At 33.9% G+C, this 72,089-nt stretch overlaps 4 long non-coding RNA genes and 1 pseudogene across 9 annotated transcripts; 2 read left to right on the forward strand and 3 right to left on the reverse strand.

The window, feature by feature from the left end:
• Window positions 1-8,347: 8,347 nt before the first annotated feature.
• On the forward strand, window positions 8,348-11,643 carry LOC143199842 (uncharacterized). Of its 5 annotated transcripts, none has more exons than XR_013006551.1 (2): window positions 8,348-10,645; window positions 10,904-11,643. It is a non-coding gene; the product is annotated as an uncharacterized LOC143199842 (long non-coding RNA). The 5 variants fall into 5 exon arrangements; XR_013006552.1 differs by lacking the exon at window positions 10,904-11,643 and having other exon boundaries at window positions 8,732-9,586; window positions 9,715-10,406; XR_013006555.1 differs by lacking the exon at window positions 10,904-11,643 and having other exon boundaries at window positions 9,726-10,111; window positions 10,505-10,606.
• A 580-nt stretch (window positions 11,644-12,223) lies between these two features.
• On the reverse strand, window positions 12,224-18,060 carry LOC143199849 (uncharacterized). The gene is made up of 3 exons (XR_013006564.1): window positions 17,935-18,060; window positions 17,769-17,865; window positions 12,224-12,358 (listed from the first exon to the last, which is right to left on the reverse strand). It is a non-coding gene; the product is annotated as an uncharacterized LOC143199849 (long non-coding RNA).
• Window positions 18,061-27,922: 9,862 nt separating this feature from the next.
• Window positions 27,923-28,668, reverse strand: LOC143199845 (uncharacterized; annotated as a pseudogene).
• Window positions 28,669-50,968: 22,300 nt separating this feature from the next.
• On the reverse strand, window positions 50,969-53,266 carry LOC143199847 (uncharacterized). Its single transcript, XR_013006562.1, has 3 exons — window positions 53,098-53,266; window positions 52,933-53,027; window positions 50,969-51,103 (listed from the first exon to the last, which is right to left on the reverse strand). It is a non-coding gene; the product is annotated as an uncharacterized LOC143199847 (long non-coding RNA).
• A 765-nt stretch (window positions 53,267-54,031) lies between these two features.
• LOC143199851 (uncharacterized) lies at window positions 54,032-59,070 on the forward strand. Of its 2 annotated transcripts, none has more exons than XR_013006567.1 (3): window positions 54,032-54,188; window positions 54,283-54,374; window positions 57,798-59,070. It is a non-coding gene; the product is annotated as an uncharacterized LOC143199851 (long non-coding RNA). The 2 variants fall into 2 exon arrangements; XR_013006566.1 differs by lacking the exon at window positions 57,798-59,070 and adding an exon at window positions 56,813-57,092 and having other exon boundaries at window positions 54,053-54,188.
• Window positions 59,071-72,089: the final 13,019 nt, after the last annotated feature.

Below are 72,089 nucleotides of genomic sequence, written 5' to 3' on the forward strand. Positions count from 1 at the left end.
AACATCTCTTTCGGCGCTATGTTTAAATCATAATGTCTTCCTTCGCTCGCCGTCTCCGTCATAATGGCAGATATTTTGATTTGAAAGGCTTTGGACAGCTTCGGTCGGATATCGTCGTTATTTGTTTTTTCTGAATTAACCTAACGTATGTGACTACGGATTAGTCACAGAGCAGCTCCAGAAGCTAGGTACCGATTGCAGTCACCGTAGACTCGTTATGTCTTCGCCGAAATACCAGAATTGCTAACGTCTCGTCGTAGAAGAAAATAAGCTACCACGTCGTCGAACAGTCGATCCTCCCACAGCGTCGATTACGGGAGTCCTGTCTGAAGAATAGCTTGTTTTCAACGTCGTCGATGGACCACATTCAAGTGCCAAAGCGACGATGATGCAACGGTATCTGTAGGATCGGAAGATATCAACAGCCGTATACCAGATCGCAACCGTACCAACCACAACCGTTTCGAATTATCATATTTTTCAAAGCCCATTTTACACAGCACATTTTATTTGGTATATATTTTTTTGTATTATGTAAAATTCTGGCAGGGGAGTATTGTAGCGACTTGAGGCATGTCGAATTTTACATCGTGGAATAACGGTCTACAAAATACCCAGAAATATAATCCCAGATGTTGAACACGGGCGGGGTGCCAACTGGAACCCGACAACGAATAGCTGGCGGCAACCCCGAGTCGTTTATCTGGGATGTTATTGAAGGGTATTTCGGTCATTCAGTGCTCAACCCTCGTTTGGTTTAGACGTGCCACCATTGACTGCCCAAGCCTCGTCTCCAGGTAACTCCGCTGCCATCCGTTTTATTATTTGTATTTTTCACATTTTTTTTATATTGACAATAAATAACGGCCACATAATGTAAACACCACTGTTTCATTTCGTTTTACCACCGAGCCACATCACATTACCCTAAATATTTTTTGTTACGAATTATATGTAATATGTATTCTGGCATGGGACTGGACTTTCGTGGAATAACTGTCTGCAAAATACCCAGAAATATAATCCCAGATATTGAATACACGCGCTCCTGTTTTTGCCCGGATGATTCACCTTATACAATGGTGGAATAGATGGATTACGTAACAAAAATCCAGCATCCATAATACAAGAGCTCAGAACAAGACAAGAGCACAGACCCCAATTTTTAAAGGCAGAGACTTCAGGGACGCTCGATTTTACCAGCTTTGGAAACCGACCGACCGACATCATTAGGCTGTTGTAATAGCATTCCCGGAATAAGCATTTCCATTCTGACATATATCATATAAATTAACCGTTGCGACGCAAATTTATTATGAATGGTTGGGACAGCCCTGTAAAATGTAACTTAAGCTATGTGTAGAATTCATTCGGTTCTATTCTTAGAGGGTCTAACTTATTAAACCTTTTAACTGAAGTTTTTAATATATATGACATGGAAAAGCTCTAAAAGAGGGGCATCAGAGCGTAATACAGACCTCTAGTTAGGCCCTTCAGCTCGCCCCTCTAACCAACCCTACCTCCCCGTGATGAAAGTCGGATGATCCTCTTTGAATCGGCACGGTCATGGGGTGGTACTCTGGAGGTGAGAATTCTGTCATTTCTAATTAAATTTCGTTCGGTAAAACCGAAGCGAAAGGTTTTGACAAAGTTCTCAACATTACGATTGGGTGAGAGCTCTGATTGAGCCACAGGCTATCACAAGTTTCTCAAGAAGCTCGATCTCCATCCAGAGAAAAATACCACCACCCCAGCGCATACGTGCTGAAACTGAGAGGATTAACAAACAGGGAAATGGTGAAATGTGGATCTTCGGGGTTACCACCCCCTTCGATCCGAAATCAAATTCGGTAAAACTCTAACTGACTCTACGAATCGAACTGGCGGCGTGATGGACGTTGAAGCTGGTCCCAGTCAGCGATATAAGTGTAGTATATATATAAGTGTATTGAACGTCTGGTAAATATAGACAGACAAAAGAAACCAAGCAAACAGAACAGACGTGTTCAACAAGGATGATTCCCATCGGCTCGTTGTCAAGTGTTTAGGATAACGATGCTTTAAGTACCGCGGCTAGACGAAACTTGTCGGATGTTAGACCTGGTAGAGGACTCTTTATGGCGTCTAACCATAAATTTATCAAGAAGGCCCGAAATCGTGGAATTTTTGGGAATTCCTTAAGAGTCCGAAACGCACATGTTTTATCAGCGTGAGAAGTTCCTTGCTGGAGTGTTTCCCACGCCGATATTCCCAGCCAATCGCGGTACAGAAAAGGGTTTCTTGGACCAGCCTTGTTCACCACCACCAAGAACCCGAGGGAGGAGCTTCGGCGATAAAACACTGTGCATCCACAATCAGAAGAATCAGTCTGGCAGTAATTTGCATGAACACCGACTAAAAGAGTGTTATTGAGAATGAGAAGAATAAAGTATTAATTGAGAGCCTTAATTGAAGACACTTTAAAGAAATTATTATATTAATTGACGTATTATTGAAGTATTATTGAAAGCATAGAATTCCTGTCTATATTAGCCAATTTACACCTTTCGTTAATAGTAAGTACATGCGATTTGAATCATAAAACTCATCTTTGGGTATTAATTTACTCAAGGAAGAGAGAAAATAAATTGTATTTAATTTGCAACCTTGTTTTCTCTCCCGCATCTCAACCTATTATGTTATAATACATTTAATTAATATCATCCATTACACAATTTTCACAATAACATTGTAAAAATAATTATAACTTGCCCCAATACATTTTTGTACTGAACAAGTAATATAGTAACAGACACCGATTTGCAGCTGAGCTGCTCTGCCTCCAGTATAAGAGAACAAAATCCAGTAAAAAAAATAAAAAGAAAGCGAAACAGAAAATTTTCTTTAGTTTTAGTAATTAACTATATTAATAGATAACAGAAAAATAAAAAACGTGTGATTTTAAAATTAGTAAATATTTTATTTAGTAAATCTAGGACATTTTTTTAAATTTCGGAACGGTAAATCGAAGGACTAAAATATGAGGGGCGTAAAATTAAAATTCAATTTAAATAGAATCACTCGCTCTTCGATCATCTACCAATAACTGAAAACCTTCAAATGCCAGAATGGAACGTCGTTACGAACAAAAAGCGCTTGATAAGTCCCGACGAACAAGTTATTGGCTTCAAAACCCGTCCAAACATACAACAATTTCAGTGCCCTTCACAATCCACAACGTCTTTCTGTCGATTTATCAATTGTATCACCCGCTATTAGAAATAACGAACAACTGCCAACAACTGAAACGCCTCAACTGCACGAATGGGACATTGTTACAAACAAAAAACGTTTGAGAAGTCTCAAAGCTCAAGTCGTCCGAAAACAGACGAAAATCAGCGATTATTGGCTTCAAAAACTTATCGAAACATACAACAATTTCAGTGCCTTGACGGAAGAGACAGAAGAAACTCAAACAAAGAAAACCAAAAGCAATTCTCAGACCACCCCCAATAACAGTGTAGCGACCTTGATGCATGTCGAATTTTACATCGTGGAATAAGGGTCTACAAAATACCGAGAAATATAATCCCAGATGTTGAACACGGGCGGGGTGTCCGCGGCGCCAACAAGAACCCGACAACGAATAGCTGGCGCAACCCCGAGACGTTTATCTGGGATGTTATTGAAGGGTATTTCGGTCATTCAGTGCTCAACCCTCGTTTGGTTTAGACGTGCCACCATCGACTGCCCAAGCCTCGTCAACAGGTAACTCCGCTGCCATCATTTTTATCATTTGTGTTTTTCACATTTTTTTATATTGTCAATAAATAACGGTCACACCATGTAAACACCACTGTTTGATTTCGTTTTACCTCCATTCACCGAGCCACATTCATTTACCCCAAAGTGGTGACCCCGACGTGATCTTTCGCAAAATTGGGTTTGGACTCGTGAATGGAGGGTACGTAGAACATGGTGTATTTTACGTGACCGTTATATTTTCTGTTTCAAAATTTTAAATATTTTTAATTCGAGTTTACCTTCAATATTCTTTTTCATTTTATTCCTATTCATTTTTTTTGTCAAAATATTATTTCACAATCTTTTGAATATGTTTACATCACTGCTTAATCATCAGCGTCTCGGCTAAACATTTCTTTCGGCGCTATGTTTATATCATAATGTTTTCCTTCGCTCGCCGTCTCCGTCATAATGGCAGATATTTTGATTTGAAAGGCTTTGGACAGCTTCGGTCAGATACCGTCGTTATTTGTTTTTTCTGAATTAAATTAACGTATGTGACTTCGGACTAGTCACAGAGCAGCTCCAGAAGCTAGGTACCGATTGCAGTCACCGTAGACTCGTTATGTCTTCGCCGAAGTACCAGAATTGCTAACGTCTCGTCGTCGAAGAAAATAAGCTGCCACGTCGTCGAACATGATGATGCAACGGTATCTGTAGGACCGGAAGATATCAACAGCCGTACCAGATCGAAACCGTACCAACCACAACCGTTGCCAACTATCATATTTTTCAAAGCCCATTTTACACTGCACATTTTGTTTGGCATATTTTTTTTGTATTTGATATTTTTTCATACATTTTTGTACTTTTGTTGCTTGAAGTAATTTTATGTAAAATTCTGGCAGGGGAGTATTGTAGCGACCTTGATGCATGTCGAATTTTACATAGTGGAATAAGGGTCTACAAAATACCGAGAAATATAATCCCAGATGTTGAACACGGGCGGGGTGCCCGCGGCGCCAACAAGAACCCGACAATGAATAGCAACCCCGAGACGTTTATCTGGGATGTTATTGAAGGGTATTTCGGTCATTCAGTGCTCAACCCTCGTTTGGTTTAGACGTGCCACCATCGACTGCCCAAGCCTCGTCAACAGGTAACTCCGCTGCTATCATTTTTATCATTTGTATTTTTGACATTTTTTTATATTGTCAATAAATAAAGGTCACATCACGTAAACACCACTGTTTCATTTCGTTTTACCTCCATTCACCGAGCCACATTCATTTACCCCAAAACAATATATACGGTAGGTGTTGATAAACATCTGAATGACTTGCTCAAATAATATGTAATAATTACACAATAAAAACAATCGGATCTGAAACAATGAAGATTCAACTGTTTCACCCTAAACATTTCAAAGTTTTAATAAGAGAATTGGACAATAGAAATATGCAATACCATACTTTTCGACCAAAGTCCGAAGAAACATTTAAATTCGTCATAAAAGGACTACATCACGTCACAGACTCAAACACAATTAAAACAGTCCTAACTAAACAAGGCAGCGAAGTTGTAAATATACACAATATTAATAATGCAACTGTCAATGTTATATATTGACATGAGGGCCAAAGAATATAATACAACTGTCTATGAGAATAAATATTTGGACCATAATGTGTGAACCACCCTCACCTCAGATATCATATACACGCGCAGTAAACAACAATCAGACCCAACATAATACGCACCAATCACCACTCAACCTGCAAGTAACAGTACAAAATTATGGAGCAAATGAGTATAATGATGAATTTACTTACAGTCATCATTAGCGAGTTAGCCTAATGACTCATAGCCAGATTACAGCAAATACAAGATAGTCGTCTGTAATACTAACGTACTCCAGCACACGCCAGGAAAATGTTCTTATATGAATGCAGGCTCTTCCGAAACTCTTCAAATTGTCGATAAGTCAAGTCCCCAGTTCCGTGTTAGTCCTCGAAGTGAACGATCGTGTCCGATCCACCGAGTTAACATGCTATTCTGAGAATTAATTGCAACTGATTTTCAAACGATCGGCGTCAAGCACGTCAAAGCAGACGTCGCCTCCTGGCTACTATCCCAGCTTTCCAAGTCCGATAAATCATCTTCCGAAGACAGCCGAGAATCGCTCATCGAAGACTTAAGCAGAGGGAAAAGCTGCTACTATAACAGATTTTATGAAATATTACAAAGATGCCACGGAAATAAAGACTGCCACTGCCACAGAAACCCAGACTCAGATACCAATTAAACCGGCACAATGGTCAGACGAAACCGAATGCCCAAATGATGGTTTCACCTTGGTGGGAAAAAGAAGCCAGCTAACGAAGGCCTGCAACAAGGCGAAACAGGTAACTGCTTCCAAATCAGCACCCAAGCAGGCCATTCAATCCACCCAATAGAAAGCCTAGGCTAACGCACAGCCTTCGATTACTAAATTCGCCACCCGACCAGTGCAAACCAAACCGATGACCAGGACGGTCCCACAACCATCACCGAAACAAATCACCACCTGACCAACCTAACATGCGCAGGTAAGTAGCCAAGCCACTAAACAAACCTTAACCTCCGCAGTACCAATCATTTCGGCGACTTCTCAAACTCTTCTGTGACAAGAGGTTCATGGAGATCATTAGACCGAAATAAAAAGGAGGGCTTTCTTTTATTCGTTGCCACAAGCTACGATTACCGAAAACTCACTACCCTGCTCGAGGAAAGGAATTATCCTTAGGGGGAGAGAGTATTCCGCGTAATCCATAAGAAACATCCCAGAATCACTCTAAAATCCGGGATAGAACTACCAACTGCTCAGGCAGTTGTTCTTCGCAAAGAGCGAAAGATCATCTATATGATCAAACTCGGAGTCATCATCGTGAAAATCGAGATCCAGAGGGGAAACGGCCAGCCAATGCAGTTCCAGGCCATTCTAGCTCGCATTGCCAAGCCCCCCTGCAGTGCGTCAAATGTGCCGGGCAACGCAACACTATATCCTGTACCAAAATGCCATGCCTCGGAAAACGAAATGGACGCCAGACGGTGAATAAGACAAAAAAGAGGCAGCCCCTAAGTGAAAAACAAAATTCACCTCAGCCTGTGGCGTATCCACCAACAGGTACTCAAAAAGCGCGCCATATGGTGCGTTATACGACACTAATAGAATGAACTTAACAGTTACTAACTATTCATCTTGATTGAAAGATGAACTGATGATTTCTACTAAGTAACCAAAGGAATCAAAAGTCAAAAGAACTTTTTGTATGGCATTATTGGTAAAGTTGGGACCAACCAAATGCTGTCCAAAAGGAAGATCATGACCGATGATGATTTTAGATTTTATAATGCATGGGTGAAAATAATGAATGTTGTTGAAAAGCCAAGGAGGTTATTGTGTAGCTGGCATGTTATTAAGAACTGGAAAATCAGGGCTAGAAATAAAATTAAAAACCCAGAAATCCGAGATAACATAAAATATAGAATGAGAATGATTATGGGGGACAAACGAGGACAAATTTATTGAACATAAGGATGCATATTCCCAACAGTTACAAGAATTAGGAGAAGAGACATTTTTAAATTACTTACTAACACGAGTACAAATTAGAAGTTTAAAATGTGATAACCCTTTGCCTCCTTTTCTTTTTTGGTTATTATTTCCAGAGTAAAGAACAAATTATGATGTGTCCACATCGTTAAAGCATTAATACAAATATAGTTACTGAAAGCTTAAATAAAATGTAATAAAATGAAAAGGAATTTAAATATTAGGTAAGTATATATGAATAAATCACGATGAATGAACGTGATCTTTCGCAAAATTGGGTTTGGTCTCGTGAATGAAGGGTACGTGCAACATGATGTGTTTTACGTGGCCGTTATATTTTTGTTTCAACATTTTCAATATTTTTAATTCGATTCGTTTTCGATTTTACCTTCAGTATTCCTTTTCATTTTATTTCTATACATTTCATTATTTCCAATTAATTTTTTTTTAAATTTTTTGTCAAAATTTTCTTTCACAATCTTTTGAACTCATAGATATTTTTACATCACTGTTTAGTCAACAGCGTCTCGGCTAAACATTTCTTTCGGCGCAATGTTTATTTCATAATGACTTCCTTCGCACGCCGTCTCTGGCATAATGGCAGACATTTTGATTTGAAAGGCTTTGGGCAGCTTCGGTCGGATACCGTCTTTATTTGTTTTTTCTGAATTAACCTAACGTATGTGACTACGGATTAGTCACAGAGCAACTCCAGAAGCTAGGTACCGATTGCAGTCACCGTAGACTCGTCATATCTTCGCAGAGGACCAGAATTGCCAACGTCTCGTCGTCGAAGAAAATAAGCTATCACGTCGTCGAACAATCGATCATTCCACAGCGTCGATTACGGGAGCTCTGTCCGAAAAATAGCTTGTTTTCGAACACATTCAAGTACCAAAGCGACGATGATAGCCACCACACGACACAGCGTGTAGTAACCATCCAAGCGTAGCAAGACAAGTAAGCCCATAGTAATTGATATATTCTCTATCGCCAAGCCATATTCGAAAAACAATAGAGAACACAACGCTTGTGATAGCCACCACACGACACAGCGTGCAGTAACCATCCAAGCGTAGCAAGACAAGTAAGCCCATAGTAATTGATATATTCTCTATCAACAAGCCATATTCGAATAATAATAGAGAACACAACACTTGTGATAGCCACCACACGACACAGCGTGTAGTAACCATCCAAGAGTGGTCGTGAACAAGAAAAGTAAACCCATAGTAGTTGATATATTCTCTATTCAACAAGCCATATTCGAAAAACAATAGAGAACACATCACTTGTGATAAACACCACACGGCACAGCGTGAAGTAACCATCCAAGCGTAGTCGTGGACAAGACAAGTAAGCCCATAGTAGTTGATATATTCTCTATTCAACATGTCATATTCGAAAAACAATAGAGAACACATCACTTGTGATAGACACCACACGGCACAGCGTGAAGTAACCATGCAAGCGTAGTCGTAGACAAGACAAGTAAGCCCATAGTAGTTGATATATTCTCTATTCAACATGCCATATTCGAAAAACAAAAGAGAACACATCACTTATGATAGCCACCACACGGCACAGCGTGAAGTAACCATCCAAGCGTAGTCGTGGACAAGACAAGTAAGCCCATAGTAGTTGATATATTCTCTATTCAACATGCCATATTCGAAAAACAATAGAGAATACATCACTTGTGATAGACACCACACGGCACAGCGTGAAGTAACCATCCAAGCGTAGACGTGGACAAGACAAGTAAGCCCATAGTAGTTGATATATTCTCTATTCAACAAGCCATATTCGAAAAACAATAGAGAACACATCACTTGTGATAGACACCACACGGCACAGCGTGAAGTAACCATCCAAGCGTAGTCGTGGACAAGACAAGTAAGCCCATAGTAGTTGATATATTCTCTATTCAACATGCCATATTCGAAAAACAATAGAGAACACATCACTTGTGATAGACACCACACGGCACAGCGTGAAGTAACCATCCAAGCGTAGTCGTGGACAAGACAAGTAAGCCCATAGTAGTTGATATATTCTCTATTCAACATGCCATATTCGAAAAACAATAGAGAAAACATCACTTGTGATAGACACCACACGGCACAGCGTGAAGTGAACCATCCAAGCGTAGTCGTGGACAAGACAAGTAAGCCCATAGTAGTTGATATATTCTCTATCACCAAGCCATATTCGAAAAACAATAGAGAACACAACACTTGTGATAGCCACCACACGACACAGCGTGCAGTAACCATCCAAGCGTAGCAAGACAAGTAAGCCCATAGTAATTGATATATTCTCTATCAACAAGCCATATTAGAATAATAATAGAGAACACAACACTTGTGATAGCCACCACACGACACTGCGTGTAGTAACCATCCAAGAGTGGTCGTGAACAAGAAAAGTAAGCCCATAGTAGTTGATATATTCTCTATTCAACAAGCCATTCGAAAAACAATAGAGAACACATCACTTGTGATAGACACCACACGACACAGCGTGAAGTAACCATCCAAGCGTAGTCGTGGACAAGACAAGTAAGCCCATAGTAGTTGATATATTCTCTATTCAACATGCCATATTCGAAAAACAATAGAGAACACATCACTTGTGATAGACACCACACGGCACAGCGTGAAGTGAACCATCCAAGCGTAGTCGTGGACAAGACAAGTAAGCCCATAGTAGTTGATATATTCTCTATCACCAAGCCATATTCGAAAAACAATAGAGAACACAACACTTGTGATAGCCACCACACGACACAGCGTGCAGTAACCATCCAAGCGTAGCAAGACAAGTAAGCCCATAGTAATTGATATATTTTCTATCAACAAGCCATATTCGAATAATAATAGAGAACACAACAATTGTGATAGCCACCACACGACACTGCGTGTAGTAACCATCCAAGAGTGGTCGTGAACAAGAAAAGTAAGCCCATAGTAGTTGATATATTCTCTATTCAACAAGCCATTCGAAAAACAATGCAGAACACATCACTTGTGATAGACACCACACGACACAGCGTGAAGTAACCATCCAAGCGTAGTCGTGGACAAGACAAGTAAGCCCATAGTAATTGATATATTCTCTATCACCAAGCCATATTCGAAAAACAATAGAGAACACATCACTTGTGATAGACACCACACGGCACAGCGTGAAGTGAACCATCCAAGCGTAGTCGTGGACAAGACAAGTAAGTCCATAGTAGTTGATATATTCTCTATCACCATACCATATTGGAAAAACAATAGAGAACACATCACTTGTGGTAGACTCCACAGGACACAGCGTGCAGTAAAAATCCAAGCGTAGCAAGGCAAGTAAACCCATAGTAATTTATATATTCTCTATCACCAAGCCATATTCGAAAAACAATAGAGAACACAACACTTGTGATAGCCACCACACGACACAGCGTGCAGCAGTAACCATCTAAGCGTAGCAAGACAAGTAAGCCTATAGTATTTTATACATTCTCTATTACCAATCCATATTCGAAAAATAGTATAGAACAAAACACTTCTGATAGTCACCACATGGCACAGCGTGCAGTAACCATCCAAGCGTAGCAAGACAAGTAAGCCCATAGTAATTGTTATATTCTCTATCAACAAGCCATATTCGAATAATAATAGAGAACACAACACTTGTGATAGCCACCACACGACACTGCGTGTAGTAACCATCCAAGAGTGGTCGTGAACAAGAAAAGTAAGCCCATAGTAGTTGATATATTCTCTATTCAACAAGCCATTCGAAAAACAATAGAGAACACATCACTTGTGATAGACACCACACGACACAGCGTGAAGTAACCATCCAAGCGTAGTCGTGGACAAGACAAGTAAGCCCATAGTAGTTGATATATTCTCTATTCAACATGCCATATTCGAAAAACAATAGAGAAAACATCACTTGTGATAGACACCACACGGCACAGCGTGAAGTAACCATCCAAGCGTAGTCGTGGACAAGACAAGTAAGCCCATAGTAGTTGATATATTCTCTATCACCATACCATATTGGAAAAACAATAGAGAACACATCACTTGTGGTAGACTCCACAGGACACAGCGTGCAGTAAAAATCCAAGCGTAGCAAGGCAAGTAAACCCATAGTAATTTATATATTCTCTATCACCAAGCCATATTCGAAAAATAATAGAGAACACAACACTTGTGATAGCCACCACACGACACAGCGTGCAGCAGTAACCATCTAAGCGTAGCAAGACAAGTAAGCCTATAGTATTTTATACATTCTCTATTACCAATCCATATTCGAAAAATAGTATAGAACAAAACACTTCTGATAGTCACCACATGGCACAGCGTGCAGTAACCATCCAAGCATAGCAAGACAAGTAAGCCCATAGTAGTTGATATATTCTTTATCACCAAGCCATATTCGAAAAACAATAGAGAACACATCACTTGTGACAGACACCACACGACACAGCGTGTAGTAACCATCTAAGCGTAGTCGTGGACAAGACAAGTAAACCCACATTAGTTGATACTTTCTGTATCACCAAGCCATATTCGAAAAACAAGAGAACACATCACTTGTGACAAGACACCACACGACACAGCGTGCAGTAATTATCCAAGCGTGTCGTGGACAAGACAAGTAAGCCCATAGTAGTTGATATATTCTCTATCACCAAGAGATAATCGAAAAACAATATAGAACAGATCACTTGTGACAGCCACCCTACGACACTGCGTACAGTAGCCATATATAAAAAAAGTCCATAGTCGTTAATTTCTCATCATCCACGACTAAACCTAATTCAAAAAACAATAGACAAGATACGATTTGAAAGAGATAAATGTGAAGATCCACCTTATGTGACTATATTAGTAATTAATTAAAAAACAAAAAACTCCGTAAATTTATTAAATAATTAAACGTTTTTTCGATTAGTGGATTTTAATTTCTTCTTCTGTCATTTGCATTGTCGTCATTTTTCCAAACGTTATCAAATTGACACTGTAAGCCAGGCACCTGTAAACAAAAAAAATATTTTAAGAATTTGGAATACAGCTGAAGTATTAAAAATACATAACTAGGAACAAATGAAGGACATGCTAATAATATAAAATTAATATCTAAATAATATGAATGAAATATATATGATATTACGTCAATGATGAAGGAACAAATGAAGGACATGCTAATAATATAAAATTAATATCTAAATTAATATTATGAATGAAATATATATGATATTACGTCAATTATGAATTAGTGTATAAATTGATAGTCTCGTTCGGGATTGATCGAGTTGTAGTATATATAAATTACTATTAATGGAATATATGGTTTACAAAAATCGGTGACCTTAAAATGTAAATGAGGTGGCACAGCTGTTATAACCATATGTTATAACGTTAATTATTAATTGCAGATACAATTGCATTAATTAACTGCAGATTACACTTCAAAGGCGCCAATTTGTATGTTCAGAATAAAACCACCCTGACAAGCATGGGAAGTATTATGTAAAAACCTTATGAATTTTTATTACTAATAAAAGTGTTTGTGTATTTAGTAAATACAGACGTATAATGTTTCAGATGTGGGATAAAGACCAAGCGGTTAGTGAATTATAATGATGGTGTACAAAATTATGTAAAAAATGTAGTATTCCGTATAGAAATCGATAGAAAACATAGCATATATTAAAACATTATTGTTATAGGTTAATTTTCAGAAATACAGCCTCATTTAGTGATTATTCGCAAATATGATAATAAAAATGACGTGAAACAAAAATCAGCGCGTGTGCAAACCATATAAAAACATTTTTACATTACATTTTTACATTTTGACATATTATTTTGTTTCTGAAATTCAATTAATTTTAGAGTAGCACTTCCCTTTCGAATATAGATATATTAATTACCGAAAACGCAAATAGAAGAAAATGTTAAAATTTTGTAGTAAATTTAACATGATTATACAAGGACACTTATGGTGGAATATACAAAACTGTCTATTAAAAGCCAGATTAACAAATTACGCGGACAATAATTTAAAAAAACAACATATTAAAAAATAAATTCTGAATAAAACAATTATATTCAAATACAGATAGAATAAAAATTATATTAAATGAGTTGAAAATTGAACCGACCTCAAAAAATAAATAAAGAACTCACTAAAAATTAAAAAATAATCAAACTTAGATTTTTAACACAAAAAATGTTTTTTCAATAAAGTATGTACATAATAATCGTTATAACTAATAAAACGGATGAACAGGAATAGCATAAAAAATATATAATAAATTTCAAAACAATAAGGAGTATACAATGAAAATTTGAGTTCTTCATTAAAATGATCATAGAAAATAATGTTGAAAGGCTTGAATTTAATTGAACAGTAATTGAAAATTGATCTAGCTCGAAAGCGAAAATGAAACAAGAAATATATATGAAGATAGAAATAAAATTGGAAAATATAGGTGCAAAACTACAAACAAAATGGGAATTCTAAAAGTAATGATATCAATGAAATAGTTGAGACTATTATTGGCCACAAAAGTAATTATGAAACGCAAAAAAGACTTGACCAGAAAAACCACAACATACAATGTCCTATTGTATTTATATATACAAACCTTTAACTGATGATCTAGCCAAAAAAGACAAAAAAGTTTTCATGAATTAAAAATTGACTGTCAAATTTAAAGTAAAAGAGAACCCTAAAAGTTTTTGAGTTCTGTTAAATTAGTGTTATGTATAAATTAGTATTAAATAAAGATATTGTTACAATTGCATGATGCGTGTATGTATATGATGCTACATATACGACGTGTCCATGTATGTTACCGATTGGTTATATTAACCCAATGTATTATCTGTTCCTCCATTTTTTACAGTATAGTTTAAGACCAATCTTCACAATAGCTTGATAGTCGATGGTTGATTATTATAAAATGCGAAAATAAAATGAGCCATCATTATTTGAGGAGTCAATTAGTAACCACGCCAGAAACAGAACACGAAACAACACGCAGCCCAGAGACATGATTGACGACGATATTGCAGAACCAAGAATGCACAGATAGACTAACAAGAAGAGCCACAACAAACGTACGCCAATATGGATGTTTACAACAAGCATGCCGTTAATCTAAGGAACCCCGTCAATCAAGTTGTCTACGTGGAGGACCTCAACAAACGAGCTGCCAACCAAACCAAACCAAAAAAAAATCAAATAGTACATCAAGTAATAAAAAACCAACAATTGTAGCAAGGACGGCCTCCAAGTAACATCATTAGACACGATTGGCACAAGTACCCAAAAAAAAAACAAAAACCAATAAGGCGAGAAAAAATTAAAAAAACAACATTGATTTTGAAATCAAAATAGAAAAACAAGCTTAAAACTCAAAAAAGGGAGTAGTTAATCCACATGTTTTGAGATTAAAACTAATCAATATTTTGTTCGAAAAACCATAGTATAGGAAAACAAATGAAGATATTAAACTAATATACTGTTAACACTTTAAACAGATTTGGACACAGCAAGAGGTAAATAAATCAACCGCATTCACATATAGCAAAAAATTGTGGTGGTATACTTTGCAGGCTTTCTCATTAAAACCAGTAAATCCATCTACAGTAATCCTTGTAAAATGGAGATACAGGTAAATTAGACATTTATTTGGTAGGCATCTTAACACTCAAAGTTAACATTATACCTTATAAACTTTATTTAACTTTATAGCCACATACACCAAATCTAAAATAAAATATTTTCGATTTTACGATAATTATAATTCCTAAATAATTTATACTAATATCACATCTGAAAATTCTAAATTAACAAACTGGAAATATAGGAACAAATAACAGGATCATTTGTGACTACTGTGACTACTAAGAATTTGCGACAAAATCAAATAGTTTCTATAAATGTTACATTACATTTATACATTTTGGAAATCCTAAAATGGAAAATGGCCAAAGGATTAAGGACTGAAATTAATCGACAGAATTACATTTTTAATTCAATATCATACATTCATAAAATCCTAAATTAAACATTAACAAACAGACCTTCTCTCAGAAGAATAAATGTTTAGCAAGCAAACTTAACAAAGGTAAACAATAAAATGTTATTATCAATTTTATAATTTAGCTTTTAGCTTTAAGTTTATAATATGAGAGATATGTTTAAACAGTAATCAAATTTGATAATAACATATAAAGAAATGTCGGTAAATGCATGATTTGTTAGAAAGGTAATTTAATAAAATATAATTAAAATAGAATTCTATTAAAAATGATCATGTTTTAATTGCCAAATTATGTATGAATTAGTGAAATAATTGATATAATATGTAAAAAAAAGTTAAGAAATAGAGTTTGGCCTGATGTATGACATATGATGATGTGCCAAAAATATATATCAACAATTAAAATACTAAATTTAATATTATTGTATATAATGACAGATGATCAAGACAAATTAACATGACTAATTAAATAAACTAATAAAAGGCAGTAACTAATCAAAAACAGATTAACATAGAAATGCAAGAATAAAAGCGAAACAAACCTAAAGTGTCGACGATTACATGGGATATAAATAATTTTAAGAAGGGAAATTGTAATTTGTAAGTTATTAAAATCAGACTACAGAAAAAAGTAGATAGAATTTTGTTAAAAGATATAAGATTTGCAAAATAAGAACAAATGTAATTGATAGTAAATTTTGCTTGGATCTGGAGGTTCTGAACAAGATCTAAATTATAGGATATACAGGTGGTATAAAATAAACGATATAAGAAGCATAAAATACACGATACCCATGGAAAATGTTAAAATAGGCGCTGAATAGAATGAAAACATTAAATGTACCTCATCCAAAGGTTTCCAGAGATACACAATAAACTAAAGGGAATAATAAAATGAATTTGACGCGAAGAATGATATCCCCAAGTGACAGCAATATAAAAGAATAAAGAGTAAAGGATATTACGATAAAATGAAAATTAGGTTTACATTGTAAATGCATTACTGCACATGCTCTGCATTGGGCCAACTTCACCGGGATGGGTATCCCACCATCAAACCTAATATTTTGTATAAGCACATGTTGAATTTGTGTATCATTTAATACCAAAGTTACAATACTTCTAAAAGACAATATTCCTATATGACAAAAATTTATAATTAAAGAATATATAGATTGATGAGAAAGTATCGCTTGTGAATTGATTAACAAAAGATTCTACAATATTAGAGTTAATAAAAGGTATTATTTTTCTGTCACAGGCCGTGGAGCCTACAATTTAAGTTAAGTAACTATTTTATAACAAGCAAGGCTACTAAAAATAATATACATTTCACTGAACAAAAATTAGTTTCCTATATAACCTCTTCATTAAAAATAAATAATTTAATAATTTTAATCTGATTTCAATGACAACACACTGAAAAAGTATTAAACCCTGTTCCATCAGAATATTGAAAAATATCAACATTATTGTTAATAAAATATAGTAATTTAATATTATAATTAGTTAAATGATATGAGAATATGTTTCTTGAAATAATGGTATATAGCTTTCGATAAAAATTCACTATATAAACACTTCCATCCCATCAACAAGCATAAAATTAAAATTGTTGTAATAAAAGAAATGAAATGAAGAAGAAAAAGATCTAGTTTAAAAAATCCTTAATAGGAACTGAAAAATACTCAAATCATGCATAAATCTTCAATACTCTAGATATTCTGCTAGAAATAAGAAATATCGAGAGAAACATACCAGGTTGTTATTAACTTAAATTATAATGAATTAGAAAACCAGATGCCAATATTTATACTAAACTTAAAATAAAATGGAAATGTACTGCTTTTTTAGAAAAGTATTTAAGAAAATTAGCCTAAGAAGAAATAACTCCTTGATGACATAAACATATCTCATGCCTCAATAAGGACAAAGAAAACATATTAAACATGTAACAAATTGCATAAAAATTACTATATGAAGAAAGAAATATAAACTTAAATTCAATGCTTAATAACAAAAAAATCAGTAATGATACCATAAAGAGATTTAACACAAGTTAAACTTATATACAAATAAAAGGCTGAGCTTGGTACCACTTCATGATTAGAAAACATTATTAAATTACATCTTCATTTCTTAACTATTTTCCTAAAAACATCAAAACATTTAATAGTTTAAAACATATATTCCACAGAGAATAATACAAAAATCCAGTAATACAACAATTTTGAATCAAATATCTCGTTTCTGGATTTTAATAAACTTAAATAAAATAAATAGATAAATTAAAATTTTATAATACCAATTTGTAATATTCCCAATAAGGCAATTGTTAATTTGAAATAATAATAACAGATAAATGAATTAAAATTGAAAATCACTTACGTTTGCAAATTTATTCTAAGGCACCTTTGTTCGTTTCCCAAACCAAATAATTTTTCTTGCAAATAAATATCCCCAAGTAAGATACTCTATTTTCAATCTAAACAAAACACAAAAGAGATTCGTATTAGAAAATAGACTAAATTAACAATCAAAGTTCCTATGTTACCTGTTATTATACATTCTTCAATTCGAGGTGCTAACTGAGCAGAAGACGAACACCAAATGAAATAACGAAAACGAATCTCACAAGCAAAATTAAAATTTTGAAAGCCATGGCTGCCATCACAGCTTTGCCAACCGTCATCAGTTTCAATTTAAGAATGTTTGACCCAAAGTTATATAATCGATAACAAGATTTTTCATAATATTTCAATTAAAATTACCATATCATAGAGGTTCTGTTATTTTCTCAGTTTGGAATCTTAATTTTAATTAAAATAATTATTCTATTCCAGCAAATTAAACCTCTCTTACTTCAAGGTCATATTCAAAAAGTTCTGTGAATCTGATATCTAGTATCTAATAAAGGATATAATGCTTTTACATACTTTAAAAGGCTTTCAAAAAATACTGGCTCTTAAAAAAATCGATTTTTCAATCGAAAAAATGTGGACCAAAAATGTCGATATTATTTCAGCATTTAGCGTATTATATGTTGCCTAATCTAAAAACGCTGCTTGTACAATACTATAACAACAAATTCATAAATATTATTGCTATGTTTTGTGCTTATGTGGAATATATGTTTTAAGACACTTGGACTATGAATGAATTATATACTCCGTTTTATTAATAATCTAGAAATGAGGTGTAACATGATCGTTACCAATTAATTGAGAATTTCAGTTGCTTGCCAGACATTGACTCCTAATCAGTGATTACTATTTTATGTATGTGTTTAAAATTATCATTTGAAATAAGTAGAAAGTGTAAGTATACTGTTTTGTTATTTTAGAAAGACTTAATATGACTGAATGATGTATTTTTTATAAACTAATATAAAGTAAAAATAATTATAAATTTTAAAAGAAATGAATGGCATTAAGTATTAGTATTCAAGATTGCTTAGCACTAAGTCTAAAGGGAAAACAATGAAATAATTAATACATATATAAATAATAAGATATAGACTTAAACATTAGTGAAACTGTAAATTAAAATATAAATACAGTCAAGCCTATCTCATTTCAAATTATTTTAATTTGATACTTAGTTTATAAGGTATTCTATGTGTTCAGTTCTCTGTAATTTATAGTTAGATGAGACATTCTTCCAAAAGCCAAACAAGTTTAGAAAGAATATCTTCAAATACTACAAAAATATTAATACGATACCATTTAATAATCTGCTTTTCTTGCTGCATCAATTTAAATTAATATTCATAAAAATTGTTTGTACAACTAGTCCATAAATTAGAATTTTTAATAAGCAATATGTGATATCGGTCAATTTTGGACACTTTCTACAGCTACGATAAATTTGATAATATTTGAAGTTTAGATTAAACATATTAATTAGTATCTTTATAAGTTATGATTGAATGATTATTTCACCATTATTTTTAGCCTGCTTTAATATTTTAATTAAAACTTTGACATAAAACATATGTTGTTCAGCTTCCTTCTTAGAAAGTACATTAGAGTTGGAGAGATAAACTAAATGGGTGTTACAATACAATGATACCCTCTACTATTTAATGACATTTTTTATGATTTGCTTTATATTTAACACAACATAATCATCTATCAATATATGAAGGAAAAATCTTTTTTAAAAATAATACATGCAGAAGAATATTTTGCTAGAACAATATCACAAACAGTTATGTTGAAAGGCAGTTAGAGTTTTTTGAGTCTAACACTTAATATATCCGTAATGGTTATTTGCAAATACATTTAAATAGTGGAATATGTTTTTATAATATATTATTTCCATTTCTAAGCCATACGTTTTTTGGGAATGTTAAAAAATATAATTAATTTAGCCAATAATTTTATTACACGCCAATATTAGATGCATTAGATGCAATGGCATTACTATTTATACAAGCAAATCGATGTTTAATGCATTATATTACTCCAATAGTATCTCAGATACTTATAATGAGTGCTACCAATGGAAAAACTACTAGCGCCTTCGCCATTTTATGAAATCGCTCAACACAATTTTCCAAAAAATTTCAAGAATTTAGGTTTCGCAACGTAATATTCATGTTTATTAGTGTATTGAATCCGAAAATAGCTTGTTCTCGTCATAGGATGACAGGTTTATTGACACTATGTACCTAACTAAACTAAACGAGATTAAAATAAAAGAGAATAGACTAATTAAAGAAATTTTATTTAATTTACAGACCATTAACAATTTAAAACAATAGCGATAAACCACTGAATTATTACCGCGAAAATTTAACTTGTTCGTTCTTCGTATGAAAAAATAAAAAATATCGATATATCGTTATATTTTCGAAAAATTAAAAAGACCTTTATAAATTTTTGTCAATCTGTTCTTGCCTATTATTTTAATTTCTATTATACGTGCACCTTAAATTGGTATAACACTTGAACAAAATTTATGTTTAAGGCGAAATCTTGGAAAACTTCGCAGATCCATTTGAATTCGACGTTATCGTACTTGTTTGATGTAGTAATAAGCATTAAGAATTAATTGAATAATTTTAATGGCCGGCTTCGTTAGCGTAAAGGTCAAGGCGACAGGAGGGTCCTCCTACTCTTACGATAGTCGCGGATTTGATTTTTGCTGGTGCATGGATGTACTTTATGTTTGGGATTGTAATTGAAATGTCTTTATAGGCAACATTGGAAAATCAGACAAGGAATAACCATCCCAGTCACGTCAGTCACCAGGCTGGGTAAGACCGGAAGTCTTCTGAGATAGACTCTAAGCAGGTCACTGCTTTAGGGAGAACCGTTGGTGAAAAGGAGGCTTTAAAATATATCCTTGGAAAATAATAACTCATTTAACCATGGATATTGTAAGAGTACCTACCCTAGAATTTCTACTATGAACAATTATTTCAGAAAATTCCATCTATTCCATAATTAATTTTAATTTTGTTATTTGCAATCCATTCTATAATAAATTAGATATCCCGCGAAAATATATGTTTTAAGAAAAATACTTCGACAAAATACCAATTTATTTTTATACATTTTCTCGGTATTTTTTTCTTAAAACAGACAAAGACAGGAACCATTCTGGGAAATAATAAATCGTTCGGAATATCTTTGGTACTTAGAATTACTCGGTAGTTCTTTTATTACATCGGGTAGCTACCTTTATGTTGTACACCTTTTAATTTTATTATTTTTGGTCATTTATGTTTCTTAAAAAGGTTTGAAGAATAATACAAATAAACCAGACGGGATTTCCGCTTCTTTTTAATTGTTAGATTTGTCGCCTTTGTGAAAACTCAAGCAGAAATAATTACGATGGATGGCAATGAAATTTCTAATATTTTTTCGTGGGCTGTGTTTGCCATGTGATACCTTAATATGTCCCAGGTATGTTAGAACTTCATAAGTGTTCTCTTGTGATGACGCGACGGTCAGAGTCACCAGATTTTTCTTATTCAGTTTATTTAACTGTGTTTTGTGCCGCCCAACCTGACTTTCATCAAACATTGGATGCGATTGTGCACAGAGTATTTCAATTTTAAGTCTTTAATTTCGATTTATTATTTAATAAATCTCCTTTTATTATTTCTCATGTATTATTTTTCATTTATTATTCTCTAGATATTATTGCCTACTTATTTATCCATTTATCGTTATCTATTCTATTCTCTTCTATTTAATTATTTATTCGTATTAATTTATCTGTAAATTAAAGATAATAGTTTTATGGTTGCAACAGAAATTAACGCCAAAGTGATCAAAGTTGCTGATGTGTAATTAACTTCTGTTGATAATTTGAAGAATACATAAACGCCACTGAAAAAGGCTTCTGCTGTTTCTTGGTGGCAGATAATATAAAGTGTGGCTTTTGGCTTGTTCCCTTCTGCACACTGCATGTTCATCATAGCTGGAGCTGGATAAGTGAGTGCACAATAGCAATAGCTTTTCTCTTGTATTTGCATTAGTACACAAGCATGGCGGTACGGGATTAATACATCGTTATGTGTTTCCCAAATTAAAATAAAACTAATCTACTAAAACAAAGCATAAGAATACACTAAACAAGTTCATACGGTTTGGATCGCCACAATCTTATGATTTCCTGCGTGTTGTCCACTAGCTGTATTGCCTCCACGCTGCTATGATTTATCAACTTTATTTCATGTTTCAATTGACTAATATAGCCTAAGATTGTTGTTAACCATATTGGTTATTTCATCATTGCTATTGATCACCACTGTCATCGTCTTTTATTGAGATTAACACTACCATTCATTATCAGTATTTGTCGATACATTTATTTATCGATACTGTTATTTATGGGTAGTATGATCCATCAGCATAATTAATTAAAATACTTTTACCTGCCAGCATAGAGTAATATATATAGTGCTAACTTAATACAAATAATTATAGAATTTTTTTGCGTGGTCTTAGCAGAAAGATGCTGCGATCGTCATTTCGCTGAGTTTCATTGGTTAGTTTAAATTACTATTACCAGCACCTGTAAAGAAGATATTTTCATGGGAAAGCATTTCATTGATCGAGGACTTCATACGCATCACGTGATCAACCTCTAACGTCATATTCTACTGACCAATTAAATTTGAAGTAAAACTTTTATAAGGAAATTCAAATGAACCAATAAAAAAGTGGTCTCAAAGCCAGCATTGGTTAGACCACTCAAAACATTTCCTCGATATCTCCTATTTAAGTGAAATCTCTGTATATACACTCTATGGTTGCCAGGACCGTTATATTTCAATATTACCTGATATTAGAAGTATCTGTCGTGAGATGTCACTGATCCCTGTTATATTTCATGTATATTATAATATAACTTTTATCATTGTAAATTGGTTGCTCAGGTGCGTTTTTATTGTTTATAGATCTGTCCACAATACATTGAAATATGTGCCTTCAACATCAGGCAGTCAGGAGATATCTTTATTATTTTTTAATTTTTATTTTATAGAATCTAGAGGTCGGATACTATCGGCAGTTAATGTTACTCGACAACTTATGTTAACATCAAAAAGCCCAGCATTTGTACTAAGTAGTTTCTGCTTCTGAAGAAGTTAATAGAATAAATACTACATACATAGTACTACAGAAGAAAAAAAATCATAATGACTAGGACATTTCAGCAGAATAGTTTGGACATTTTTTTGTAAATATTAGAAGCTAGGGGATTAGAGAAGTTACTCCGACACCTGACCATTTTGTCTCGGCATTCAAAAGCCTCATTATTAACAATTTTTTGTCTCAAAGATCACTAGGAGCCAACTGCGAAGAAGATGTTCAGAAGGAGGTCTGGATAACTTTTTTTACAAGGGATGTGGTAATAGCAGTTCCTACACATGTAAAAAAAAATAAAATAGAAAGGAATATTAGAACATTTCAATTCCTATGTTTTTGAAGCCATCTCTAGAATTTTTTATGTATTGTCCAAAGTATGTGCCAAAGCAAATTTAAAGGATTTTCCTGATAAAATGTTATTCCAGTAAATGTCCCTCTTTTTTTAAAACCATTACTGGTGTTCAACATCGAGAAGGGGGAAATATAATAATAAAAGTAATATTTGTAATAATTAGTGTTGCTTGCGGTGGATGCAAAAAGTAAACAGGATTGCAAAGGGAAAAAATGAAAAACTTTTCATGGCTACATAACTTATGGATAGGGTCCTATTAAGCACCTATAAAAATATTGTTTTTTATTACTCTTCGTGATTCCACAATCTGCCCTATGGCAATAAGTATTTCTTATGTCTATATTATATATACATGATAAAAAAATACATAAAAAAGAAAAGGTTTAATCAAAATTGTATTATGTAACTAGTATCCTGGAGTTATTTTATAGATTTTTTTGTTATAATATTTACGACAATAATTAATGTACAATTAGAAAATAAGTTATCAGTTGTCATTTTACATATTGTTTTTTTATGTATTAAGAATATATTTTAAACAAATGTTAACTAGTATTTAAATAAAATATTTTATTAATATTGTATTTTTTAATTTCCCCCTGTAAGTAGTAATAGTTTCCCCCTGTTGTAGTTATCGATCAGGTAGTTATAAAAGCATATCAAGAGGCCTATTTAACATTTAAAACACCAGGAAAGGGTTAAAATACATTTGCATTATCCATATAGCTTAAAACTAACACAAAATGTTAAATAGAAACATTAAAATACACATAGACATGCATGGGTATCACTGAGATAAGGTATTTTTACTGAAATCAAATAGGAATATAATATAATAATATTTATTTTATTAATAAACATATTTATTAAATATCCAGCAAGCAAATAGATTCGATTTCCCATAAAATAATATGTTTCTAATTACAGAGATTTAGTAACACCTCTTATGGCTTTGGAACAAAAAAGAAATTTTATTTACAACTATGTTCTTTATACATATTTGAACAGACTCGATAGAAATTACAGCGCCCTCTATTCATTTTTCTTCTTTTCTACACTAGCTCTAGTATCGATATAAATCATTTGATACCCGATTAACCTAATTAACATTATACACAAAGATTACACAAATACCAGGGGCGTGCAACTCCAATGGTAAGTAGTGGGGCAAAGTTTTGTTTAGTTGAATCATTGGCGGTGCTGGCAACGTGAATTTGATTGGTTAGTTTAAAATAATTATGTAGAAACCTGTAAGGAAACTACTTTGCTTTGATTGGTCTGCCATTTCGCCTGATTACTTTGTGACGTCACATTTACTGGCCAATAGTATTTAAATGAAAAACAAATATAATTTTTAAAATTAATTTATTAAAATAAAATCCTAGACAAACAAACATAAGTGTAAATAATATAAACATATATAAACAAATAGCAAAAAAAATTATGAACTCTATTCTAGGCAAAATTAAAATATCTATAATTCTTCTCTAACGCCTTCCCATATTTGTTTAGTGCCATCAATTTTATGGGATCTATTAGAGTTCTAATTTATCTTGATATATTGAAGGTAAACCTTAAAGCCTTCCCTGTTGATATTGCATTAACTTCATTAAACCAAAAATATAATCACACCTCATAATAACTTTTAAAATTTGGTCTTGAAAATCATTATGGATTGGACAGTTGAAACACTAAAAATGTATGAGTTTTTTAAAGATATTTAGATTTTAGAGTATTTAATCTGTGGAACTACTTAATATAGAATGTAGACAAATATTACATGTTGACTCTTTTTTAGAAGTTTTGTTAAATAGCCTGAAATAAGACTAAAATACAATATTAGACACAGGGTTTTTCTCACAGCAAAGTTCTCTGGAACTGAAAATATAGATTCAATTGGTTATTTAACAACCTCAAGTGGTACTAGATCTCCTGTTAAAAAGAATATAAGTTATCGAACATGTTCATCTTCTCCACAATTTTCTCCGGGAAAAAAATGAAGTAATGATGTGCCCTTCTAAAGATTTTACGAACATATTAGGTGAAGGATGTTGTTTCTACCTCCATGACCTCTAATAGATCCAACAAAATTCTTTAAGTTAAGCAATCTTGGTAAATATTTGTTAAACAAATGTAGTTATTTGTAAATTTAGAAAAAACAGATTTCTTTAAGGTAATAAATACTCTAAAAGTAGCAATTAAATTTTTAATTGATGGCACTGTAACAAATACTTTCTTAACAAGGCAATCAAATTTAAATATACAATAGCCCTACCATAAAATTATTGAACACAGATTGTTATAAAAAGTTAAAGAATTACAAATATTTTAGCAATATTTTACAATTAAAAGTAGTATTTATTACTACTAATTATCCAGTTATTACCTTCTTGTAAGACTTCTTCATGTAGAGACATCACACTGAGAGCATACGAACAACTTGCTAGATTAATTGAATTTTATTACTACTAACATCTTCATAAGTAGGTTTTGATTTTCTGTAAACAAACAATATATAAACAGACATGTAGTAGATAGATAATTTTGTATGTACCTGATAAAAAAAACGTTGGAAACGATTAAGAATACTACGGTCACGTAAAGTTAAACTTCTAGAACTTCCCGGTAAGTATCACGTTTTGATCATTGTTTCCCTAACACGGAATGAGCAGTGAAAAGATTCCTGCAATACCTCTTGGTTTAATGTTAAATTGCATGACATCACACACATCTCTGTTTGAAGTTTAATTGTGATTAGATAGGAACTGCAATACCTCTTGGTTTAATGTTAAAATTGCATGGCATCGTAACCTCTCTGTTTGACGTTAATCCGATTAATTAAGAAAAAAATAAAATTCAAATTAAGGATTTAAATTTAAAGAGAATTAAGTCATATTCAAAGTGAACAAGATTCACAAATCAAATGCAAATTTTATATTTAAGAAATTAGTTTTATAAATTATTTTTATAATTATATATTATATACCAATCTAAGATATTTATACGCCCAATTTAGACGGTAATAAATTTATCAATAAAACTATTTATCAGCAATTTTAGGACGATTTATTAGAACTATTTTATTGTTGAATATTTAACTTAATAAAAACAAACAAATTAAAGTAAATCTATAATACCTTGTGGTGAGTACAGACCTGAGCATTCGGGGCGAATTTCGTGAGGCAATTGAAATTGCATATAAGCAGAACTGGACTTGGCGAACATTCCTGATGAACAGGTTTCAACATTGGTTCAAAATCGTACTGCGCATGCACTTTGCTTAGTTCCAGTGTTCGCCGCAAAACTTTCAGCGCTTGGCGCCGAACAGAAAGAACGACGATTCAGGTACCGCGGATCGGTCCAACAAATTTGAGGGAATGTGGGAAAAGAGAAAACTTGGCGGGAATATGAATGACGTAGCAATGATATCTTTGAATAAAAAATATATGTGTATTATTTATTAATGATTAATGAAAGATATAATTATACAAAAGTATTATCAAAAAATTTAATTGAAATATTTAACTTAGTCATTAATACATTTTAAGACAAATTATCAATAACAGATAGATATCTGATACAATATATTAAATCAATTTTATATATAGCATATTTAGTTATGGTGAATCCCCACAGTCAACAAGATGATTAATTAGACTAAAATAAGCAAATAGGGATACAATTACAGTTCCAAAAACTCATTCTTCAAATTAGTTTGTTATTATAAAGTGATAAGCAATCAATAAAGATGAACGAAACTTCCATATAAACAGGGCACCGATTTTAAAATGGCTTAAGCAAATATTAATCAGTCTTGCAAAATTATCGCAATCCAACGGTATAAATTCATTACTAAAATTTTCATCATGAGTTGGAATGAAGAGACGTGTTTCAAATTAATTGAAGAATATGAAAAGTATCCATAACTTTGGAACCCAAAAGTTGGAAATTATTATAATAAATGTAAGAAAATACAGAACAGCATTGTTGACGTGCGTATACGTTGACAATTACGTAGAGGGCAAGACTTTTTTGGATGCAAAGACCGGCGCTTTGACTGGGAATCATATTGTTTCTTAGAGTCTCTCAAAGGGTACTTGTTGACATAGTTGACAAATGAACGTTATTGTAATCACCGTTGTAATTACCTACATTATCGAGATAGTGACCAACATAATGTTTTGTTGAACATTTGTATTTTATTTACCAAGAAATAAAAGTATTTCTTACATAAAATTATAAAATATGATGCTTGGATACAAAGACCGGCGCCTTGAAAAGGCTAAAGGAAAACGGTCACTGGGGAGTGGTAAAGGTAATTGAATCAATTTTATTCCAAATTTTCTGTTAACAAGATATGTTAACGCAAGAAAGATACCCGATCGTATCAATTTTTCTTCGCAGGCACACAGGAAATATATTTTTCAAAGTGGTTCGCATTTCAACGCCTACAGTTTTTATTAGATAGGGATCAACCTAGGCCAACAATAGATACCTTACAGGTAAATATATTGTATTACTGTATATATACAATAGTTACATTTCTAAAATGTCATAAAATAATTAGTACAATCATCTCTAATTTATTTGGCATCTGCTGAAATATTTCTTGGTATATTAAGCAGAAGGAGAAATGAGGAAATTTCACCATGAACATTATTTTGAATCCTCCATTTACCGGCAACTATGTTCGTATCATTGTCCTCTTTATCAAATGTATCTGGTGGTATGTAAATACTATACGAAATTGTGTAAACAGGCTGCCGCCATAACAACATGTTCAGACTTTTCTGGTTGTAATAAAATTGGTTTTCTCAAAACCTAGAAGGTCGCAGAGATGACTCCAAAAATATTTTTCACAATCCGTCTTGCTCTAATGAAATGATAATTAAATATCGTATGTCTAGAACCTTTTGGATGAATTTCTCCAAAAAGGTTTCATTATGCATCGTGTTAAAATTAAAGGTTCATCAGCAACAAACACATATTGCCTTATGTAGTTTCGAATTTTAAAAACGCCTCCGTCTGATATGCGTCCTTGACAACTTATATCTACATAAATAAAGTTATACCGGGCATCAACAACAGCGAATAGCACAACACTTACTAACGCTGATTTGTAATTATAAAAATCGCTTCCGCTGTTGAAGATTGTTGTTCGTTCCTGATTGTTAAATATTTACCATCCATTGCACTTGCCATTTTTCCTTGAATTTCTTAGAAATTTCAAATCACTCCGCAGCGGTCGATGGAATCTGAAAAGATTTATGCAATTTAGTAACAATAAAACATAGATACCATCATATAACAAAAATAATTTGTAGGAATGCAAAGAAGAAATGTAAGAGGAGGAGATAATTATTGAGGTAACTCACGATTCAGAAAGGGATGACAGAAACACATTAGATCAAATTGATTCAACACCCAGAAAACTGGAGACAATCGACCACAACAGGCCTACAGGCATATCTGAGACAATACAGTACCTAAGAACATCAATAAGTACAGCTATTCAGCAAGATATATATTCTACCTTCAGCACCTATGTAGGTCAACGATTAAAGAAGTCAATGTGTGTTGCGGAGATGGAAATATTAAAGAGTCTTGACGAAATATTACAACAACAAATAGTAGGTATTGACCCCCCATTATATTATCTTAATTTGGTCCTTCAAAACTATTGTCAAAGCTGTATTGAAGGCTTGTAAATGAATCTCCTGAAGCCAAAAACCGTAAAGTAAGTGTTAGTCGATGATGTACTGGAATTGTTGCTATGAAATATATGTCCCTTTTCTTTATTATAGGAGTAACTAAGTTAACTAAATTTGATGATGGATGAAGTTCTGAAATAGTACCCGTTTACACTTTGTTTCATTTATATGGGTTACATAATCGTCTTTTCAAAAAACCTACAGGAACTTATAAACCATCCCAAGAAAATTTTTGAAACTTTGAGAAAGGCTTAATGAAAAATAGAAGTCAATAAAACACAATTTCTTCGTAAAGAAGTGCGCTTCTTAGGACATATCATCACGCCAGACGGTACACAACAAAACCAGGACAAAATAAAATCAATCAAAAATTGTCCCGTACCAGCAAGTACAAAGCAATTAAGACAGTTACTACAATTAACAAGATATAGAAAATTTATAAAGAATTGTGCAAAAATATAATCACCACTAACGTACTGTTTGAAAAAAGGCAACAAAAACAATAGCAACGATTCTGATTCTGATCTTCGATTCTTTCGAAGTACTTCACACAAACACTTTGAATTACACTCGTTATAGGTTCTATATATCGCGTTGTATCACTTTATTTGAAATATAGTACGCATCAACAATGGCACACAACACCTTATTTTGGAACCGTTGAATGATGGATATATTATATTTGCTAGCGGTACCCCATAGTTGAATTCCATATGACCAAATGGATTTGAGTATAGACTCATACAGCAATACCAGCATACCAAGATATTTAATTTGCTCTGCTTGGGGCAGTTGACGATGATTGATATTCACTGGTGGACATGTTCTTCTACGCAGGGTAAACGTTACATGGGTGGATTTTGTTTCATTGACTTTAATGCGCCATGTCTTTAACCATAATTGTATTTGATCCAGGTGGGTTTGTAGGTTCATTGATCCTGTGACTGGATCTTCATGGGATGACAACATTGCTGTGTCGTCTGCGTATGTTGCCACAGTAGTTATTTTTGTGGTGGGCAGATCTAAGCGAATTTCTATCAGTGAGATACGATTTTAGTAACTGATCGTCCGGATGAGCGAGAAGTTTCTTTAGTTTAACCTGCAAGCCCGTATGCCATACTTTGTCAAAAGCCTGAGATATATCTAGAAAAGCAGACGAACAATATCTTTTGGCGTTTAGGCCAGTGTTTATTTTGTTTACATGTCTGTGCACTTGTTCTATAGTCCCATGCTTATTGCGAAACCCAAACGATGTTCTGGAATAATTTTTCTTTTTTCTATTATATAGTTTAGCTTCTTGATGTATAGTTTCTCGAAAACTTTCGAGATTATCGGTAATAAACTTATAGGCCGGTAGGAAGTCACATCTTCTGGTATTTTCCTAGTTTAAGAATCATTAGTATTTTAGCTACTTTCCAGATACTAGGGAAGTAATTAACTCGTAGCATAGCATTAAATATAAATGTTAATAGTTTCATACCCTTTTCTGATAGTTATATTAAAATTTTACCAGTAATTGAGTCATAACCAGGAGCTTTTTAATATTAATCTCTCTCACTATTGTTTGTTTAACTTTTTTGACCGTTAATTTATCGTGCGGTAAGTCCATTTGAAATGGTGAATCCAGAAAGCTCGTAATTTTATTTTCGTCATCTTTATGTAGCTAAGACTGGAAAGGTTTAAAAACATTTTTAAGTGTTTTGAGTAAATGTCGGCATTCTCTTTATTGCTTCTAGCCCAATATTTTCCCTTGTTTTAATAGGTGGGTTATGCTGCTGGGGTCTCTTAAGCTTTCTTGTTGCTTTGAACAACGTCTGTAGCCTCAGTTGGTGTCAAATTCTCTAGGTGTTCTTGAATGCCTTGGTTTTGTTCATTTTGAATTAGTTCTTTCAGTTCTTTTATTGCCCCGTTAAATTTTCTTTTATTGTCATGGCTCTTTTAAAAACCCTTCCGCTAGCTGTTATTCAACACTTGCTCAACATTTATAACAATATGTGGGTTAAGCATTATTTTCCTTCTAGATGGAGACAAAGCAGTATTATTCCTATTAATAAAAACAAGAAACCTCACAATAGCCTCTCTAGCTGCAGACCAATCTTACGGACCACCCGTAAAAATTCTAGAACAGATGATTAGCGAAACACTGAATTGGCTTTGACACTCTAAAGGGTTGATTTCGTTTCATCAGGTCTTTGACCTTCTTTGGAGACAGTTAATTGTTACTACCTATGTACGTATGTATGTATGTATGTATGTATGTATGTATGTATGTATGTATGTATGTATGTATGTATGTATGTATGTATGTATGTATGTATGTATGTATGTATGTATGTATGTATGTATGTATGTATGTATGTATGTATGTATGTATGTATGTATGTATATATATATATATATATATATATATATATATATATATATATATATATATATGTGTGTGTGTGTGTGTGTGTGTGTGTGTGTGTATGTGGATATTTATATAAGAAATTCTTAATTATATCTAACGCTAATAGATGACTTTTAAAGTTTACATCCACTTGCCCTTTAAATTTAAATGAAAATTCCATAGAGGTCTCTCAAAACGTAATTAATAATACGTAACGTAATTCGCTAATCGAAAGATTCCACTCAGCATTAAAAGAAAGGAAAACTATCTCAAAAGATGTGCGTCGCTCAAAACCTACGTCAGAATGAATGGACATCGTAATTTTAAATTACAATAATAGCATCTATTTAGCTCATGAGTTTACGCCATTTAAAATAGTGTAGGGCAGCCTAAATATTAATTAAACATGGAGAAAAACATAAATCAAGTACAATCTGACTATGTATATGAGCTAGCGCCAGCATTGGAGGAACCAAATGGAACCAATACATAGACCGAAAATTAAATATCAATCAAGCTAGTAGTTCTCTCAAAAAAGGAATAAAGAGCGCGAAAACGATCCAGAAATTCCGATAGGCACTGAACAACTTTTGAGTTTACCTCGGAAAATTAGGGGCAAAGGAACAAAACCAATAAATAAAGGCCAACGACATCCTCAAGACGTCAAGAAGAATTATTAAATATTGACAAAACAATTATATCAAATTCCTTTAAATATAGGATAATTAATAAAATTGATAAAATAAGTAATTACACCAGAAAACAGTATATTTTATATAAATTGATATGCAACATATATATTCGTATATCAAATGAAAATTATAGTAACAACCTATAGTTGCTGTTTAAGTTACAACAAATTCATTAACAACAAATAGACGTCTCAACATGATTGGAATCTCAAGTTTAGTTGTGGCCCAGATAGTCGTAGATCTTAAAATTGTAGTTCCCATTTCAAATTAAATAAAGTTTATTTGTTTAAAGGCGTCTCAGTTACGATCAACAATATTAGGTACATTTCCGTTGCTTTTTACATACTGTTGGTTAGTTTTATATTCTTTTTTATGAGGATCACACAATATTGATTTATAATTACAATATAGGTTGGAAAGGTCACAAAATACATGTAAGTTAATGATTTTATCATAGTATTTTAAATAAGTAATTGAATTTTTGAAATAATTAAATTTCGAATGTACGTCATACGGTTTATAAAAACTATATCTAAAGTGTAATTAACATAATATCGAGATAAATAATACTATTGATAACATTTGAGGCGTAATTTGTTTTGTTTATTGTGTATCCTTAATACTTTTCAGTTACTAAATAATATACAAAATTTTACTCAATATAATGTGACTAAATCAATATAAGCTATACAAGTGTGCCCGAAATCAGTTTATGTTGATACAAGACCCGAATGCCTACTAGAAAATCTGCTGAACATTCAATGTTCAATACTGGCCATATATTCTCAAAATACAAAGAAAAATATTAATCAAGCTTTCAAAAAGTGCCAATCCAACCTTATCATGGTTAGATTACGAAAGGCCAATATCAAATATCGGGTTTCTTGTACCTTAAATAGTTTGATGGGCTATATTTCGTCAGGATAAGTGTAAGTTACATATATTTGATTGAACAATGTGATTTTATTAAGTTTCTCTACAGCCTGGTGTGTTCGTTATGGAAAATAAATTTTCAAAACCTTTTGAATAATACTTACATACCGACAGTATATGAAGCAAATATTGTCAAAAAAGTCAAGCAAAGTAAAAGAAACTAAACAGATATCTAACTGAAGAATTCATTCTAAACGCAGATTTTGTAAAGTACTGGATGAAGTGTTATAGTTGCACATGGTTACAAGATTGTTAGGCAGTTATTAAAATGAACTTACAATTTCAGCACTTTATTTATCAAAATAGTACAAGGCAATTTATTACAATACGGACCTGCATCATCAAATGTACATAATTTAAACCCATATTTTTGTAATGTCTTGTTACGATGAAATTTGGATCCCCAGAATCGGCTATTAGAGAGTTTACGTTATCTATGAAGTATCAAAAACGTCTTAAAGGTAATTTGATATAAACATAAATTATAATTATTTAAACATATGAACGAAACAAAGGATAAAGTGTGTATGTGTAGTTACAAATCTAAATAATATGAAGCATACATAAACGCCACCGAAAGTGACCACAATCGTGTAAAGTTATCTCCAGGCCCAAGATTATATTTTTGTAAGAACGAAAGAAGGTTAAGATTTTTTTTTTGTTCTGGCCTAAAAACCAGGCGGTGGAATGCATGACGCATACCTGGTCGCGGAGACTTGCCCTGGAGTGACAAGTTGGACCGGGTTATGTGGGACTGCCTCTGGGCTTACCAATACACTAAACCGAAACCGCCCCACAGTTGACCCCTGTGGATCACTACTGCTACTGCATTAAATTTGGGGATATGGCACCCGCTGATCGGGCAGCCGTTATTGGGCACGAGGGCCCGGCGATTTTACTGATTCGCGAACCTGAGTTAACACACAACTGGGTACTATTGTATGGGGGCAAAAGTTATGACTGTAGCGACGGATGAGGTCGTTTCAGCCTGAAAAAGGGGGGAGCTTGGCGGTGACGCGGTGCTAAGCTCCCAGCATGTCGACCAGCTCGCGAACAAGCGCGTTTTCAGGAGAACTTGAGGAAGGGGGGCTATCCAGCCTTTGGTCCGCTAGAAATGAGTTCCATTTCATTGCTCGCCAAGTCGAGACGGCCGCCCTTACCCTCTTGCATGCTCTGTTCGCCTCCCTTTTGTCTGCAGCATCAAGGGTGAATCGAACTAATCTGCATAAACCGTTTTTGATGCGAATTTCACGTTTAAGAGAAGCGGGAAGGTTGTTTTTCCACGGCTGGGGTTGTGATGAAATTTTGACTGTGGCAGATTCGTGAGCAGACTAAATATCGCGAGTTAGCTTGAGTACGACTTCCTCGAGCTGTTCTGGTGTGTTAATTTTCGGAATTGGATCGGATTTAAGGAGATGAGATTGGTAGTTTTTCCAGTCGGTTTTCTTCCTGAATCTTGTTAGTGGGACTTGAGTGGTGGCGCAGTTTCCGACTTTGAGGAGGACGGGACGATGATCAGAGTCTAGTTCGTCAAGGATTCGAACTTCGGAATCACGATTTACGTCTTGAAGAATAAAGAAATCAAGGATTCTTGCTGCGCCTTGAGAGACTGTATTAGGGTGATGGGTGGGTTCATCTGGCAAGGCAAGACCGTAGCCCAGATCTGCACTTAGAGCTACGATGGCGTTACCTGCGGGATTCGCTCTGGAACACCCCCAGGTGGGGTGGTGGGCGTTGAAGTCGCCACCTATTATTTTTGGAAATTTTCCTTCGACGAGCGATCGGTATTCGGCATAGTTGAATGCAGAAGATTTCCTGTACAGGGATGTAATCACGAAGGGACGTTCTTGGATATCGATTTTAATGGAGGTTGTTTCGAAGTTGTTTACTGATATCGATGGAAGGAGCTCGTATTTGACTCCTTTTCTGACGAGAATGGCGGTTCCACCGCTTCGACCCGGAGTTCTATCGTTTCTGTAGACAAAAAAGTGTTCGAAAGAGAGACGATGCGAAGCTTTCAGGAAAGTTTCCTGGATGAGAACGTTGTCGACGTCATAGAACGTCATGACGTCTTCCAATTCCGCTTGCTTTCCGCGTAAGCTGTTTGCATTCCATGTCATCAGTATAAGAGATTTTGGAACAGCCATTTAGAAGCATTAAAAGGCTGCTGGAAGTTGAAAAAACAGGTAAATGTTGCCGCTTAGGCGGCGACATTTGGAAAAAGACGGGCAAGTTGGTGAGCCAGGGCGATCACTTGCAGGAAAGCCTGCGGGTCAGTAAACGCCTGCATTGAGGAGTTAAAGTCCGGTGTATTGGTTGGAGCAGGAGTTTGAGTTGGAGCAGGTTGGGTGGCGCTGGCTAATTTTGTTTGTTTTTGTAATTTTATTTCGGTAGTGGCTGTGGGGCCGTCCTGGTGGTCGGCTTGTTTTGCACTGGTCTGGTAGTAAATTTTGTAATCGAAGGCTGTACGTTAGCCTTGGCTTTCGATTAGGTAGATTGAGTGCCCCGCTTGGCTACCGGATTGGGTTGTGATTTGGGAGCCTGTTTTCCCTTCTTGTCGGCCTTCGGCAGCTGGCTTTCCTGAGGTGGAGTGATGGGCCCTCTTTTCCTTTTCCCCACCAAGGTGAAACCGTCGTCTGGGTCTTCAGTTTGATCTGACCGTTGTGCCGGTTTAGCTGGTGTCTGAAGAAGGTTAAGAACTTTCGGTCTGGTTTGAATTGAAGAAATACTGTAAAATTTCAAACCATGGAGAGAGGTAGTACCAAAAAATATAATTACAAAGAAAAGCGGAGAAATAATCCCCACTATCAGTTTGATTTTCACGGTTTCGGTGCCAATGATATAAAAGCGACCACTCAGTTATGTGGCTGGCTAGTGATGCTGATACAATATCAAACAAACGTTGCAATGCCTATGACGAAGTTATTGGCAAATATTGTGACAACTATAAATATAGCTCACCAGCGCGAAGAAGGATAGTAATAAGATCGCGAGCCAATTGATGTCACCATCTTTGCTAGCCCTTCAACCTTGCTTCAACCAGGCCATAGAACGAGTAGTCGTAGATCATATATATAACTGTTGCTTCTTTTGTGAAATAAATAATGTTCCTCCATCTTCTTTTTTTTAATATTGTGTCGGTCACGATAAACATAATTGGCGCAGTTGATAGGATCGGTTAGAATCCATCGGAAAAGAAATGTCAATCGAACATCCTCTAAAAATTACGACCAAGATAATTGGCGCAGTCGAATCGGGTAATTCCGTCGAAAAAAATTTTCATTCGGAACAGAATTGGCATTCGAAAATTCGCGACATTCTGAATTGACCCAACATAGGGATTGCAAACAAAGGGCAAACATCGGTTAGAACTCCGATTGCATAATAGATTCCATTCAGGTGTTCAATTTCCTGAATTTCAAATCGCGCGTGAGCGGGCATCATTCGTTTCAACGAACAAAGACGACACCCCTCAGATCTGATCTCCTTAACACTGGATCTTAGCAAATGTGCAAGACAGGATAGTAAAACAGGACCCTGACCGCTGAATTGGACCTTGGCCAAGTCAACAACTACATCTTTAAACATTTTCTCAAACTACGTACGATAGAAACATTATATTATTACAAGTAACTGAAATATGGTATGACAACATTGTTAACACCAAGTTTATTATTATTACGACCATAATTATTGTTAATATCATTATCTTTCGACCACTATTATATTAATATTAATAATATTTTATTAATATCATTATCACGATTTTGGTTTCTATTACCCGATTAAGAACATTTGTAAACCATTTATAATATATTGTATTCATAACATTCAAAAATCAATTTGAAACAAATCAGATATCCGCAAGATTTGGCAGTATACGAAGCGACTTGATATAACATATCCCAGGGTAAGGACAAAACTCTTAAATGAACAAACAAATTCTTCAGTCGAAATCAAGAAAAGTTACTTGGAACTTATAAATCAAAAATCAAATGGCAGACGTTTTAAGGTGACCTGTCGGTGAACTGAAGGACTTTGATGACACTCCATCGAGACTTGAAGCCTTTATTGAACAGACGGAACATTCTACAATAGATACTTCACGAATGACCCATCACAACTGTGAATATGTGAATGTGTGATGCTAGCCATAAAATTATATCAACAACTGAAGACTTTCTATTGGCAAAACCGGACTTAAGATCCTGGGACGCAATTAAAGAAGACTTAGAACAAAATTAACACTAAAATATGTGTCGAAATCCAGAACGCTGGAGTAAAACAGATTCTAATAGGACAAAATGAATTAACAGTCCAGAACTCACAGACTTAGCCCGTTACCGCCCTGGAAATCATTACGAAGTACGAAATTCTCGCCAGCTAGAGCTAATTTAAAAGTAAATACATACAAAGTAACTTGGGAAAACTACAAACAAAAAATCAAGCAAACACGTATATCACAGCAGTCGAATTATAGACCCTTTCAACAAAATCAAAGGTTCAACATCAATTTTAAACCAAGAGTAATGAAACCACCACGAAATGTAAAAAAGACATATGTTTCTAAGACAAGACCGTACCCTCAAGCAAAGAATGGAATAAGCACTATACCACTGGGAAGAGATACATACACAAAATCTTAACGTTCAGAGCCAAGAAATATCAGATTTAGTTTATGATGAAGATTCAGACGTGGCAAAAAATCTTGAATATATAGACACGAAGGACTTCAAAAAGAGTGCATTAGTCAACGAAAAAGTATTTCTTTCGACTTCAGAAAAAATTTAGAAGACTATGGGATAGAGATACCAGCAAGAATGACAAGAATAGAGTTCAACACAACTCTTCTTGAGGAATCAACGTGGATTGCCCCAGCATATAAGGATCAAAACGTTGAGTACCCGACAATATTAGTTAAGGTATAGGACGTTCACCACTAAATACAATAGAAAAGAAAAATTATCCGGAATGAAAAGTTTCGATGAAACCTGTTACGAAACACAAAGGATGTTACTAAGTGAAGATGGTGCGACAATTGTCAGAAATTATTCTGCTTTTGTCCAATCTCGTTAAGACCAGCAATATTCCTACTACTACAAGATGAATACTCAGTTCATATAGGCTCGTATTTCAGTGAATCGATGCCTGCTGCATACCTATTCCAACAATAGAGAAATTGAAACTAACGCAAAAGGAGATTGTAACTACCGAAACGAATCGATGTTTCAAATTATACCAGAGCCAACCGACCACATCGGACCATTTATATTGTCCTATTTAAGTACTATTCATTGCATGAAAAAAGCTATTCACCAAATAAAAAAATCAAATTATTATAATGTAGTAAACAAAAGCATTTTCTAACCAAATTACATAGTCAAAGTAACATCATTGCCCAAATCCCATATGATTTTGCGCTGGCCTGGTCGGCTAATGCACCGACTCGTCAAACTGTGTGTTGCGAGTTAGATTCAGGCTCAGTTCCTAAAACTTTGTCGTTCTACGATCCCATTAAAGCCCTTTGGGTTCGCTTTTTTTTCTTTTTTGCGTTGTACCAAAACTATCCCTAAAACCTAACACCATTTAAAAAACACAAAAAACAACCACCACCCCAGTAAGGCCTTTAGTCACCACAAATCTTTACTTTTATCAGTGAAACAAATGCATAACGTACAAGAGGTACGGTCGACAAATTCTTAAGGGTCGTAAAGTCACTTTGACGCGCTGTTACGTCACCCAAAATGGACACCGAACAAATTGGATGCCCTCGTTTTGCCTGTTTTCTGAAAAGGCTCTTATTTGGTCCCAGTAGTCCGCCTTCCCTACCACTGGTATCTATAAAAAATGTATAGATATTCATAAATTTAGTGCCAAGAATAAGAAACTAGCATCTGGCCGTAAAAGACGTTTAAATCAATCCGTAGATCGTTCTGAAAAATTGAAAGATATAAACTAAAAAATCAAAAGCAACTCCAAGCGGAAGGCTTTTTACAGCAACACAGAAAGTTATAGCTGTAGGCCTCTTAAAATCTAGCGGAAAAGGTTATATGGTATTGTCAGACATATTTATTCTCCACTCAAAGGATGAATGTGTAATTTGGCTTCGAAAAATACTACTTCGAGCTAAATGAGCAAATAATTTTATCAATCGAAAGGGCAATAAAAAATGATTGAGGATATATATCGCAATATAATTTAAAACAGGGTTGCATTGACGGGCTAAATGTCTGCAAGGTCCGGGGGGTGTTCAAAAGATGGCAACAATTTATCTGTTTTACAAATTCCAATCACATAATAAAATCAGTAGATTTTAAAAAATGTATAGTTTCAATAATTGGAAAATGCCAACAGATGTCAGTTAAAAGTATGCACAGTTTACGACCAAAGGTCTCCCAACCAGACTGAAGACGAATTTGAAGTAAACAGGGAATCATTAATTCCACTACATCATATCCCTTATTTATTTAAGTAAATGCCCAATAATGTATTAACAAAACAATTGATCATCAAAATGGGCGGCATGCGAAGAATTGGAAAATTAAAGTACATATTACAATTTTATAACTTGGACACACTTGCGCCAATTAGAATGTGTCTAAGGTTAACAAACAAACATATGGTTTCAGAAAAAATTGATAAGATGAAGGTTAAGAATTGTACCTAAATATTTAGCCGTACGGTTGGTTCGCTTATGCGTACTATAGCAAGTTATTCATATCAATAATCATATATAAATATATCCTATTCAAAAAACAGAAACATTGCGTGAATACTTCGTTCTAATACTTTCTAAACATCAAAACTACGATATACCAGTAAATATGCCACAAACTGATGAAGAGATCATGACGCTTGATTGTCCCATCACAGATAAAGAATTCACGGAAACCTTAACGAATAGTAGAGACACCTCCCCAAGGCCAGATGATATAAAAACTATATACATCATAGTATTAAGTATCGACCAACCAATGTATTCATTAAATATCCTCAATCAGTTCGATTCAATCAAAATCTGGAATAAAGGTGTAGGTCCGTCCTAAAGTATATTCCCCCTCCAATCTCCACGAAATCCATCCTCCAAAGCTAGAGGGCGCCTGATGACTCATTCGCTAATCGGGACGGACGTGGTATCTGAACCAGGCGGTGATAATGTTGAGATGTACAGGTTTTGGATACAAAGGTCGGCGCCATTGTTATTTATCATAAAGTTTCTAAGAGTCTCTCGAAGAGCATGTTATTGACGTAATTGATAGAGGAATGACCATTAGACCGTTTTGCTGAATATTCGTATTTTATTTACCAAGAAATAAAAGTATTTCTAACAAAGCAGTAGTAGGATTATACTCAAAATATGCTCAGGGTGGTTGTTCGATTACACATTGAGCTCTGAAAGAAGAAGCTGTTCAACAAAGATGACTATGATAATGTTAATTGATAATCGGCGATTATGGAAGTGCCATTACCGCAAAGACTTTATGAAGACATGACCAATACAGTGAATTTGACGAGCAGTGAAACCAGAGTTATTGAATTATGTCAGTGTCCGACGATATAATCATAAAATAGCAAATATATTATAACATATTATGAGACAGTATATGCCAACGCTTTAACTAAAAATAACTTAATTATATTTTCATGTCATGACATGTCATCATTAATTCAACAAATTAAACCTATCAAATTACAATAATTAAATTTAGCAACACTCCGTAACGATCTCAGATCTTGATGAGCTTCTTGATTCCTTGACAGTCCAAACTCTCCATTAATTTAAAGAAAGCGTTTCAATTTTAACAATAAGTTAAATTGGCATGAACTTATGAACCTTTAAAGTCCTCATATTATCTCAAAAATAATCAATAAAAATATATATTCGATTAGATTTAGCTCTATTTCTAACCCTAATAATTTAGTTAAAAAATTGTATTCGTGTCACGAAATATTGAAGCAAATACTACAAATCTCAAGTAAATTCGAACTGACCCCAAGAACAGATATGCTGACATTTTTGGTGCCTCGGTGGATTGGTGGTTCCTCCAATCACAAACAATCTTGATGCAGCAACAAACACCGTAGAAAAGTGATCAATATTGAAATAAAGACTGTATAAATACTAACCCATAATAACAGTAATTCCGTTTCAATTATATTCTACCAGTCTAGTTATACACTATCGTATAAACAAAAGAAATTATTAAATAGTAGTTAAAGTATAAGAGTTTTTCCTTCGATAGAAAATTAAGGCTTGATAAAATTATAAACCCTAGAACTTAACCGCTCTGCCTGAAGTTAGTTTTTAATTAGCTATTTTTGCCGGCTTTAATTAAATTATGTGAAACCTCTCAGTCCGAAGATAATCCCATGACAAACTGACAGCTCAATTAGCTTTCAATGTATTAAATACAACAAATGAGACTCATTCATTGGAGGCTAAAATTAGAAGATTATAACTATCAAAAAAATAATCCACCATGGAGTAAAAAAGGGAGTAGTAGATTTACTCATATGAATGATAGACAATACCGAAGTAAATGTTATAGATAACGATTAAAATCAATCGATGATAGCACAAATATCATAAGGTACAGCAAACCAAACGTACTTCGATTAAGAAATAGGCAAGTCACTCACCAGTCTACATCAAATGGAATTGGACCAAGGAGATTTGGACTCACTACTACAAGGACTAAGACAAGAAAAAGATAAGTCTAGTAACGAGACAATACACTCAAATGGCAATGAACATCAATTCCAATCAACTAATATTATCTAGATCGAATAAACTATCAGTGGAAATAAACGAAAAGAAAAACTTGCCCAACAAGACAATATTTAAAATTAACTTAAATAAAATAAATAAAGAGGTGCTGGGAAAAATATTCAAAGAGTATTTAAACCTCTCCAAACAATATGCAGTCTATACAGAAGACAAGAAGATCGAAAGTTTGGTATACAATGTGATAATTAAATCGTTTAACAACCTCAAGATAGTCCACTGCAAGAAGATGGTCAAAAACATATTTACCAGTAGATCTTAATTACAATTGATGAGATCATATAATGATAACAATAACAACGGAATCACTGAGACCGAAAACCACAAGAAGCAGTTTTACTATTGGACAGACATGGAGCGAGATGTCATACGACACGTTAACAATTGTTAGAGAATGTCTCCAAGTACGAAATAAGACCGTACAAATAAACCTATCAAACGCCATTACTATCAAATACGGCAAACACAATATATTTAGATGTGTACACAACGGAAAGAAAGAAAGTCCAAACAGTATTGAAGCAATTTATCAAGTATGCCCAAATTTATGCCATACAGACTCTAACCCAAGAAAGATAATGAAGAAGTTAAGCAAATAATACCATCGTCGATTCAGGATTAGAATAACAGCATATTTAAAGGACTCTGTAAATTCCGTGGAATCAACACTCACTCTGCTACACTTGCACACCCAAACTCCAATTCATTAATTGAAGAGCTCTTAGGCTTACCGATACCAGAGAAGAAATAAAGCACCTGATGAACACAGCCATATTAACATATACTCAAATTATTCACTCAACAACGTTGAATTCACCCTTCTTTTTAATATATGGTCCTTATCACACTGAGCCTATGCTATACATGGAACTCACACTCTACGACTATTACAAAAAACAAAGACGTCAATATTTCAAATCATTTATCGCTAAATCATCATTTATGACCACTTTGTAGCTTCCCAACCTTTAGACTTCAAGTTCAAACCCTGTTCAATGTGGTTACTACAAATATTTGGAAGCACACTCCTGCTTCGGATCTGGGCAAAGACATCAACCAGTAGCAATTAGATTAAGGAACTCCGGATAAATTGGCATAGCTAGTGTCCAAGACAAATAACAGACCGGTCAAGATGTAAATCTCCTCGCAGACAGCTTCAACTACTTCGACATCATGAACGATCCAGAGACGAATACTTTACAGTAAGTCATCTGGTGGTGTAATCCTGATCAATTTAGTTACAAAGAAAATGGTCATATTGAATTGAAATTTATCGCACCAATCGAGTACATGTAAGGCACATAGATCGGTACATGCTAAGACATATAGATACCTTTATGTCCACAAATATGAGATTGAAAACGAAAAGTAAATCACGGATATGCTTGAAGATAAAATAATTCAACCAACCAGTTCTCCATGAAGCTCCCCTGTACGGATAGTGCCTAAGAAACTATACGCTTCCGGACAAAGAAAATGGTACTTACTTATCAATTACGGAAAATTCAATTAAAAGACCATAGATGATCGATATCCTATTCCAAACATTTTTCAAATCCTTGATATACTTGTAAGAGCAAAATACTTCACTACGCTAGATATCACTAGTGGATATTACCGAATAGAAATGGATCCAGAGTCCATACAAAAACCTCTTTTTTACATTAAAAAAGCGTTTAGAAACGCGCCAGCCACCTTCCAAAGGACAGTGGATAACGTGTTACGTGGTCTATACAAGGAAAAATATTTTAAGCTTATATGGACGACATAATAATATTCTCCAATTCCCTACAAGAAAACTTAAAGTCTCTAAAACAAGTTTTCGAACGCCTGATTTCCCATAATCTGAAAATACAATTAGATAAATCCGAATTTCTGAAGAAATGAAAAAAAAGGTTATGCCATCAAGCATTTTGAATTTCCTAAATGCCCTAATGAAATAAAATCCTTGGATTAGTAGGATACCATAGCAAGTTTGTCAAGAACTTCGCGAAGATCATTATACCCGTCACACGCAGTATTTGAAAAAGAACCCCAAAGTCTCGAAAACCTGCACAATTATTCTCACTAACAAAAATCCTTTATTTTAACCAAGTAAAACATTTTTTCAAAACGCATCAAGAGATACCAATCTTTGAAGAGTCGAAAACGACAACTGGTAATGATAAAGAATACAACGATTGAAACAAGACGTGGATGAATATGAAATACTCTTAATACTAAAAAAATCTAGGAATCAAAGAGAACCTATTCAGGCAACCAACAGATTACTCGAAACGAAACACTGTCTTCAGGCTGATATTAAAATAAACAAAGTAACAGCTGCATATTTAACCATAGACACAAAAAATAATTATTAAATAAAAAGGCTAAAGGAGACATACATGACCTGATACAAAGGAAAAATCCGTAGATAAATAAAATAATATATAAACTTTTATAGGAAACGCTATTACTAATGAGTAAACACACAGAAAAGAATTAAGTACAAAAATTAGCCATCTCAAGATTACGATGTTGCCTTGACCATCTCCTCCAGTTTCAAAAAAGTATAACCGGATAATAAGATCAAAATAATCTCGGATATACAAATCAGATCACCATAAAGAGATGCTGGAAAAGTTACAGTATTCTATCAAATGGAATACCCATAAAATAACGGATAATATTAAAAGTGAACACAACACGTATCCTTAGAAAACCCCATCCTAGTTGCTCCGTATGTAAATAAGACCATCAACACTTTCAAAACTTTAAAATAAATAAATTAGAAAAACAAAATAAAACCTTATGTTATAAATAAAAGTCTTATTACAGAGGAAATTCATCATATTCGTCAATTCAATCTGTTCATCAACCATTAGCTTCGAAACATGTATTGTATGCGTTTTCCATTTAAGGAGCTAGAACCGCTTATTCTTCAAACTTTTAAGAACGATGCTTATAAATTAATAATGTCAAACACTCTCTTAGGAGGCGTTTCGAAACATCGACAAACAAAAGGAAATCATTGAATGATATCACATAACAAAGACATATCACAGGCATAACTGAAAACATCAAAAACAAAAAAGAAATGCATTATTGGACAAGCCTGGAATAAGTGATAAACTGCATAAAGACATGCGAAATATGAACTATTTTAGATCACTTCTCAAATATGCTTCCGCTTGTCCTCAAAATGACAACTCAGCACAGATCTATCAAAGTTATTTTCGCAAAATAGAACTCCAAATATTATCAACACCGACAGTGCTTCATATTTCAAAAATAACAAGAAAAACAAGTATTTTCTTACATAACAGAACATAGAACTATAATAGCACAATATCTGTTTAGAACATTAGATACTAATGATGAAAATTATATTAAAATACTGCACAAATCAAGAAATCTTACAACATGATATTATGACTATATATGATGATTATATTTCACGTCGCCATTCCCTTAATCTCAAATACACCGTTTACATTATATCACCTTTTCACTATTCCAATCCAAAACCATATTATGGTTATAGAGAATCCTTTGCAAGTATATAAAGTATTTTAAAGTATATAAAAGCTGAGGAAATCATATTACACTCAAAGGAAAAGTCAAATAAATATGAAAAATTTATAATTCAAACTATCAATGTCTATCATTGTCCTATGGTGTCGTGGACTATAACAAAACTAATATAACACAATTGCAGGACAACTCTATTACAAGCATCCTCTGATGAAAAAGCATCGTTCTCTTGTCCGAAACAAAATTGAATATAATTTTCAATAACCATCCCTGAAAAACGTAAGGTTAATGTACAAAATAAACACTACAAATGAGAGAAAACCAATGTAGTTAATCTACGGTCCAAGTTGTAATCAGTTAAAAATAACAGCTAACTGTTTGAACAAATTGATCCTATAAAGTTAAAATCATTGATTTTAAAAACTATCCATATTTCAACCCTAAACAACCATTATATGTACTGTAATAACTGTGACACTGTGAAAATGAATATTAAACTAAACCCACTCGAGAATGTTACCCCATTGTCATACATAACCCAAATATTAATTGCATTTCTCCTACAAATCCTAACCCTTATAATACCCCACAACCATGCTCATTTCATCCTGCCCAATCCTCAATCCTAAAAACAAATCAACTAATAATGTAGTGGAATCTGAATGGTATCAAACCTAGAACTGAATAATTGCAATGAATCATTGGCAAACATAAAACAACTTTCCTATTACTACAGGAAACTGAAACGTTTGAAATGTCGATTAGTATTATGTTAATCATATAATATTAGCTTTGAAGCTAATCTCACATAACTGGTGCATCTACTGCAGCCCATGAAACAATTGATTCAGTAATTCTTCAACTGAATACAAACTAGGAAGCTATAGCAATCAAATCTTACGTTAATTTCTAAAACCACTCAACTGGGTTCCAAGAACATGTTCAGTCCTCTGTGTGTCCTATTTACCAAACCCGCGTCGAACAAAGTTCAGTTCTCCGTCTGTATTAAAAAGAAAAAGCACAATTCAATCAAACAAAAACCGAAGAAGCCACAACACCGGCGAATAATGGTAAACCAAGTAGGAAGTACCGCCGGCAACAAAACTGTTGGCGGCATCCTGCGTCACGCCCAACGAGTGTTTAGGATTAATTTCCGTCCTTTACACCAACCCTCAATTCTTATTACTCACCAGCGAACAGTAACCGGCGACAATAAGAACCACCCCACAGAAGAAAATCCGGACAAACAAATATGCAAAAATGCTAAAAAATAATCTGCCATCCTAAGAGAAGAACTAATACAGTAAAGCAAAGAGCACTTAGGAAAAGCACTTTCTAAGCCTAGGAAGCACATCGACATAAGAAACGCCAAAACCATCGACGACTAGGATAAGAAATCTAAAACAGATTCCACTGATGTTGAGGGATTTCACATCCCTAAAGCAAAAAAAAAGAAAAAGCGCAACCTAATGAACGAAGAATCTACCGAAGAATGAAAAATCCGAACATACGGAAAGAAAAACCACCTCTCATAGACGAACTGGTAAGTCATAACATTAACATTTTACTTCTCCACAAAACATTCCTAAAACCTTCTAACAGGTTTATTTTAACAGGCATTTCCGGTAGCGGTGGAGGCACCGCAATCCTGATTAAAAAGGGATTTCAGCACTACTCAATACCTTCTCTGCAGAATAACACAACAGAAACAACTTCTATCATCATGTGCCTTTCTGACAGGCCGGTCGTTATCACTTCCATTTATCTGAGGCACCTTTCGAGGGCAACGCTACGAAGTTAATCGGCGGCGATTTAAACGCCTGGCATCCCCTTTGGGGAAATCTTTCATCTCATCGTAGCCTTTCAGAGCCGACCCAGTTCCACTACCAACAACATCGGCCAACAATCAGACACCTTCATCACCTAAAACCCAGTAAACATAGACGTTCTCAGTAAAGTGGACTCCGATCACTGTCCAGTCATACTGATCTCGCCCTCATCCAGTACTGAGCAGAACCATATCATACCAGATGAATAACACGGGTTCAGAACTAAATATTTAGGTGCAAATCAGACCACTAGATTGGCCACAGATATTAACTTCGTCCAAATGCGACAGAGACGTCACAGTGCTAAACCATCCAAGTGGAGAAAAAGTAAACTATCTGTTAGTTTACTTTTTCTCTTTGTTCTGTAAGTTCTGCATTACCAGTTGCTTATCAGACCTCATGTTATACGTGTTCAGGACGTGAGAGAGATAAATTAAAAAAATTGTTTAGAATGTTTATAAAATTCTTATATGTGTTTTCCAAAATACCGTTTTCATAACATCTGCCCTTTTATAGTTTTATGACGGTATTTTCGGACTCTCTAAAAAAAACATTTTATTGTCACGTAACCTGAAGTATTGGTTCCCAGAAAAGGTGCTCGTAGGATACCGTACAGTTTCAGAGTGGGTGTGGTATATACACCACCGCAAATAGGGCGAACCAAGAGGTTCGTAGGCATTCACGGTATGCATTCACATTATCATTCACGAATAGTTATTAGTCTAAATTTGCATATTAATATCGATCCGTATGATCGACTATAGTTCGAGTAGTTATATTGTAACTGTATTCATAAAGTAATATAAGTAATTAAGAAACAGTTTACTTTTATTTAAAAAAGATACCCAGAAACTAATCGATGTCAGTTTCGTGAATCACTGGCATCTCCAAGAAGAACTTATTTTTGACTCTACTGAACCAGCATGCTGGAAAATTATTTTATGAATTAATCAAGTAATTCCACAATACAGTTATATAAAATTCAACTTAATTGGGATTTAACAAATGGAAATACAGCATGGAAAGTTAAGAACAGTATAATAATATTTTTGTTAAGAAATATTTATCGATAAATGATTATCAAATTGATGCGAAAAATTTAAAGGATGTTGATGATAATTTGACTTCTGATCAAGCTATTGTGCGCCAAACTGTCGTTTACTCCATCATTAGTCCCATAACGAAAAGTTTATAAATTGTATATACTTGAATACGATGAAGAGCCATGAAAAACCAGCGTGTATCGCGGGTTTAGTGAATTCAATCGTGGTCGTAGTTCGCTGTCCGATGAGTTTTGTGAAGGTCGTCCAAAATCGGCTGTTGTGCCAGAAAACATCGACGCTGTGTGCGAAAGGATTAAGCGATATTGTCATGTCACCTATTGTGAGATTAAGGCCTGCCTAGGCATTAGTTCCACCAGCATATTTTACATGAAGAAAAAAAAGTAAAAAAAAAGGCTCGTATCGATTGGTACAAAGAAATGTTTAGGAAATTTAATCTCGGTGTTTCGAAAGACGTTTATATTATCGTAACTGGTGACGAATCATGGAAATATTCGTATCAGTCCGAAAGAAAGCAGCAGTCGACTGTATAGGTGTTCCAAGATGAACTAAATCCAACAGAAGTTGTTCGGGTACTAAGCATTTCAAAGAAAATGGTGGCCTGATTCTTCGGGAAAACTGGTCATATTGCAACAGTGCCTCTAGAGGATCATAGAATAGTAAATTCTGATTGTTTGCCAGAATTCTTCGGTGAAATAAGAAAAACAAACAAGAGGCGCCGCATTGTTCTTCACCATTACAATGCGAGCTCTCACATATCGACTCAAGCAAGAGAGTATTCGAGTACTCAAACTCTTGGATAAATTCATATGGGGGCTACTTGGGGCAGAATTTCTTTGGGCAAATAAATTTAGAATAGAACATACTTGTCTACCAGTTTTGACGAGTCCTTGACTACCGATTAAGTCTTCAAATGGTAGATTCCATTATGCAGGATAATCATTGCTTCATTGTAGTTTGGCCTAAACGGGATTCTTTTTGTAGTGGCTGCCACTTGTAGACAAATAAATCGGGTATCATTTTACTTGCTAGCGGACTTTTAAAGAAATTCTCTTAAATATTCAATGAGAAATACATACAGAGGCATATAGTGTTGTAGTGGCTACATTTTAAGACATTTCAATCAAGTTAGTTGTTGATAAAGAAAATGAAATATGATGATGAATTAATTATCCATGATCGATAATTGGCGAGGGCAGATAAGCGTAAGAACTTGAAGTACTTTTTCAACACAATCTCATAGATTTTGAACGGAACTTATTTTAACTTGGTAAATTTTCTTTCAGAGCTGTTATTAATTGATTACTGAGGTTTATAAAATTGAAAAAACGATAACAGTTGATTAACTCTACTGTACACAAAAAAAAAACGATCTAATTGATGCTTTTCAGATTGCAAATAAGCAGACGAGAGAAGACAACAAAAATGAGTAGAACACAACTTAACAGCCACAAAAATCTGTACAGAACTGGATCAAATATAAACTAGTCTTCTGTAACCATATTGAAACCGATAAGGAAACCAACCGTCGCTTGCAAAAACACCACAATTTTTAATCTCCTTAACATAGAAGCTCTTGCCAAGCAAGGCTAAAAATAGCAATACTGCCACCAGAATACAAATCAAAAAACCAGCAAAGAACACACCACCGGAGGACGTCTGAACCAACCAATCAAAACAACCCATTAATCAATACCGCCTGAACCAATTTCTGCAACAATACATTGTTACAAAAATCAAAATTGCATGAGAATATTACATACTCATTGTAACTAATTTAACAATGAGAGGCAAAGAATGTTTCTAAGTCACATCAAACCACAAAAATTAATATAAATAGACTTAATGAAAAGTCCTCATAGGGCGGTTGTTTTTAAATGAATATTCGAATATTTCCTAGTATACACAGTTAAAAAAAGAGGCTTGAATACCAAGCAATACAATTGATACCAAAGAATTATCATAATAAAAAAAAATACAAATCACTTCAGGGAGTCAGTATAAAGTGATCCTGATATGGTTATCAAAATCTACACAAGCTAATGACAGAACCTCTTGCACAAATATTGATTACAATACTCATCCATCAAATGAAAACCAATGGAAAACAAACTACCTCAGTTAAAATAGATGGCCTGCAATATCTATAAACATAACTTGACCTACAAACATCATCCAGTCTTCTACATCAGCTACCAGATAGGACACCGAAAACCAATAGAGAACGATCGTCCTCAGTAAGAATATGACAGCTTGCAAAATCAATAGAGTTAACACAGCACTGGACACTACAAATAAATATCAAAGAGACTTTTACACTGGTTCCATATTGATAATCAAAAACCAATAGGAATCTACCAACCTCTCTAAAAATATGATACAGCCTGCAACATATGTATGCAGAAACTGATCTGCAATCATTAACCAGCCTTATACATCAGCTACCAGATAAGAAACCAAAAACCAACAAGAGACCAAACAACCTCAGTACACACAGCTCCAACAAACATTAATTAATCTTCTACATCAGGTATCAGATTAAAAACCAAAGACCAATAAATAACAAAAGACCTCAGTAAGAATAATATATAGCCAGTAATGAGTGTTCACAGAATGTTATCCACAAAAACCTTAACCAGTCTTCTACATCAGCTACCATCTCCTCAACAGTACCTCTTCATACTTTAAAGGTTTCTTTTTGTTCTTAATTAAAAGACCAACAAATACAAGATTTTATTAAACCAAAAATACATTATAGCATTAAAGTGCACATTTTCTTATAATGTGAGACTGCTTCTCTTCAACTCTTATCCTGATGTATTGGAAATACTTATCCGTTGATACCTCAAACAACCTACAAATAAAAAAAAATTAGATAACATATTATTCACATTATCTATGTATTTAGCTATAAAAAATGCTTTATAATTAATTCACATTCCTTCTAGAATACAATAGCGTGCACGCTTCCATTATCAAATAACACTACGAAATAATAAAGATATTTAAAGATCAAAAATAGGTTTTTGTTAATATGCATCTGTTGGCCAAAATCATCTTGAAATTTACTCTAAGTTACGATTTGTAAAAATTACCCTGGGAGAATTTAACTTTTGACGGTACACACAAAATGGAATTGAATATCATTTTTAGATATTAAAGACTTAAATGTATGTGTTTATAACTGTTACTGTTACATATTACATTTGTTGAATATATTGCAAAATTCCTGAAATAAATTTCAAGGTAAAAAATTAAATTGGAGTATTAGGATATGATAAAAGTAGCCATATAAATTGCTTTATAATGTTAATTATAATTTTGCTTAATAAACAAATCAGTGATCGAAGAAGAAAAACTTTTGCTGTTCTTACTACATGGATAATTTTAAGGCATACAAACAAGACCAAATACAGACCAAATTTTGTTAGGTAATGCTAGGTAATAGCATACATACAGAACCTCACACAAGGATAATAAAGAACAGCACAGCTTCTCTAACAAAAAACCAAAGGCACAGTATCTACATCCAAAGTCGCTATATTCACTGGGATTCAATAATCATTATATCATTAATAATAAACCATTGTAAAATATAAGAATTAGAAACAAGATATTAATTGGGAAGTAAAAATAGATATGAAAGAAAGAAAATCAAATTTTTTGTTATATTTTAGTCTTCTTTTTACCAACTAGAGTTCATCAGATCAACCATTCTCTAGACCATGTCCACTTTACATGATGTGAACGGATGTTTCAATACACTATCTTGCCAGACAGATGGCAAAAATTTAGAAAATGTTGGAAAATATTTTAACTACATATTGTCTCTGTTTTTTCTAATAAGTGCCTTTCTAAAGGTGGTATGCAGTAATTTTTAAACTATCAATGAATAGAAATCTTTTTCAGTGATGACTTATGCAACTGCTTTTGAAATTAAAGCTATATAACTAATCTGTTAATCTATGAACAAACCAAACCTTACTACATAGTCCCGGATATTCTACTAACAAAATATCAATTGCAAAATAGATAAATCCAGCAAATTATATGCAAAATATTGCTCTTAAAAACATTAAGAATGTAGCAAAGTGCTATAAGAATTTTTGGATATAATAAAAAAAAGTAACGTAGTTAAATACTAATTGTTGTTGTAAAAGGCATAAATAACTGGGTGGCGGCGTCTATATGCAGATCATGTATCATGTATGACAAATATAAAATTGAATATACTCTGCAGAGCATGCTTAAGTGGAAGCCACCGGGGCCCTATAAAGTAAACACAGTCGTTTATAATATACAAATACTGAACAACTTTGTTGAATCCAGTATTTTAATTGCCACCACCTTCACCAAATCAGTTCTAAAATAATGTAATTTTATTCAAGCATTATTACTTATATCAGCATAACTAAACCAAAAGCATAAAAAGAATATGTTGTACTGATGTGAAAAAATGATAAAAAAATCAAAACACATATCAATATGATTGAATACAAAGCACAATAAGGGACATATAGTTTTATAATGCAACAATGTTTTAATACAATAATAATTTTGTGTATAGTAAAAATTTAGCAAGAAAACTTAATTAACTGAACAAAATACACATTTTTGTTAAAAAAATCCATCATACACAGAAAATCTTGAATAACTTTTGTGTTATTATTAAATATCCCTTACCGTTTGAATTTCGAATAAAAGAAGATACCATTGCAGGGTGTTACTTATGGAACCTCACTATCTTCTGAGTAAGCCAGGTAAAAGCTATTGAGTTCCTGAATGAATAAAAAAAAATGATATATTACAACACTGTAAGCATAGAAGCAATTAAAATTAGAGCGTTACCTTTGTCTCATTTATGAACCATCCTGCACTATAAACGAAACGCAAATAGCTCAAATTAAACCACAAAACGTAACAAGAATTTAGAGATTAGAAAGGAAGTATACTCAATAATTGATAAAAAATTCCTGACATATCAATGCATCAAACGCAATTTTCGTATGAAGGCAATGGAACAAATATTTGCGCTGCGCTGCGCATTTGTAATGACAATTAAAATTCTTCTTTATTTTAATTATCGTGGGAAACTATATAATAAAAACTATTGAATATTGTCAAAAAAGTAGTCACATTAAGATAATAATTAATAATAACTATTGCATAATAATAATCATTGTTATTTTAAAATTAAAAAGAAAATGAATGCAAACTTTCTCGTACAAACTTTGAGAGAGAAAAGGATAAACATAATTGTAGGAATGTCTGTGTAGTATAGTTCACATATTTAAATAGATCAAAATTGTTAATCAGCAGTAGGGAAGTTGGTCGCACAACAGAGTAAAAATCTATCGATATTTAATCAATATTTTTAAAAAATCGATATTCTTAATATACCTTCAAAAATTGTCTGTTGTTAATATTGTCTATTAAATAATTATATAAACTATTTGAAGAATAATGTAAACATAAAATTAATCAAAAAATGCTACCTAGTCGCTACTTTCCTAAACATTAACGTGTGGGTACTGATATCGATATTTTATATTTTTTCCTCTGGCTTTCCTTTCTTAAGCGAAATTTTTTTGACGCAGGGCGGTAGGACTAAAAGAAAAAAGAAGAAATTTCGAAACAAAAGGTCGATGCTCTACTTTAAAAAGCCCTAGATTTTTAATGTCGATATTTTATTATGTATTTAATTTAAAATTCAAAGTATTATATTCTTTTCCAAAATTATCGATTTTTTTTAGAAAAATATAAAAGCATCTATCTATCTATCTATCATCTATGTGTAAAGCATCCATATTTTGTGAAAAAAAAATTATATCGATATTTCTTTGCTTCCCTACCCCCTAGACTTAAACTGTTTTTTGTTTTGCTTAAAGAAGTTGAATTAGGCTTCCAAACGTGCATTTGGTTACTTTGGTGCGTGAAAGGTAATATATTAAGCTTATATACATTATTATTTTTAACTGTTTCTTAATTCTATATTTCTTATTCATAATACTAATCTATTTTGTGTATGTTTAGAATGAAAACTTCATGTTCTTGTCGGAGGTTTATCTCAAACAGGAACAATTGTGTTTGGAGAGTCAACAAGGTCAAGGTTGAGATATTCAATGGTAAGTGATTTTTTATACTAATTTTCACGTTTAATTTAACTTAGAAATGGTCATTTTAATATAGTGTGCACAATTGATATTTAATTGAAATTGATATAAATTTGGATTACAAATTGTTGTGTTTTTTAATATTGTTCGATATTGGGGTATAGAATAGAATGTTTAACTGAAAATTGTTTTAATATGAACTTTTCTTATGTTTCTTAAAACATCACAAGAATGTGTAATATAGGAGTTCAACTATTCAAAACATTTTGAAACAACAGAAATATAACATTTAAATAAACATAATGAAATTGACAAACAATACTCATATCAGTAAGGTGTTGTTAATGTCTTTAAGCATCTTGTAAACCCCGAAGATGACTTCAAGCAAACTGATATATGTGGAGAGTGATCTTAATATTTTCTGTAAATATGTTCTGAAATTGTTTTCGTAACAGATCTAGCTTCAGAAATGTTTAGTCTTGTGTTGTAAGCAAGGACTTTTCAATTTATGGTACCAAGATTTAGGTAAACTAAATATAATGTTTTACCACTAAGGTTAGTTTTAGCTAGCAAACTATGTCTAAGAACATTTATTTTGAATATTTCTGTTATTCGAGTATAACATATTATCCTGCTTAAATTATGTCACTAAGAAATTCTTAGTTTGTGGTCTTACCTTGATTAATATTATTATTTGGTTAATATTTCAAGTTATCTTCATCAATTTTCGTCATTAATAATGAGTCACAGTCCAGTGAGATGATTTAATATATATTTAACATGTTTAATGTCATCTATGAATATTTCATTCGAACACTGAGACAAGGTTAAATTTTAATTGTTTTCTCACACTGGAATTTGTGTTTTGTTTATGTAAGTTTTTCACTACATTTCTTGAAATTTGTTTACTGATCATTGTTTACTAAGAAAATTCCATTTATTCCTAATTTTTTTTTGTGTCGATGATATTTTATATTTAGTGATTTTCTGTTTAATGACAATATATTATACTAAGAATATATTAAAACGTAATATAATAGATTTAACACAAAACTTTTTAAAAAAGTTTAATAAACTATTGAATATAGAACATTTTATATTATCTTAAATATAATTCGGCCAAATACATAGTACAGTACAATATATATGATGAAGACTAGTAATTTAGAAATGTGTTTTAAAATCTTTTTTTGCCAAATATTTATTGTAAATATATAATTGTACGTCATCCATATAGGCGTGTTATATTTAGATGTTGCAGTAAAAAATGTTTGCCTTTTGTTATTCTGATCACTCTTCCCACCTACCAAAACAAACAATACCTAACTATCCTACCCTTCTAATCATAACATAAAGTGCTCATTACAGTTCATTGATTTGAAAAATACAGGCAGTTGGTGATATAAAATATTGATCAGACTGCTTGTTAAGTTAAGTTTTGTGCATAATCTGGGAATTAAATAGAACAGTCCAGATATCATCTACAAACAAATTAAAAGAAGGCTCTGGCTTTGTCAAATTACATTTATCATACTGCCGGGCTTTATTAACTTTACTGTTCAACTCGCGTTTCCTAACATATTTGGATCAATGTTTCCCTTTTTTATGTCACAGCTAAAATGGAGGCTTCTTATATTTTACAAATCATTTACATATAATTAACATTATAAAAGACTTATAATTTAAATAACAACTGGAAACCGTATCGTTATCCTTTGTAAAATGTACACTACAAATCCTTTTGCTCTAATTTAAGACTACATAACAGATTCCCATCAGTTTTTCATTATTTATTCCTAAAAGTAATTTCTGACATGAGCAGGATCCCTAGAAAACCTGGGTATTCAATTTGAAATAATATTACATCCAGGGACGCAACACCTGGGATTTAAACAAATTATTTTAACTAAAAAAGAACTATAAAAACACAGTTAAGAAAATAAGAATATTTAACACGTAAGTTTATAAGTTTGCTTTCCCAGCTATGTTAAAAAATGCTCCAATTCGAAAGAGGCGCTTTCAACAAAAGCTTTGTAAAAAAAATCCTAAAATATTTGTATATAAATCAAATTGTTTCTACAAGAACTATAGAATTACCAAATATTTCATCTAATTGCACAGATCTATGCACTATTTGAACGGCAATGACAAACTTTTCGGTGGTGCTACTTTTGTTGATTAGGTTAACGCATGTTTAAAATAATAATTTTTATGGCCAGGTGATGAAACACTTCGATTGAAAATAATGATGGGCGTACAATTGCAAAATGATCCATCGGCACCAATATTTTCAAAACAATTGCTAAATATTGTGAACGGTAGAATGGAGAACTGCAACCAAATACCGAATGCATTAAACTGCCAGACAATTTCTGCACTGTTCAAGCAAAAAATAAATTTAATGAAATAATTTAACTAAAAATGATGATGTTGACAAAATTGCCTTCCAGATGCAACAGTTGCTGTCAACACCAGAAAACAAAACAATCCACAAAATCCTTTTTATGATGGACAACTGAAGTTGCATGAATTAGCTAACATCGTAAAGATATGTAAAGACGTGTTGGTTTTATATTGCATGAGCATTTGACTATGAGAAAGCTATGTCCAAAGTTGGTGCTGCGTTTGCTTCTATTGGCCAAAAACAAGAACGTGTTGATGATTCTGAGCAGTGTTTGGCCATGTTTAAACGTAGCAAACCGGAATTTTTGCGTCGATATGTGACACTGGACCAAACATGGATCCATCACTTCACTCCGGAATCAAAACGATCGTTATCCGAGTGGATAGCAACTGGTGACAGGCATATGTTTAGCCAAAATATAATTCGTTCTGCAAAAATGGTTCTGCAAAAATGGTTGGAACGACGCTCGAATAATTTTGTGGTTCTTGATGTGTAGATTACGTTGACAAATAAAACCAATTTTGAACAAAAAAAAAAACGCATTTTCTTTCCTACGCCCAGGAATTTTCAACCTATGTGTTAAATGTTACATGTTATCAACTAAAAACTTTGCAATTTACTAATTTGTTAAAATTATTAGTCGTATTAATAACCATGATTAGAGCTAATAATACTGTTTGAACTCGCAATCTGGTATGCTAGCTATATGACCCGAAGTTACTCATAATATTTTCAAATTAATATATTTTATTTAAGAATAATGTATTAGTTCTTAATATAAATACAAACTTCATAATATAGTTTCCTTAAATTAGGAAATTAATTAAATTGAATTATTAAAAATGGTATAAACAAAATCTTTAAAACAAAGATTATCCAGTGTCATGTAGTATACAATTTTTTATATAATATATGCAATCGTTCAATGCCCTTACTTAGAATCCTATATTTTTAATAACACCTAACAATATCAGTTGCTACTATTACTGTTGGTCTTCTACATATTTGAACTAATTTTATTTTGTTTACAGGTGACAGTCTTCAAATAAAAGCCAGATGCACTTTGAGAATAGCGCCAATATGAGCCAGCTCGAAGAACTAAGAATGAATGTCCAAATTGAAGAGATGGTTACATTATGATAAGAGCACCTTATTCGAGATGTATTCGTTCCGTAAATATGCCACGAATACATAATGTGTACAAAAACATCAGCATTACTGAATCCTTTAACAACAGATGTCATAAAAATAATTCCATTATTTTTGCATACTTAATGCGCCGATTTATTCGATATTTTGTTGCCATTTTAAATATAATTCCATCAAGCCTCTCTCATGGAAATCCGTGTCGCTATTGTCAAAAAAGTGCCCCAATCTGTTTTCACAAGCCTGTCTTCAGCCGAACTTTTCACTCATAAGGTGGGACTTTAATCCCAGCTAAAGACTATAAGAGCCCCCCAACAAAATTCACAGTGCTTTTGGTGAGTCATTATCCATGTGTGTGGCCTGGCATTGCCTTGACAAAACACAATTACTGCCGTAGTTTTTCAAAATGCTTCTGAGCTTGTTCCTGAGCAGTGACTCTTCACACGATCCAGTTGTTTACAGTACAGCTTCAGATTAAGAGTTAGGTAGAGGGGACTAACTGAATAGATGATTCCCTGCTATCTCCACCACTCATACCATGAATTCCATCATTCGTTGTTGTTGCAATTTAGCAATTCCCACTTTCATTTTAGCTTAACTAATCTGGAACCCCACATCCTTGTCAGGTTAATATATCTTTTTATATCCCGTCATTTTCCAAATGACTCCAAACAGTCTTGTGTTCACTGTTTAACTTCTGGGCAATAAAAACATTGCTTGTATGACGACTGCATTCTATTTTCATGATTTCCGTCAATCTGCCTTCTAGATTATGGTGATCATCACTGACATCGAAATTATAAGAACGGAATTGACGAATCTAAAGCTGCGCTTCATTAACTATTATAGTATCAGTGTAAGTGTTATTCGAACTTTTTAATCCGAAATATCAGTTTTTTAATGCCTGTGGGTCGGGCTTCTACAATTCCAGATTCCTTACAATTTATTAGAGCCATGTGTTGAAGAAATAATGGATTTTTTTTTACTAGTAAACTTAATATATCAACAAGTTCCAGGAATGAGCCCAATTTAAACAATTGTCCAAGCCTCGAATAAGGAGGTTTTATCGGGACGAAAATGTTTAATTTTGTAATGTAATATTTAATAAAGATTTTAGTTGCTCGTCTTTTAATTACAATACAAAAAAATACTTTGAACTGATGGAGGAATCAATATTTGGCTTAACCAGTCCATAGATGACACAGCTTTTTGCCCTTTGTTTAGGGTGGTTGAGGTTCAAGAGACTTTTACAATTGACTGCGCTCTGTTGGTTTAAGATTTTGGTTTTGGTAGGAGATGTTGGTTTCGTCGTATATTTTGAATACATTCAATCAATCAAATTGCATCGCCACATCTGGATAGTTTCTTCACGCTGTGTCGTGGGAGATTCTATATCTGATGTAGCGTACTCTTTATTAGTTTTGGAATTTGGTTTTGTAGCAAATTTTGGAAATAGTACAGTTGAGTAAAATTGTATCGCCATATTATGATAGTTCTTCCACGCTGTGTCGTGGGGAATTATCTCACATGGTCTATTCCTTATGAGTTTGGCTTTATGGCAAATTTTGAAGAAAATGCAGTTGAATCATATTGTATCGCAACATTTGGATAGTTCTTCCACGCTGTGTTGTGGGGAATTATCTATCTCACATGGTCTATGAGTTTGGGTTTGTGGCAAATTTTGAAGAAAATGCAGTTGAATCAGATTGTATCACAACATTTGGATAGTTTCTTCACGGTGTGTCGTGGGGAATTATCTCACATGGTCTATTCCTTATGACTGTGGGTTTGTGGCAAATTTTGAAGAAAATACAGTTGAATCAAATTGTATTACATTTGGATAGTTCTTCCACCCTGTGTCGTGGGAGATTCTATATCTCATGTAGCGTACTCTTTATTAGTTTTGAAATTTGGTTTTGTAGCGAATTATGGAAATAATACAGTTGAATAAAATTTTATCGCCATATTATGATAGTTCTTCCACGCTGTGTCGTGGAGAATTATCTATCTCACATGGTCTATTTCTTATGAGTTTGGGTTTGTCGCAAATTTTGAAGAAAATGCAGTTGAGTCAGATTGTATCACAACATTTGGATAGTTCTTCCACGCTGTGTCGTGGGAGATTATATATCTTATTTAGCGTACTCTTTATTAGTTTTGGTTTTGTAGCAAATTTTGGAAATAATACAGTTGAATAAAATTTCATCGCCATATTATGATAGTTCTTCCACGCTGTGTCGTGGGGAATTATCTCACATGGTATATTCCTTATGAGTTTGGGTTTGTCGCAAATTTTGAAGAAAATGCAGTTGAGTCAGATTGTATCACAACATTTGGATAGTTCTTGCACGCTGTGTCGTGGGAGATTATATATCTTATGTAGCGTACTCTTTATTAGTTTTGGTTTTGTAGCAAATTTTGGAAATAATACAGTTGAATAAAATTTCATCGCCATATTATGATAGTTCTTCCACGCTGTGTCGTGGAGAATTATCTATCTCACATGGTCTATTCCTTATGAGTTTGGGTTTGTCGCAAATTTTCAAGAAAATGCAGTTGAGTCAGATTGTATCACAACATTTGGATAGTTCTTGCACGCTGTGTCGTGGGAGATTATATATCTTATGTAGCGTACTCTTTATTAGTTTTGGTTTTGTAGCAAATTTTGGAAATAATACAGTTGAATAAAATTTCATCGCCATATTATGATAGTTCTTCCACGCTGTGTCGTGGGGAATTATCTATCTCACATGGTCTATTCCTTATGAGTTTGGGTTTGTCGCAAATTTTGAAGAAAATGCCGTTGAGTCAGATTGTATCACAACATTTGGATAGTTCTTGCACGCTGTGTCGTGGGAGATTATATATCTTATGTAGCGTACTCTTTATTAGTTTTGGTTTTGTGGCAAATTTTGGAAATAATACAGTTGAAGAAAATTTCATCGCCATATTATGATAGTTCTTCCACGCTGTGTCGTGGGGAATTATCTCACATGGTATATTCCTTATGAGTTTGGGTTTGTCGCAAATTTTGAAGAAAATGCAGCTGAGTCAGATTGTATCACAACATTTGGATAGTTCTTGCACGCTGTGTCGTGGGAGATTATATATCTTATGTAGCGTACTCTTTATTAGTTTTGGTTTTGTGGCAAATTTTGGAAATAATACAGTTGAAGAAAATTTCATCGCCATATTATGATAGTTCTTCCACGCTGTGTCGTGGGGAATTATCTCACATGGTATATTCCTTATGAGTTTGGGTTTGTCGCAAATTTTGAAGAAAATGCAGCTGAGTCAGATTGTATCACAACATTTGGATAGTTCTTGCACGCTGTGTCGTGGGAGATTATATATCTTATTTAGCGTACTCTTTATTAGTTTTGGTTTTGTGGCAAATTTTGGAAATAATACAGTTGAATAAAATTTCATCGCCATATTATGATAGTTCTTCCACGCTGTGTCGTGGGGAATTATCTCACATGGTATATTCCTTATGAGTTTGGGTTTGTCGCAAATTTTGAAGAAAATGCAGCTGAGTCAGATTGTATCACAACATTTGGATAGTTCTTGCACGCTGTGTCGTGGGAGATTATATATCTTATGTAGCGTACTCTTTATTAGTTTTGGTTTTGTGGCAAATTTTGGAAATAATACAGTTGAATAAAATTTCATCGCCATATTATGATAGTTCTTCCACGCTGTGTCGTGGGGAATTATCTCACATGGTATATTCCTTATGAGTTTGGGTTTGTCGCAAATTTTGAAGAAAATGCAGTTGAGTCAGATTGTATCACAACATTTGGATAGTTCTTGCACGCTGTGTCGTGGGAGATTATATATCTTATGTAGCGTACTCTTTATTAGTTTTGGTTTTGTAGCAAATTTTGGAAATAATACAGTTGAATAAAATTTCATCGCCATATTATGATAGTTCTTCCACGCTGTGTCGTGGGGAATTATCTATCTCACATGGTCTATTCCTTATGAGTTTGGGTTTGTCGCAAATTTTGAAGAAAATGCCGTTGAGTCAGATTGTATCACAACATTTGGATAGTTCTTGCACGCTGTGTCGTGGGAGATTATATATCTTATGTAGCGTACTCTTTATTAGTTTTGGTTTTGTAGCAAATTTTGGAAATAATACAGTTGAATAAAATTTCATCGCCATATTATGATAGTTCTTCCACGCTGTGTCGTGGGGAATTATCTATCTCACATGGTCTATTCCTTATGAGTTTGGGTTTGTCGCAAATTTTGAAGAAAATGCCGTTGAGTCAGATTGTATCACAACATTTGGATAGTTCTTGCACGCTGTGTCGTGGGAGATTATATATCTTATGTAGCGTACTCTTTATTAGTTTTGGTTTTGTGGCAAATTTTGGAAATAATACAGTTGAATAAAATTTCATCGCCATATTATGATAGTTCTTCCACGCTGTGTCGTGGGGAATTATCTCACATGGTATATTCCTTATGAGTTTGGGTTTGTCGCAAATTTTGAAGAAAATGCAGTTGAGTCAGATTGTATCACAACATTTGGATAGTTCTTGCACGCTGTGTCGTGGGAGATTATATATCTTATGTAGCGTACTCTTTATTAGTTTTGGTTTTGTGGCAAATTTTGGAAATAATACAGTTGAATAAAATTTCATCGCCATATTATGATAGTTCTTCCACGCTGTGTCGTGGGGAATTATCTCACATGGTATATTCCTTATGAGTTTGGGTTTGTCGCAAATTTTGAAGAAAATGCAGTTGAGTCAGATTGTATCACAACATTTGGATAGTTCTTGCACGCTGTGTCGTGGGAGATTATATATCTTATGTAGCGTACTCTTTATTAGTTTTGGTTTTGTAGCAAATTTTGGAAATAATACAGTTGAATAAAATTTCATCGCCATATTATGATAGTTCTTCCACGCTGTGTCGTGGGGAATTATCTCACATGGTCTATTCCTTATGACTGTGGGTTTGTGGCAAATTTTGAAGAAAATGCAGTTGAGTCAGATTGTATCACAACATTTGGATAGTTCTTGCACGCTGTGTCGTGGGAGATTATATATCTTATGTAGCGTACTCTTTATTAGTTTTGGTTTTGTGGCAAATTTTGGAAATAATACAGTTGAATAAAATTTCATCGCCATATTATGATAGTTCTTCCACGCTGTGTCGTGGGGAATTATCTCACATGGTATATTCCTTATGAGTTTGGGTTTGTCGCAAATTTTGAAGAAAATGCAGTTGAGTCAGATTGTATCACAACATTTGGATAGTTCTTGCACGCTGTGTCGTGGGAGATTATATATCTTATGTAGCGTACTCTTTATTAGTTTTGGTTTTGTAGCAAATTTTGGAAATAATACAGTTGAATAAAATTTCATCGCCATATTATGATAGTTCTTCCACGCTGTGTCGTGGGGAATTATCTATCTCACATGGTCTATTCCTTATGAGTTTGGGTTTGTCGCAAATTTTGAAGAAAATGCCGTTGAGTCAGATTGTATCACAACATTTGGATAGTTCTTGCACGCTGTGTCGTGGGAGATTATATATCTTATGTAGCGTACTCTTTATTAGTTTTGGTTTTGTAGCAAATTTTGGAAATAATACAGTTGAATAAAATTTCATCGCCATATTATGATAGTTCTTCCACGCTGTGTCGTGGGGAATTATCTATTTCACATGGTATATTTCTTATGAGTTTGGGTTTGTCGCAAATTTTGAAGAAAATGCAGCTGAGTCAGATTGTATCACAACATTTGGATAGTTCTTCCACGCTGTGTCGTGGGAGATTATATATCTTATGTAGCGTACTCTTTATTAGTTTTGGTTTTGTGGCAAATTTTGGAAATAATACAGTTGAATAAAATTTCATCGCCATATTATGATAGTTCTTCCACGCTGTGTCGTGGGGAATTATCTATCTCACATGGTCTATTCCTTATGAGTTTGGGTTTGTCGCAAATTTTGAAGAAAATGCCGTTGAGTCAGATTGTATCACAACATTTGGATAGTTCTTGCACGCTGTGTCGTGGGAGATTATATATCTTATGTAGCGTACTCTTTATTAGTTTTGGTTTTGTGGCAAATTTTGGAAATAATACAGTTGAATAAAATTTCATCGCCATATTATGATAGTTCTTCCACGCTGTGTCGTGGGGAATTATCTCACATGGTATATTCCTTATGAGTTTGGGTTTGTCGCAAATTTTGAAGAAAATGCCGTTGAGTCAGATTGTATCACAACATTTGGATAGTTCTTGCACGCTGTGTCGTGGGAGATTATATATCTTATGTAGCGTACTCTTTATTAGTTTTGGTTTTGTAGCAAATTTTGGAAATAATACAGTTGAATAAAATTTCATCGCCATATTATGATAGTTCTTCCACGCTGTGTCGTGGGGAATTATCTATCTCACATGGTCTATTCCTTATGAGTTTGGGTTTGTCGCAAATTTTGAAGAAAATGCCGTTGAGTCAGATTGTATCACAACATTTGGATAGTTCTTGCACGCTGTGTCGTGGGAGATTATATATCTTATGTAGCGTACTCTTTATTAGTTTTGGTTTTGTAGCAAATTTTGGAAATAATACAGTTGAATAAAATTTCATCGCCATATTATGATAGTTCTTCCACGCTGTGTCGTGGGGAATTATCTATTTCACATGGTATATTTCTTATGAGTTTGGGTTTGTCGCAAATTTTGAAGAAAATGCAGCTGAGTCAGATTGTATCACAACATTTGGATAGTTCTTCCACGCTGTGTCGTGGGAGATTATATATCTTATGTAGCGTACTCTTTATTAGTTTTGGTTTTGTGGCAAATTTTGGAAATAATACAGTTGAATAAAATTTCATCGCCATATTATGATAGTTCTTCCACGCTGTGTCGTGGGGAATTATCTATCTCACATGGTCTATTCCTTATGAGTTTGGGTTTGTCGCAAATTTTGAAGAAAATGCCGTTGAGTCAGATTGTATCACAACATTTGGATAGTTCTTGCACGCTGTGTCGTGGGAGATTATATATCTTATGTAGCGTACTCTTTATTAGTTTTGGTTTTGTGGCAAATTTTGGAAATAATACAGTTGAATAAAATTTCATCGCCATATTATGATAGTTCTTCCACGCTGTGTCGTGGGGAATTATCTATTTCACATGGTATATTTCTTATGAGTTTGGGTTTGTCGCAAATTTTGAAGAAAATGCAGTTGAGTCAGATTGTATCACAACATTTGGATAGTTCTTGCACGCTGTGTCGTGGGAGATTATATATCTTATGTAGCGTACTCTTTATTAGTTTTGGTTTTGTAGCAAATTTTGGAAATAATACAGTTGAATAAAATTTCATCGCCATATTATGATAGTTCTTCCACGCTGTGTCGTGGGGAATTATCTATCTCACATGGTCTATTCCTTATGAGTTTGGGTTTGTCGCAAATTTTGAAGAAAATGCCGTTGAGTCAGATTGTATCACAACATTTGGATAGTTCTTGCACGCTGTGTCGTGGGAGATTATATATCTTATGTAGCGTACTCTTTATTAGTTTTGGTTTTGTGGCAAATTTTGGAAATAATACAGTTGAATAAAATTTCATCGCCATATTATGATAGTTCTTCCACGCTGTGTCGTGGGGAATTATCTCACATGGTATATTCCTTATGAGTTTGGGTTTGTCGCAAATTTTGAAGAAAATGCAGTTGAGTCAGATTGTATCACAACATTTGGATAGTTCTTGCACGCTGTGTCATGGGAGATTATATATCTTATGTAGCGTACTCTTTATTAGTTTTGGTTTTGTAGCAAATTTTGGAAATAATACAGTTGAATAAAATTTCATCGCCATATTATGATAGTTCTTCCACGCTGTGTCGTGGGGAATTATCTATCTCACATGGTCTATTCCTTATGAGTTTGGGTTTGTCGCAAATTTTGAAGAAAATGCCGTTGAGTCAGATTGTATCACAACATTTGGATAGTTCTTCCATGCTGTGTCGTGGGATATTATATATCTTATGTAGCGTACTCTTTATTAGTTTTGGTTTTGTAGCAAATTTTGGAAATAATACAGTTGAAGAAAATATTATCGCCATATTGTGATAGTTCTTCCGCGCTGTGTCGTGGGGAATTATCTATCTCACATGGTCTATTCCTTATGAGTTTGGGTTTGTCGCAAATTTTGAAGAAAATGCCGTTGAGTCAGATTGTATCACAACATTTGGATAGTTCTTGCACGCTGTGTCGTGGGAGATTATATATCTTATGTAGCGTACTCTTTATTAGTTTTGGTTTTGTAGCAAATTTTGGAAATAATACAGTTGAATAAAATTTCATCGCCATATTATGATAGTTCTTCCACGCTGTGTCGTGGGGAATTATCTATCTCACATGGTCTATTCCTTATGAGTTTGGGTTTGTCGCAAATTTTGAAGAAAATGCCGTTGAGTCAGATTGTATCACAACATTTGGATAGTTCTTCCATGCTGTGTCGTGGGATATTATATATCTTATGTAGCGTACTCTTTATTAGTTTTGGTTTTGTAGCAAATTTTGGAAATAATACAGTTGAAGAAAATATTATCGCCATATTGTGATAGTTCTTCCACGCTGTGTCGTGGGGAATTATCTATCTCACATGGTCTATTCCTTATGAGTTTGGGTTTGTCGCAAATTTTGAAGAAAATGCAGTTGAGTCAGATTGTATCACAACATTTGGATAGTTCTTCCACGCTGTGTCGTGGGAGATTATATATCTTATGTAGCGTACTCTTTATTAGTTTTGGTTTTGTAGCAAATTTTGGAAATAATACAGTTGAAGAAAATATTATCGCCATATTGTGATAGTTCTTCCACGCTGTGTCGTGGGGAATTATCTATCTCACATGGTCTATTCCTTATGAGTTTGGGTTTGTCGCAAATTTTGAAGAAAATGCCGTTGAGTCAGATTGTATCACAACATTTGAATAGTTCTTCCATGCTGTGTCGTGGGAGATTATATATCTTATGTAGCGTACTCTTTATTAGTTTTGGTTTTGTAGCAAATTTTGGAAATATTACAGTTGAAGAAAATATTATCGCCATATTATGATAGTTCTTCCAAGCTGTGTCTTGGGGATTTATCTATCTCACATGGTCTATTCCTTATGAATTTGAGTTTCTGGCAAATTTTGAAGAAAATGCAGTTGAATCAAATTGTATCACATTTGGATGGTTTCTTCTCACTGTGTCGTGGGAAATTATCCATCTTATGTGATATGTAGCTCATTGGTTTTGGAGTTTAGTTTTGTGGTAAATTATGAAGAAAACGCTGTTGGAGAGATTTTTCATGCTGTCATGAGGGATTATGTATCTCATGTGGTCTGTTCCTTATTGGGTTTTGATTTTCATTTCTTAGCAGATTTTGAGAGCAGTTGATGCAGTTGAATCAATTCGCATCGCTGTCTTTAGGTGGTTCCTTCACGCTGTGTCGTGGAAACCTATCTATTTCAGATGGTTTAAACTATAGTATTTTTCCAATTTGGCTTAGTGATATATGTAAAAGACAAAGCTTATGAACTATGTGGTATTGAGTAAGTGAAGATGGGGATTTCTAATAGCAATCACAAACCCGGTAACCGTTTTAAGTTTTAATGATAACTTAAAAATTCTTAAGAAACTTTATCGCCAAAGACATCCATTACTATATTCAAAATCATATAAATAGCTCTGTGAAAATTTGTTCTGGAACAGAATAGAAACCAAACTAATAATGAAGATAAGTGCAGAATGTCACGTGTTTTGCATGTTTAATTATTCGTCCCATGGTTTTCTACGCATTTCACACATCGATGTAACTTGCGGCCAGTATGTTTAGATATGTTCATAGGCTTATCATCTGGCGCATTGTAGGATGATCCTTTTTGTGTAGGATGGTTGTTCACATTTAATGACATTGTGGTCCAAATATTTAATCTCATAGACAGTTTTATTATTTTCCTTGGACAAATTAATATAAAACATTGATATTTGTTTTATTAGTTCTTTTATTAACACTTTTAGGTGTTCAGGGTCGAAAATTTGAATCCTCATTGTTTCAAAGCTAATTGTTTTTATTGTATAACTGTTTATAATAGTCCTGAGCAAGTCGTCTAGATGTTTAATGACATTTAGCTTTTATATTGTTACTAGTGGTGTCCTGGGAATTTCTTGGTTTTCTTTTTTGTTCTTTTATCTTTTCTGTCAGGGCATTAAGACTGCCGTGCGTTTGGATGGGGCTACATCTAACAGACTCCTGATTGATGGCATACTGTGGCTGCAACATTGAGGCCATATTCTTCACATTTGATGATAACTTTTTGGATCAAATTTTTTAATTCGATAATTGGACCACTAGTGAATATAAGGCACAGTGCTTCTTTCTCAGCTTATATTCTCTGCCACTGCTTTTCAATAATGATAAAGCCATTATTTTTTTCATCTAATATGAAGCGTCTTGCTTTTTGTTTTTGGAGCTGTGTACGGTTTTGGCACATAATGAATGTATATGTCAAATCATTAACTCTTTTCGTTATATCCATGCACTTCATAAAAGTGCCTTCTGCAGAGTTTACGCTTTCAACATAGCGATCTAGTTTCCTGCATTTTCTTTATTCATTCCTACAAATTAACAATATCTTCTTATACACTAAGCATTCCCTTCGTGGCAATATTTGTTGTCTAGTTACGTTGAATGCAACCTAGTGCCTCCTCATGTTTGGATTCTGAACAAGAATTACACAATTGCTAGTGAAATGAAATATATACACATGGAATGTATAACATGGTAGATGGATGAATATATACATGAGTATTCTATTACTCTAATAACACTTACTTTTTTTTTGTAAAACCTATTGAACAGTTTGGTACTTTTCTGGGAGAAACTGAGGCGATAGCCTGAATTGTTTGTAAATAATCTGTGAAGGAATATGTCGTTACAACAATCATAATCGGATTACATGTTGGAACTTCCATTTTCTATCAATAAACATTAGTTTCTTATTATAATCTCACTTCTAGGTCTGTCTGGGGTAGAACAATCTTCTATGTAGCTACCAGAGGTTGAAGGCTCAGCCTCAACAATCTCATCTCATATTGCCATTGGCGCCATATTTTCCTTTTCTTGTGGTAAAGGTAAAGGATCTGTTAATAAGTACTGCTTAATTATTTCAATCCAAGTCATAACGAAATTCTTACTATTTAAATTACAAGTAGGAATCAGACCACATTTCAGCCATGGTTTTCCACATTTTGGTGTATAGTCTTCATCTTTAAAATGATAACTACAAACTTTCCTGGACCTGTTTAACAGGTCATAAGAGATTCCCTTAAGGTTTTCGTTATTAAGGTTTTATTATTTATTAATTATATTGAGGATGTTGAACACAAGTAATAGTTTTAAAATAAAGTGACATTTGCTACCGTAAGACAACATTTGTCATACTGGCGAGCTTTAATAAATTCGGTATCGGTATCGCTTTCCCGATACAGAATTTTTGACCTACAACCTTCACATTTAATTAATTTTAATAGTTTTCTGGTAATAAAGCCAGATATATATGTTCTTACATTCCTTTCAATTTATTTTTTATTATATTTGATGTGTAGGAACGAGATGCATGGATGATAATGTGAAGGCTGTTGTAGATTGGTGGCCAGTTACCACGTGGCTTGTAAAAAAATGTCGTAAGTTTTCCATACCTCCTCCTGAACATCCTCTTCAGATTTGGCTCCTGGTGATTATGAGGCTTTTGCATGCCGAGACGAAATGGTCAGTTATCGGAGAAACTTCTCTAATCCCGGAGCTTCTAATATTTCCAAACTATCCTGCTGAAATGGCCTAATCATTACAAATTTTCTCTTCTCTAATAATTTTGGACTCAAATATATTAATCCTTTTAAGGTATGTGTACATTTCATACAATTTATGATAACAAGGGTTTTGATTCAATGTTTTGTGATTTAAATCCGCTTCACCATTTTATCTCTGAACTAATAACCTCAAAGGAAAAATATCTATTTTCTTTTTTGACATGAAACTAGCCATAGCTCGAGTTTTTGACACATAACCTGTTGAGATTTTAAGTTATTAATTAATATTCTTAGACGACTCTTACAAACAGCTTTATTGGTTTAATAACACCTATCTAAACTTTAGAAGAGTCAGTAGACGATAATAACATATAACAATGTGGTTTTTCTCATGACCGATATATTTACACTTAACTAATATTGTACTTAACAAGGAAGTCTTCTTTTAGCTAAAGAAGAAATGTCATACTTTTATTTATATTATTATGTTTTATGTTCATCAGCCCTTTCAGTTCTAGTCTTCGTTCCATCAGCGATGTTTTTTCTGCAGAGTTATCAGGTCTTGGGCTGTTCTGATTTTTTTGTGTTTAATTTGTTATTTCAAGCATGGTATCTTTTTGCTGTTAAGTAGTGATCTAACGTCTGGTCTTTCTACATTCACTTTTGAGTGAACGACAAAGAAGAAGTCAATTTTGAAAACTATCGTATAATTCTTAAAAAGTTATAACATTCCATACAAATATACCTTTACAGTACGCGCATCTGCCTCGTTTTTTCGTCTGTTTTTGGAGCTTTTTACATCATTGACTTCGTACAGTCCAGCAAAAGCTCTCGTCCTAGATTACTAACAACATTATTCTGCAACCTTTCGGGTGGACATGGGATTTCAAGTTGCTCTTGTAAATAGTGAATGCGTTTTTTTTTTCAGCGACATTTAGTAGCCGATATAATACAACCATGGGCCATCTATGAGTATTTCTGGCCCCGTTATACTTTCTAGAAAGCCGGTCGACTGTATCAACTCCATCTATGGTTAAGCCATAGAATGCTATTATTTCAGGTTTAGTGCCGGCGCTAGATTCCGGATCGATCGAGTCGTTATGATGGGGTATTCATAATAAGTATACTTCTGTTTAGTCTGTTTCTTTTTGGATTGGAACAATGGCCATATCCTTCGTAAAGACAAATATGCTTTATTTTTTCGGCCTTTTGGTAAACAATTCTTTTAGTATGTGCGTTTTGTTTTTCTCAGAGTTTCAGCTACAGTTTGCTGGAGATTTTGTAGCAAATTCACGGCCACCAACAGAAGTGAATCGGTTATCTATGGTTAGGTTTCTTCCTGATTGGGTAAATTGGTAAGCAAAATCTGTTGACCTCTTCATATGACGTGCAGAAATAATATTGTATGTATAGAAAGAACGCCAGTCAATTAACGAAAACACTTTCAATCCAAACCGGCCGGGTGTATTTGGGACATTCGGAAGCGGCGACGTCCTCTGAATGCTAGCAGATTATATAGCAGGGATTATTCGATTGAGATTCACCGAGTTGTCACGCATTCCTCACAACTTCCCATAATAAATTCTGTGATCATCATACTCGTGCACGTGTATAATATTCTACGTTACATCCTGGACAATCCTTATATGTCCACAACTCACAAGATCGACACTGAATTCAAATATCTCACTGTTGGTTATTAGAGCAATTTTCAAAGCAAAAAATGCAACAAGTGTCATCTTCGTTTATGTGCTGGATAGGCTCGGGAGAACTTTTTGACACGATACACTCTCCTAATGATGAAACGAATGATTACGAATTCGAAGAGGTAGATTCTTGGTTGTTAGCTGCAGTTTGGCACCTGAGATAAGCACGTTTCAGCAGTTCATCTATATCATATGGAGTCAATATTCGGGTAGAACTTATTATCAACTGTCCAATTTCGTCACTATCGTAAGTTTTTAAGGGAGCCATAAAAGTTCTGTAAAGAGGTTGCATTTTGTATGTTGAATGTGGAGGTAAACTAAACATTCAAATGGTGTGTGTGTATGAATAATGGCGATCCGGAATGAGAACGGGTGAGGCTTCAGTTGGGACGGTCTTGTCAACGAAATTATGGAATCAGTCCGTGAACAGGTTTTCTTGAATCCATCCTGTTGGGTCGCATCTTCTTACTGAACCCGGCGAAGCTCGTTTCATCAATGTTTGCGTCATATTTTTGCCGGGAAATATCAACAATGGTGGAATAAATATGTCACTTACGATCATCACCGATACCACGGTCACCAAAGAGCCACGTTCAGTCTCAGTCAAGCTACCTACTCATCGCATCGCAGAGCAATAAC

The sequence above is a fragment of the Rhynchophorus ferrugineus genome, unplaced genomic scaffold (assembly GCF_030347505.1).
Source record: "Rhynchophorus ferrugineus isolate W39M unplaced genomic scaffold, kcgeb_rfMv2 rfM7, whole genome shotgun sequence".
In the NCBI taxonomy this organism is placed as follows: domain Eukaryota; kingdom Metazoa; phylum Arthropoda; class Insecta; order Coleoptera; family Curculionidae; genus Rhynchophorus; species Rhynchophorus ferrugineus.